The sequence below is a fragment of the Salvia hispanica genome, chromosome 1 (genome assembly GCF_023119035.1).
Source record: "Salvia hispanica cultivar TCC Black 2014 chromosome 1, UniMelb_Shisp_WGS_1.0, whole genome shotgun sequence".
NCBI classification, from domain to species: domain Eukaryota; kingdom Viridiplantae; phylum Streptophyta; class Magnoliopsida; order Lamiales; family Lamiaceae; genus Salvia; species Salvia hispanica.
In genome coordinates this window covers 33,836,547-33,900,279 of record NC_062965.1, presented here as the reverse complement: position 1 = coordinate 33,900,279, position 63,733 = coordinate 33,836,547, and the positions used below count along the sequence as shown (strand labels likewise).

Here is a 63,733-nt window from a genome sequence, read left to right as displayed (position 1 = left end):
TGATTGGCTAGGATTGGTGGTATGGTGTTACCTTAAGAGGTGTTGTCATTTTAACACAAACCTATATATATATATATATATATGGATGTATTCAGATTAATGTATAAAAAGTTGTTAAAATGTAAAACTAATCTAATCCATTGATTCTTGTCATCTAATGGTCTATATTTGTGCCACATGGCATTTAATTTAAACATTAAAAAAACTGAAAAGGGTAGAAAAGTAAGTTGACATTTTGAGTAGTTATTCACGTTCCATAATTCACGCCAATTTGATTTGGTAGTTATTTTGAATTGATTTATTTTCTTTTCTTAATTTTAAATATTTTAGTTGATTATCGTATTCATTTTGCAGCATCTTTATACACAAATATTGTTTAAATTAAGCATATTTTCGTCATTAGCTTGGTTGTGTCGATTATGTTATAGTAATGCACGTAAACGGTATAATAATGTACGAAAATGATATAATAATGCACGTAAGAAGTAGTTTAATGTCTTGTAGCACGTTGAATCCATACCATTGGGGTTTAGCAATCCATTGGGCTAGGTTGTAGTACCGACTTACTAAAGAAACCTTCACCAAGGGTAGGGAGATAAATCTTTTCTTATTGGGTTTAGTAATCCATTGGGCTAGGGCATATTACAAACGCTTGTCTATAATTTTTATTTTTGATGTACGTAAATAGTAAAATAATTTACGAAAACGTTATAATAATGTATGTAAGAAGTAGTTTAATGTCTTGCATCACGTTGAATCCATACCATTAGGGTTTAGCAAGCCATTGTGCTAGGTTGTAGTACCGACTCACAGAAGATATGTTCACCAAGCCTAGGAAGATAAATCATTCCTAGGGTTTAGTAAAGAAACAGTAGTTTAATGTCTTGCAGCACGTTGAATCCATACCATTGGGGTTTAGCAATCCATTGGCTAGTTTGTAGTACCGACTCACTAACGAAATATTCACCAAGGGTAGGGAAATAAATCATTTCCCCTAGGGTTTAGTAATCCATCGGGCTAGGGCATATTACCAACGCTTGTCTATTATTTATGTTTTTATTGTTTATTTTTAATGTAGGTAAACGGTATAATAATGTACGAATATCGTATTGTAATGTATGAACGCTACACACTAATGTACGGATATGAATGAATAATGTAGTAGAACACGATGTACAAATATATCTACATGATGTATACGTAAATGATGTTTTGAAGTCATGTACAAGTATGCATGCATAATGTAGCATTGTTTTAAATCTATTTCCCAAAGAGTTTAGCAATCCATGGGACTAAGTTTTAGCATTGTAATGTACATATTTTTGTTACTAAATAATGTACGAATGTAATAGTTTAATGCATATTTTTTCGGTCAATTTGGTTTCAGTCATTTTGGTAATGCATATATTTATGGTTTTAATGTACTTTACATCAGAAGCAAATAATGTAATAATTACCCTGAATAATATAACCTAATAAGTGTAAGAATACAACAGAGACTACTACACCAAACAATAAGTAACTGAATCCTACGAGAACGACTCTAACTCTTTGCATTTACTGAACGTTGTGCTATTGGGTTGGTACTATACCCTAGCCCATGGACTACTAAACCCTTGGAGATTGGATATAACTTCTGCCCCTCATGCAACAAATTATAATCACATTAAAATACAATTTCGGTACATGGCATACTACAACACAATAATAATGTACAACACATCTTTGAATATCTGTAAAGCTAGTCGTTGCGCTAACGCAATGGGCATGGTATCATAAAAGTCATCCTCGTAAGCGATTCTTCCACTCGTTGAACCTATTCAGAAACACATACAATACAGTATCAAGTATCAGTTAATGTAAATCTATAGCTAAATCATGTAATAGGACATAATGTACATCAGTTAATGTAAATCTATAGCTAAATCATGTAATAGGACATAATGTACAGATCTAGCTACATAATATAATATAACATGATGCATAAAATCAGCATCAATTGATGTACTAATCTATCTAAATGATGTAACAGTAAAAGATTTTTTTATGTAATGTACAAGTATGTGTAATGTAGCATTGTTTTCACACATTAATGTACAAATTTTTTATATGCAAAATATGTACCGTAAATAACACCTAATATATCATGACATTTTATAATAATAATAAAAAAAACCAATGATGTACAACATCATAGTGAAATAATGTAATCATATAAATTAACTTCTGCGAACTATATGACAATAAAATTTTTATTCGTAGATAAATAATGTACTTCAGTGACTATATAATGTATCACTTCTTAGCAACATAATGCACGCAAAATAATGTAATTACTGAACCCCTTAATGTAGCATTTTTCATGAAAATAATGAACAAAAATAATATACAATGACAGTAGCAGTTAATGTACAGATTTTGGTTTACAGTAATGTACATATTTAAATGGATAATGTACTAAAATATGATGTAGTCGAACCATTCTTAAGGGCCGAACTAGAGACTTAATTATGACCCTCCATTTTTTTTATCTTGTGGTTAGGATTAATTTACCATTATTTAATTATTTTATTTAAAAAAACCTTGTTGAGGGGTATTTTAGGAAATCAATTTATTAACTCTCCTAAAATAAAATACGTGTTTCATCTCTCCCTCAAATCTTCGATCTCGGTTTTCTTCAATCTTCGTCGATCTCCATCGATTTTCATCGATCTTCTTCCTGTAATCTACTTAAATCTTCATTTATCTCCATCGCCGGACAATTTTGCTTCCTCAATTCACGATCGTTTTGCAATTTCATCAATCCACGATCTGCATCGCCGGACAATCGCGATCTTCATCAAATTCTCGATCGATTTGGAGGTGCGGAGGAGCGATTAGGAGAAGCGTTGTGGCGGAAACGGAGGCTTCATCAGATCAGCCGGAACGGTCCTCTTGCGGGTGATCTTCCGGTAGAGGACGACGGATACAAATATAAGCGCCAGCGCCGCCGCCGCGGCGAGCAGCGGCATGAGAAGGCGGTGGTGCGGCAACGGCAGCATTGTCGTGAATCTGGATACAATCGGATAGAAGCAAAAAAGAGTATATAGAGGTTGTCGACAGAGACTAGTGAGAGAAGAAAGATGGCATTGTGTTTTTCACAGAGAAGGGGGTGGTGAAGCAGCTCATATTTTGTCATTGAAGATTGTGAACGGATTGGTGCAATTGGAGTTCGCAGCTCATATTTGCGAACTGGATCTTCTACATAATGAACCAAATTATAAATATAATGAAGTAAAAAGTATTCAGTGCTTGTTAGGTTTGACATTGTAAACATGGATCAAACAAGTAAAGGGATCATGTCACATGGTTGTATGTTGTGTGTAGTAGGGTGATAAAGATTTTTAGTCATGTAATTTAGATTTATACCTTGGTTCCATCATCCTTTGGCTCATTATCTATATGCGATCTCACATTTGATCCATGTTGAACAACACATAGTGTATTCAAATCCTGATATTGATTTAGAAAATGATTCATTACAAGGACAAGCTATTTCATTGTTTGAGCTGTATACTTCTGAAAATTCTGATTTTACCTTCTCCATTATATTAGCTTTTAAGTTTTCCATAAGACCTGCGTCAACACTGAAGTTTGATGACGATGTAACATCTGCCATTTGTACATGAAGACCCTGCCAGTAGTATTATATAAAAAATAGTTCATTCAGTAAGATAGTTACTTCATCATACTGAAATATTACTTCAAACAGAGTCTATAAAAGGCAAGGTAAAAAATAGTTCATTCAGTACGATAGTTACTTCATCATGCTGAAATATTACTTCAAACAGAGTTAATAAAAGACAAGGTAAAAGATAGTTCATTCAGTACGATAGTTACTTCATTATACTTAAATATTACTTCAAACAGAGTTAATAAATAGTGCATTCAGTACGATAGTTACTTCATCATACTGAAATATTACTTCAAACAGAGTTAATAAAAGCCAAGGTAAAAAATAGTTCATTCAGTACGATAGTTACTTCATCATACTGAAATATTACTTCAAACAGAATTAATAAAAGGCAAGGTAAAAAATAGTTCATTCAGTACGATAGTTACTTCATCATACTGAAATATTACTTCAAACATAGTTAATAAAAGACAAGGTAAAAGATAGTTCATTCAGTACGATAGTTACTTCATTATACGGAAATATTACTTCAAACAGAGTTAATAAATAGTGCATTCAGTACGATAGTTACTTCATCATACTGAAATATTACTTCAAACAGAGTTAATAAAAGCCAAGGTAAAAAATTGTTCATTCAGTACGATAGTTACTTCATCATACTGAAATATTACTTCAAACAGAGTTAATAAAAGGCAAGGTAAAAAATAGTTCATTCAGTACGATAGTTACTTCATCATACTGAAATATTACTTCAAACAGAGTTAATAAAAGGGAAGGTAAAAACCGTTTAAACAATATGTGAAAGTTGTAAACCAAATCATCCTCACTATATAAACCCCATAACCAATACAAACTCTCCATTACAAAAAAAAAGGAAAAAACACAAACTTGTCCAATACAAGAAATCATCCAAAATTGACACACAAGCACATCTCAATCGGCTGAGCCGTGATTCTGGGCACCACCCATTTGTTAGGCGTGGGAACGGACTGCACAAATGTCCTCATCAGCATGTTACCATGACTCAACTACATCTCCCGAAACTCTTTATCTCGCTCCTCAAATTTGATTTCTCACCCAACTGTGAGTTAGAGGACCCCACTGTTTTCTTCACCTATATACAAGAAACACATAACAACAATTCAACATTTGAAACATAGTTTATGTTACATCATTAAAATAGTTCGGAACTTCATGATTTAGGTTCTTTAGTTCATTAAAGGTATAATTCACAACTAAATGTACATACAAAATAGGTCAGTTTATATTACTTCATTCCATGAGGTTATTACTTCATCAAATAGCTGAATTGGTTCATTCAACTGTTATTTCTTCACAAAATATGCATACAACACAGTTACTTCATCCTCTGAATACTACTTCATCAAATAGGTTAGTTAGTTCATTCAATGTTATTTTCTAGCAAAATATGCATACAACACATTTAATAAAATTTATACGAACATCAGACGAACTTTCCTTTGCGATTTGATCTCCAAATTATGAAGTAATAAATCACATTAAGAAGATGCATATTAGTTTTTGCCACATATTTCAAATGATTCAAGCACCAAACTCATAGCCTCATCAAATGAAGTAGCCTTGTGAAATGAAGTAACATCCTCATGAAATGGACTAAATCGATTTACACAGCCACATTTTTTTTATACCTTTTCTCCCAAATATCAAAAGTATTGTGAAGTAATCGATTTACATTACTTCAGTACGTGAGGTTATAACTTCATCAAATAGGTTAAGTTGTTCATACAGTACAGTTAACAAATTCATAAAACACAGCTAACTTCATTCTATGAATTTACTACTTCATAACAACTTATCACTTCATTTACCTTTTGGTGGAGGGATTTGACTTGCAATATTTGCTTCCGACCGACCAGTAGAGAAACTTTCCTCAGGATTTGCTTTCTCGACCAGTTGTGATTTGTCCATCGGCCTATGAGTATATTTGAAGCTTATGTTGACCTTCCTCGGCTCTACTTGATAAACTTATAAGACAAAAATCATAAACCAATTTACAAATAGATGAAGTAAATTAAACTTTTGAACTATGCAAAGCTTCAAAACAGTGTATTACCTGATGCAGTAGAGTTGAGTGTTTGAGTCATTTTTGAATCGTCATCGGATTTGAACTCGTTGGCTGTAGATGTTGAACTCGGCGACTCGAGATGCTGAATCGTTGGTACAATCGATTTCAACTGTCATGAAGATGTTGAATCGATTACTGAGATGAAGTTGTTGAATCGATTTCAGTTGATGATGAATCGATTGGAGTGAGATGAATCGATTTGGAGATTTGGAGATTTGGAGAAGAAGAAGTAGCGCAGGAGCAGAGGCGGGAATATGAAATGAGTAAAATTTTTAGGATGGGTTTAACCCTAAATTTTTTATCTCCAATGCGAAAGGACCTAAATACCCCCGCGTTGAAGTAAATTATTTATATAATGAACTACGAAAAATAACCCTTAATGATCTAATCTCATCCATCAAATTTAAGATCTAAGGGCCCAAATTTGGTCTCTAGTTCGGTCTTTAAGAGTGGATTTGTCCTTATAAAATTATCTTTAATTTGATATGTTATATGAATTTAAAGTTTTGAGATTTCTTTTAAAAGTTAGTTATAACTAACTTGACATTAATACCCCTATTGATTTTTATTGGAATTAATCCTATAGTCTTATTGACGTTTTTTGTTGATCGTATTGACATTTTGTGGTTAATGATCTAGGCCTTTAGTTTGAATATCTAATGGCTATTATTGAGTTGTAGTTAGCAATTAAGCATTGAGTTAGCAATATAACACTCCCCTATATATATATATATTATTGTGAGAGATAACTTTTTCTAAAAATGGAAATGTGACATCTTTAGAAGATAAAATAAAAAGATAAGGAAGACGTCTTTTATTGGAACGATGAAGTACATGATTTGGTTGGTTGTAGACTTAGGAGTTTATGGCATTATTTTAAGGTGATATAATTGTGCACAATGCCAAAAATATATCAGTAATCAGTGTTAACAGAAAATGTTATTCCCTCCGAAAAGAAGAAAAAAAAACCTTTGTTTCCTTTCATGCCATGACTGTTAGAGTCTTCAGCTATTGTATTCCCAAAAGGAAAAATGCAGAAATATATAAACCAGAAACAACATTAACGTGTCATAGACTCGAAAATTAAAGTTATCATGGACACATTCAATATCATGTTTTCTAATATTGATATTACTGCAAATCTCGATTTTAAATACATTTACAGACCTATCCTTCGATGTCATGTGCTCGTACATTGATTTTGGTCCCAACAAAGATATGATTATCTCATTTGTAAACGGTGGTAACTCGTTGAATATGTTTCTCTTGTTTTTTTAAATAGTTGAAAAAAAAAAAAACTTATTCTAAGGTTACGAAACTCAAATTTTATACTTTGACTAGTAGTATTCGACATTAATCCGTTAAACAAGTCATTTAATATATAAGTCAAATTCATTGAATATTTACGTCGCGAATCGAGGCTGAATTATTATAATGAATCTGATGAAGTCCTGATTTGTAATTACGATAAAAAGTGAGGGGCAATTCCTTAATGACGCTTAATATATAAACACGTTTCCCTCAAAAATTCAACCATTCTCAATTTCTCGTCTCCGATCTTATCTCACAGCGTAGCTGAGTGGAGCCCCAATTTCCACCCACCACCATGGCGATGGCTTTCAAGATGGTAAACAACACAGCAAATTATTCTAGATTTTGGAATAATAGTAATTAATTAGGAAATGGTGATAATCCACTGTTTTGCAGGCGACGATGGGGATGAGAGTGACGGACGAGTGCAAAAATTCGTTCATGGAGATGAAGTGGAAGAAGGTGTCCAGGTACATAGTGTTTAAGATAGACGAAGGCTCCAAGCGCCTCACGGTGGACAAGGTCGGCGCCGCCGGCGAAGGTTACGATGAGATGGCCGCCGCCTTGCCAAACGACGACTGCCGCTACGCCGTCTTCGATTTCGACTTCGTCACCGTCGACAACTGTCGTAAGAGCAAGATCTTCTTCATCGCCTGGTAATTACTCTCCATCTACTCCTCAATTTCAATTTCGATTTGAATTTGAATTTGATTCCTCATTCAATTTCTGGAATTCTGTTTGTTCAGCACGTCGGCGTGCCTGAGCTAATTTACAATTTTACCCCTCCTTTCATTGAATTGATTCTAGTTATGCATCAAATTTAATTATATATGGTGGAATCATATATGCCTAGGTTGACATAATTGACTAGCTTAAAACTATCATCATGAAATAACCTGTATTTGCATTAATCAATGTGACTCAAATGTGAAAAGAATATGAATATATTTTTGTTTTGGTATTAAAATGCAGGGCCCCAACAGCATCGCGAATAAGAGCAAAAATATTGTACGCAACATCAAAAGATGGATTGAGGAGAGCACTAGATGGAATCCATTATGAATTGCAAGCCACCGATCCAACTGAGATGGGATTCGATATCATTAAGGAGCGAGTCAAATAGTTTGATCACTCCATCATTTTCATAATTATCTTTAATCAAATCATGGTTGGGAATAATATATAATCCAATTAATTAAATAATCACCACTTAGTTAGAATCTATGCTTTCTTCTTGTTAGTGTGTCCCATCCTCACCTTTTTACAGCATGTGGTGCTAACTGCATTGTTACTCTCTCTAATCAGAAATCTTAGTGAGTAATTATTTTTGCTTAACAATCACTATTGTGCAGCGTTTGACAGCTAAGCACCTTTTTTTAATCTTCCATGTTTGCTACTTTAGTTTTTGTTCTTACTAATAGTTCATCTACTATACTTATTTGGGTAAATAATGTATTGTAAAATTTGGCCCACTTTCCCCTACTTTTCTTTTCTTATGCAACTTTTTTCTTTTTTCTTTTTAATTTGCAGTTAAAAAGCAGTTCACGCCTTCACGCAAACAACTTTAAGCAATCTTCTTTTCCATTTCCTCCACGAAATAGCATGGCCCCATTACAGAATTACCTTTTGTATATTATTATGTGGAGGAGTATTTGGTTGGCAATTTCCATTAATGGTCTAATTCCAAATTAGAGTAGAGGTGTAAAAAGTTGGACGTATGAATTGTGATTAACCTAAACTCAATTATTTGAAGTTGGTGCGGGATTAAATAAGGTGGTAATAGTTTATTTAAATACTACTCCAATAATACATCTGCGTTTTGTTATATCGTTACAGTCCATCTTGATTATGATATTTAAAAGCTCGTTCATTTCATACTATATAAAGATAGGTATCAAATGAAATAATTTAAACTATATTATATTTAACATTAATAATTAAATAACTTATAAATAAAATAAATGTAGACATTATACTATAAAATTATTTTATACTAAAATTAATTCAAATTTTTTTGAGGAAAGATTGTTCCAATATTAAAAGTATATACTATAAAATTGATGGTTGGAGATTAAATGAAATCTTTAAAATAAATTGGTGAAATTAAATTCGTATTTTAAGTGTAATAAGGGAACACTTAATAAGGTAGTAAATTATACCAAGTGAATTGTCATTTAAAGGTACAAGTGATACAATAAGCTCTTACAAAGCAATGAATCTTAATTGTTATAAACAAACTCAATAATAAAATATTATATACAACTAAATCTATAATATACTATTGAATATTTACAATTACAAAAATTGAATCAAAGATAAATGGTATTTCCACATGAAAATTAATTAAAGTACTTCCTCTGTTCCAGCTCATGTGATTGATTTTTTTTGTTGTTGTTATTTTGGAAAAATGATAACAAATAGTTAAAGTATAGAGAAAGTAAAGTAAGAAGGAGAATAATGTAGAAGAGGACTTTCCCCTATATTATTCTCTTTCTTACTTTACTTTCTAAAACACGTGCCGAAAATAAGTCAATTACTTAAGCTGGGACGAAGGGAATATAATTTTTAAATTTTTGTTGAATCGATGGCTAGTCTTTGATTGATCTTTAATTCAATTGGAGATCTCAATTAATCTTCCATGCGATTATAACTTTTATATGATCTTGAATTTATTCCTAATTTTTATCTTAGCTTTTAGGTGTGGATTATTGCATATTATTCCATAGTATATTATTGAATTCTAAGGATTGATGATTGAATATTACTACTTGATTTTGGTTATTTTGAAAACTGATAAATTAGTGTAAGAACTGATTAAGATTCAATTTTAGCTTTGATAATAGGGAGCGGAAAAATCTATAATCGTTAACTGGAATCGATAGAATAAGCATAGCTCATTACAATATAACACAATGATGCAAATAGAAAATATGTGCAAATATCTCTATTTATAATACATTGAGACATAGTACAGTTTATAACTCAAGTGGTTTTAAAAATATAATGATCGTTATAATAATTTGAAAACCTAAGTTGTATCATTCACATGATTGTAATAATATTATTAGACTATTCAACTCATTTGGGGGTTCAATTGATACTGATTCAAATGTAAATTTTCAATTTCAATTATTCTTGAATTTAAGAGCAATTTTTTATTAATATCTAAGTCATTTATATAAATAAAAATTTAAAATATATTAAAATATTAAATAATAATAATATACTCTACTAGACTATAATTTTCATACTACTAATTACTAATATACAGACTTAAACACCGTAAACACCTATATAAATACTTAGTAGTAGTATATTAATCCATTAAGATACTATATTTAAATAACAATTGATAAATGATAAAATACGGAATTACACTATTAATATTATACTAAATTAATTTAGAAGTTATTTTTATTTTAAATGGTAGTAGTACAATAGAAGTGCCTAAAAATAAATAAAGTTAAGTAAAAGATTAAATTAACTTTATGACTTCCAACTCCAGCCATTCGCCTAAGGCCCATTCCCCCACACGTGAATTCCTAACTCAATAAATTTTGTAAAGTAAAGGGTAATTTTGTAAAAACACATAAACATTAAAGAGACTTATTAATTTATTATTTGTTTCTAATGTATAATGACCAAAATATCCTATTATGGCCAGCCATAATGTGGCCATATAGCTTTATCCTAAAAGTTATCCTAAATTGATGTATCTATTGTGATAAGATATCGAACCAACTTAAAGACCGGACTAGAGATTAAATTATTGCCACTAGATCTAGTTTTTTTGATGAAATTCGCTGATGTATAAATTATTTCGGTCTTCATTACAAAGCCAATTTACTTTATTCTAGCAGGTTTATTACTTCATTCATGTACGTAATACCTTAAAACTACAGTATGTTTTTACTTACTTCCAGTCGGTTTTGAAATGATTCAACACATGCTTCATTTGAATTCATTGAACTGAGTTTTACTTTTTCACTTCAAAAAATGCAATGCATTCTAGTAGGTTTATTACTCCATTAAAAAATGTTATTACTTCATTGGACAAGGTACTTATTTCCTTATAGTGGGACTTCAAATGTTTGTACACATAAATAGTTTATTCCATCATTCAATTATTTTACACCATCCAATTAGGCTATCACTTCATTTTGTTGTCGTGGCTGGAATTTTGGGACTATCACAGCGTCGACGGGATGGTCTTGACGTCTCCATCGGCGAAACAGCATGTATGTACTGGAATGAAGTAATAATCCTATTGGAATGAAGTAAAAACCTACTGGAATGAAGTAAAAACCTACTGGAATGAAGTTAAATCCTCCAAATATTTTATGCTTTATTTTCCCTCGGCTGAAGTAAAATAGGCTCGTGATGAAGGCGAAAATAATTTATACATTTGCGCATCTCATCCATAAAAAATTAAATCTAAAAACCTAAATTTGGTAAAGTTCTGCGATTTGGCAATAAGGAGTGGATTTGCATATAACGGGACTCTTATATTTATATTTATATTTTATAGTACATATATTAACTTATTAATGCATATTGTATTAATTGAATATTATAAAATGCACGTAATGTATAGTGTTAATAGGTAAAAATGCCCACTCTTTGCGATAGTGAGAGAAAAAAAAGGCATACTCCTATATAAAGGTGTAATCAAGCTTGAGCATCAAGATCATTGTTAATTAAGATGGGTGGGGTCGGTGTCAAAAATAATTGAGATTTGGTAGCTCCTAATCTGATTTGATCTAATCTAATGTAATCCATTTATTCAATTTGTGGTGGATTTGAAAATGACAATGTTCCTTGCACTTTATATTTTCCCCACCAATATAGACAATTTTGGCAGTAAATTTAGCATCTCGTTCATTTTTGGTGCTATGGACCATCTTTTATGACTTCCTTTCAAAGGAATAGCAATAACTGAAACACTATTTAGAAGGTGCCACGACATCGACACACTAGTCTTCAAATCTCTCTCAGGAAAATAAAGAAAGTGGGTACTTTATTTGTTCAAAGTTGAGACGTTTCTTATAGCACGGGATTTAAAAAAACTAGTGTTTAAATATTAAAATAGAGAGAATAAAATATGAGAATTAAATAGAGGATAAGTACGAAAGAGAATAAAGTTTTTAGCTAAAATAGAAAAATGATTCAATTAATTTGGATGATCCGATAATAATTATAACTCAACTACATTGAGACGGTGGAAGTATCATTTTCGGAGTATTGTCCAACTACCTCTTTATGAACTAAAAATTATTTGTCATATGAATATTGTTAGCATTTGTTGCCCAACTGGACGGATCTAGATCTGGAATTAAAGAGTTACAATTTTCTTCATCACCTCAGATTCTAATGTTGCATTTTGGCAGTAAGAAAACAATATAAAATGCTAGCACGAAGCACTGATTTGTTCACCAATTGGGTGATTTGACAACATTTTTAAGATGTAACACCATTTGATTATTTAAGTACAATTAAAATTTAATTAAACCAAAGGTTAAACTACAAAAAGGGAGTACTATATAAAATTAATTAGCATGAAATAAAAAATGAACAGAACGACGGGACCAGATGTCAGTTGAATTTGATTTGTTTCACACAGGAAGACACAGTATTAATTGCTACTATACAATTAAGATCAAACAGGATATACATAGCCATAGGTGTGCACTAATTATGCTTAGCCCATAATAAGATGTCTGTTGGTATTACAAAAAGTCAAAAACAAACATATTTCACACAGGAGAAAAATGTCCGCCCAACCCTATGCAAGTATTCGTTACTGAAAAAGAAAGCTTACTAGCTAAGGGTGTGGAGATCAGAGAATGTCTGGGCCTTGTCCAACTTAGTGAAGGTAGCCTATATAATATGGATGTGGGCCTAAAGAAGTACGGCCCAAATCTAATCTATATACCAATTTATTTTTATATTTCTGAAAAATAAATTTATTTTGGTGATTAGGTCGACTTTACCATTTATGTGTATAAAGAGTAAGCACTGATTAAAATGTGTTGTTGACTCATGCAAATGCCAAGCTTTAACTTAATAAGTTGGCTCATGCATCCACGCACCCTCAATATTTAGATGCGCATGCCTTTTAATTAGAAAAGGATGATTAGTCGATTAAATTCTAAATGACTGTCTGATTTGTCCAAATATGTGAATGCTCAAACTATTAATATTGTACGGAAAATATCTCATTATCATAATTATACAATTTCACTATTATTATTATTATTATTATTATTATTTTAATTATTGTTATAATAGTGGAATGTGGATAAACGGATCTATTAGTCATGTGGAATAGTCTAACTTATAAAGAACCTATTGTATAAAATAAACCCTGAGCTCCAAAAAGAAAGGAAAAACTAAGGCAAGAAATAGGAGTAACATTGACCCTACTACGCCCATATTTGAAATTCCATATACTTCCTATTAAGAAAGCAAGAACTACTGTCTCTAACGGCATTTGCTTAATCACGCTTTTTCACCTTTTTTAATGGATTGATATAGCATTATATTAGAATCTTTCTAAAACGTTGAATATCTGTTTTCCCAAAACTCTAATAAAGATGATTCCTAATTTGGACAACATAAAATTTTATTTTATATATTAAGTGAAGAGAATAAAATAAGAAATAAAATAAAATAGAAATAAAGAATATTTTTATTTTTAATAACGAGTCATCTTAATTAGAAAAATTGAAAAAAAAAGTGAATCATCTTCGGTAAAACATCATAATAAATATTTAATGGGCAGTACTAGTTGTACATGTTAACTGATTTCGGCAGTGTGGGATTATAAAATACTACTGTATGAAATATATTACTCCAAATACACATTGTTTTTACGAAAAGCTTTTAGTATGAATCTTAATCCAATCGTCCGAATTTTCTTTGTTTAACCAATTTACAATATATTAATATGTGATGATATCACTCAAAAAATAAAAAAAATGATGATATCATAATACAAGTGTACTGTACACTAAAATAAGAAACATGATAAAATTTTGATAGAATCTATGAGTAGTAGATAAAATATTGCCCTTTTTTTATGGAGTGTATATTATTAAACATCCCAATAGGCAATAGATACACCATGCTTCTCCTGAAAAAATAAAAACAAACGCACCATGCTTGATGCTTACACAAAAAAAAGCACACCGCACACATATATTAATGACCCGTGGCCACTAATACTTGTATTTTCTACAATTAATTAATCTCGTTTATATTCTAAAAGTACTCGATTCTTTATATTGCTTCCCGCCATTTCCGCAGCAAAATATGTGACTACTCCTATGCAAAAACACCTTCTACTGCTCAACTCACACAAAATGCTGTCTGCATTATCTCACTAATAATCACTTTCTTTGTATTTAATCATTACTAAATACGCAACGGCATTGATTAATTACTGGACAGAAAAAATTGATTCATTATATCACTGATTCACAGATGCTAATCACTCCATCTTCTCTCACTTAAACTTTATTTCTCTCCTTCACTCTGTTGCTAGACATGCTTCTTCATCTTCTCCAACTCCTACTGTTAATATCCTCACTCGCTAAATCCTCAGCTGATAATCATGAAACAGCCAAAACCTACATAATCAGAGTAGACACTTCATCAAAACCCTCAATTTTCCCTACTCATCTCCATTGGTACACCGCCGAATTCACCGACCCCTCCGCCATCCTACACACATACGACACCGTTTTCCACGGCTTCTCCGCCGTCCTCACTCCATCCGCGCTCGCTGCCATCCGTCGCCACCCCTCCGTCCTCACCGCCTTCGAAGACCGCCGCCGCCACCTCCACACCACTCGCTCCCCTCAATTCCTCGGCCTGCACAACCAGCGCGGCCTTTGGTCGGAATCCGACTACGGCTCCGACGTCATAATCGGAGTTTTCGACACCGGAATTTGGCCGGAGCGGCGCAGCTTCTCCGACCGAAATCTCGGTCCTGTGCCGAGGCGCTGGAGAGGAACTTGCCACACAGGCGTGAAATTCAGCGCGAGTAACTGCAACAGAAAAATCATCGGAGCTAGGTTTTTCGTCAAAGGTCATGAGGCGGCGGTGCGAATCGGCGACGTTGCGGTCTCCGGCATTAATGAGACGATCGAGTTTAAGTCGCCGAGAGACGCCGATGGACATGGCACGCACACAGCTTCCACCGCTGCGGGGAGATATGTTTACAGAGCTAGCTTGGAGGGGTACGCCGCCGGCATAGCGAAAGGCGTCGCGCCGAAAGCTCGATTGGCGATATACAAAGTGTGCTGGAAGGATGCAGGCTGCTTCGATTCCGATATATTAGCTGCGTTCGACGCCGCCGCCAACGACGGAGTCGACGTCATTTCGATCTCAATCGGCGGCAGCGACGGCATCTCCTCGCCGTACTACCTCGATCCAATCGCGATTGGCTCATACGGCGCCGTTTCGAGAGGGATTTTCGTCTCCTCCTCGGCTGGCAACGACGGGCCTAATGGAATGTCGGTGACTAACCTCGCTCCCTGGCTCACCACCGTCGGAGCTGGAACGATTGATCGGAATTTCCCGGCGGATGTGATTCTCAAGGATGGGAGAAACTTCTCCGGCGTGTCGCTTTACGCCGGAAAGCCGCTAAAAGGCAAAATGTACCATCTCATTTATCCGGGGAAATTCGGTTTAATCTCTGCTTCTCTCTGTTTAGAAAACTCTCTCGATCCTAATCATATTAGGGGCAAAATCGTAATCTGCGACCGCGGCAGCAGTCCACGTGTCGCGAAGGGATTGGTGGTAAAAAAAGCTGGAGGCGTCGGAATGATCCTCGCCAACGGAGCTTCCAGCGGCGAGGGATTAGTCGGAGACGCTCATTTGATCCCAACCTGCGCAGTTGGCTTCTCCGACGGAGTTCGAATAAAGGCGTATTTAGCTTCCAATCCTAAAGCAAAAGCAACCATCAAATTCCGCGGCACAGTTGTCGGAACCAAGCCGGCGCCGGTGGTGGCGTCATTCTCCGGGAGAGGTCCGAACGGGCAGAATCCGGAGATCCTAAAACCAGATCTGATCGCCCCCGGCGTCAACATCTTAGCTGCGTGGACCGATGCAGTCGGTCCGACGGGTCTGGATTCGGATAATCGGAAAGCAGAATTCAACATTTTATCCGGAACCTCCATGGCTTGCCCTCACGTGAGCGGCGCCGCGGCGCTGCTCAAATCGGCTCATCCTGATTGGAGCCCGGCGGTGATCAGATCGGCAATGATGACGACGGCGAGCGTGGTGGACAATTCAATGAATCCGATGATCAACGAGGAGAGCAAAAAAGCGGCGAATCCCTACGATTACGGCGCAGGGCACTTGAATCTGGATCTAGCCATGGATCCGGGGCTGGTTTACGATCTGAGCAACGACGACTATGTGAGTTTCCTCTGCGCGATTCAGTACGGGGCGAAGACGATAGAGGTGATCACGCGGTCGCGGGTGAATTGCCCGATGAGGAAGCCGCTGCCGGAGAATCTCAACTATCCGTCGATCGCGGCGGTTTTTGCAAAAGGCGGGAGATCGACGAGCCAGATGTTTTTTCGGATGGTGACGAACGTGGGGGAGGCGAACGCGGTGTACCGGGTCAGGGTCGACCCGCCGAAGGGGGTGGAGGTGAGCGTGAGGCCGAGGAAGCTTGTTTTCTCGGAGATAAACACAAGGCTGGGCTACTATGTAAATGTGACGGTTGACGGGAAGAATTTGGCGGTGGGCGATTCGGGTGTGGTTTTCGGGTCGCTTATTTGGGCGGATGGGAAGCGCATGGTTCGGAGCCCCATTTTGGTGACTCAAGCGGATCCATTCTAGATTGGTTTTTAACTACTCATATTGCATTGTTTTAGTCTCTATCTAATTTGCTTTTAAAAGCGTAAATTCATTTTCAACTTATGGTTTTATAAGGTGAATAGGTATATTATGGTGAAAGTTTGTTAGTGATAGTAGCTTAGTTATGCGTTATGATTGTGAATGATATGTCATGATGGAAGTTGTAACGGGGGTAAAGATTAAATATTTAAACAAAATAGAAGCTGGTTACACCTTCCATTCCATTTTTTTCACAAAAAAAAAAATGCATGTAATTAAATAAACGTTGGCTTTCTCTTGGAAACCACACGAAGAATGATTAGAATGATTAATGAAGCCGTTAACTTGACAGTTGACACGTTTACCTAACTTTTTCGATTTAATTATTCACAATTTACTTTGAAGAATAATAGTAGTACGTATATAATGGATTAATCAAATCAAATTTAAGCTATTTTACCGTTTATTGTGACGGATGAACTATTTTTGAAATTTTTTAATACTTGTAGTCATCATATCTCTCACGTTTGAGAGAGTAAAGATAAATAATGAGATAAATATTTCACTCAGATAGGGTTAGGCACATCTATAAGGATAAATAATAAGAGAGAAATAATTAAACTTAATTAAGGCTAAATTGAAATGGAATCTAGCTATTATAAATCAAATTACTTTCTTTATTTTCTTATAGTCAAACTATAAAAAAATTCATAACTACTAATCAGAATATTTTTCCCAATTATCGAAATACAGAATTAATAATTGAAAATCAAATTTATTTTTTCACAACAAACAAGACTGCAAAGTTTAGAAAAGTTGAAGGGCTATCTATATTCATTATTGTGGTGCCTTTCAGGATAGAAAAGCCCAAATAGCTAAATTAAATGGCCCAAATTTAAACATTCTCTTACACTCCTTGCTTTCTCTCTTCTCTCTACTTGTAATACAGCAATGGGCCACCGACCTCTTCAATTAAAGTCTTAGAAATAAATAAATCCTCGCTAATAAACATTTTTTACATTTACCAATACATTTTATTTTATTTAAAATCATCTTCGTTTGTTAACTGAAAAAATGAGATGAGGCAATTTTCTTAACTTCTATGAATAGTGATTTAGAGATATAATGCCCAACTATTTGGATTCACCAAAAAATGGAAATTCAGTTTAATTACTTAAGGTTAAAAATGTTTCTAGATTAATTTTTCGATTTCTTCATCTTTAACTTTTTTTCCGTTAATAAATTTATGATTTTTATGGTGAATAACTAAACCTAAATAGGAGTACTACAAAAGGATAGATAATCAAACCAGAGGGTCGCGTTTATACAAATGCAAATATTAAAAGTTAAAACCTAATACGTGCAGTGTCATGTTAGTTTGTTAATCGTGGTCACAAATTTGGCAAATCTGGATATAGTATTCCAATCATAAATAAAATCTTAGATCATTACAAAGAATATGCAAATAATGTTCACAGTCATAAATAAATAAACAAACTTAGACCATTAAGTTCAATGTTAATAATTAAATAAGATTAATTTAAATAATAAGGAATTGAATGGATAAGCTTGAGATTTTTTTTGTCCCTAACTTAGGCCAAAGGTTATAAGCTAAAAAATAATTATAGTAGTAATTAAAAAAAAAACCATAAATGTGGACACATATTGTGAATAATAATAGAATAAATAAAATTAAAATTTGTTTTGAAATGGCAGGATCCAAAATAAATTCTCAAAAACTCCTTGACCATTCTTAGTGTAATAATTTTCTTCAACGATTTTTTCCTCGATCCACACTTATACGTGCATATTCAGAAAATGCTTTACGCAATCTAAGATAAGGACGATTTGCCAACTAATAGCAATTATATAGTTGCGAAACCAACACGTAAAACTTACCAATACAGTATACACACAGAGTCAAAGATCTTGACATTGAGCTACGATACCGAAAGGAAATTAGAAAAAGTTAGATATTCAAACTAGTTATAAATTGAAAAGAAGTGAAAATGCGAGTCATAATGGAAAAATCACAAAGTATACCAAAAAATATTAGTAGTAATATAATTTACTCATATATTTATTCATTTCGTTTGCAATGGCAATTGAATACTTCATCTATCTTTTTCAAAATGAGGCATCCACCATCGAGTATGGACCACCCAAACACCAAAATACTAGTCTATTAATACGGCATGTTTGATAGTAGTAATTACTAGTGCTCAATTATATATGTAACTCTACTTTGCATAAATAAAAGCTTATTATCCCGAAAACTCCAAAATAAATTTAAGAAAGATGGAGAAGCTCGTTCTAACCCTAACGCTAATTATATGCTTATCATCAGTGTTTCCGCTGCAGTTGGAAACCCATTTAGTCTCCGGGGCAAAGAAGATCACGCGCCTCTATTTCTACCTCCATGACGTCATCGGCGGCGACAGACCAACCGTCTGGGGCGTGGCGGACTGCAACCTAACCGACGTTCTGCCGTCGGCGTTTGGGAAACTAGTAGTTTTGGATAATCTCGTCACGTATGGGCCCGAGCTAGACTCCGGGGAGGTGGGGCGGCTGCAGGGCACCGTGGGGCTGGCCGATCTCCGCGAGAAGGCTCTCGTCATGCTCCTCAACCTCGTGTTCACCAAGGGCGAGTTCGAGGGCAGCACGCTCAGCATTCTCGGCCGGAATCCGTTGGGCGCTGAGTCGAGGGAGGTTTCCATCGTGGCCGGCACTGGCGTCTTTAGGATGGCCGCGGGCTATATTATCACTAGCACTTATTATAATGACCCCGCTGGGGTTCGTAATGTGTACGAGTACAGTGCGGTTGTGTATCATATGGATCCCAACGTCGTGTCGTTGCGCCGCTGAAAGAAATTATTGATCTAATATTTACTCCATCCTCAAAATAGTTACTCCTTCCGCTCCCACATAATTTGTTTTCATAAATTTGTTATCTGTTTGAATTAGGCATGGACTTTTATTACTGTATTCCATTTAGTGTGATGCAACTGCAATAAACTCTTACTAGTACTATTTTTAATGGAATTTTGAATGATTAATTTTATTGGTTGATGTGTTTTGAGGGGGAAAAATACTAATGATCTAGCAATTATATAACCTGGGTAAATAATAATTTCTCCTCCGTCAATAAAAGACCCAAATTTGGGTAAATAATAGTCCCTCCTCCGTCAATAAACTAATTTTTCATGTTGTAATTTTGGGATGTTTATAATTTTAAGTCTTGTTTACATATTTTTTTCATTTTAGGACAAATTATTTTACTCACAATTTATTGTTCTAGTTTTCTATCCATTTATTCACATTTTAAAAATCTGCATCGACACATGGAAGGAGTATTTGTTACGTCGTCTCGGCATCTTTAGATTGGGGAAGCTTTTTTCATCTTTTTAAAACTAGGCACCATAATTCAAGAATTATTGCTACCTAGCTTGTTTCCATAATTTGATCATAATAATTCTTCTAACATATGCTCATGCTTTTTCCACTACAGTCTACAGACTTTAATTTAGAATGATAATCCAACGCTATAACTTAAGACTATAACAAAAAAAATTAAATGTTTGCATTACGCAAGTCACCTTTGAAGTGTAAATTATTACTACTTATCAGTTAAAATGAAGTCCCAACATGATGAGAAATACAATAGGAGCATAGCCAATTAATCCAGTGTCCTCACTCCTCAACGTAGTTGCGGATCTATCGAAGAATAAGGGCAGAGTTGTAATATTTTGAATTGAGAGAACAAACTTGGTAGATAGATGGTAGAATGTCTCTTGACCAGAAGGGGACCTGGCTTCAATGGAATCGTGGCCGGTCAAAAAACTTTGACCGGTTCATATATATGTGACAGAATATTTAATTTGTCAAATTAAATGACATAAGATCGATATACGTTTCGCGTAGATGATTGTGATATATTCATTTATTCAAAACCGATCCGCGTTGAGTTAAAAATAATCGACTAAAAGTTGATCACAATAAGCAAGCTTATAAAAGAGCTAGGAAATAAAACCAAGGGATTAAATAATACTCCATCCATCCTTTGTTCAGTTTTTATAGTTAATTCATTATCAAATAACTAATTTATTTATATGTTTTTAATTTATCATAGCTACATTAATTCATTTGTCAAATTCCTATCTTTAATTCGTTACCTAGTAAGTAGTTTCTTTATATTTTATTTTATTTTTTCATACAAGTAATTTTATGCATTTTTTTAGTTGTTAAATGTTAGTGTAAAATCATAAAATAATGATCTTTATAATAAAGAATTAAAAATAAATTTAGAGCCACACAAATATATATATATATATACTCCCTCGTCTCACTTTAAGTGACACATTTCTCTTTTTGGAATGTTCCACTCTAAAGTACACATTTCTTAAAATAGAAACATCACTTTCTCTACTTTCCCCCCTATTACTTTATTCAATATACAATTAAGACGAAATAACACTAAATAAAATTCCGTTGCAAAAAAGAAAAGCTCCACTTAGAGTGGAACAGAGGGAGTGTATCGCATAATAATAGTAAATTTAATTTTAAAGTTATTATTTTTATTTTAAAAGCTGCATTCTTCAATTATTTCAATATATTGACACATTCATTGCACGTATCTATAATATATACCCCCTCTGTCTGCGAATAGGAGTTTCGTTTTTCATTTTAGTACCGGTTTACTTTTACCATAAATGGTAAAAAGAGTCCCATCATTCCACTAACTCATTCCTCTCACATTTCATTTAAAATTAATATATATAAGTGAGATCCATATTCCACTAACTTTTTTCCATCCACTTTTCTTAATATTTCTTAGAACTTGTGCCGCCAAGAAATGAGATTTTTAATGGCGGACGGAGGGAATATTGTTCATTCTCAAATTATTTTCTCTCATTTCCCATCAATCAATTCCGTAATGATGTGGTACAAATTGTTTTTGGTGCCAACGACAGTAAAAATATGCAATAATTATTAATAGTGGTTTGGATAAAAACCTAGGTCTGCCACTGTTATAATTGATATGTTGTTAATTACTCCCTCTACCCACAAATAGGAGTCCCGGTTTTTCATTTTGTTCCATCAGCAAATAGGAGTTCCGGTTAATTATTACTCCATCCGTCTCATTGAAGATGACCCACTTTCCTTTTTGGTTTGTCCTAACCAAGATGTCCTATTACTAAAGTTAGAAACACTTTTATCTGTACTTTATTCTTCCTATCTTATTTTATTGGATTTTTTTCCTCTATAAAAAAGGTGAGAACCCAAAATTTTGGGGGAAAACCCCCCCTTTACTTCCGTCGCTTTTTTCTTTTTCCCCACTCTCCCCAAAAATTTTTTAAATTCCAAGATTTTTCATAAATTTGAGAAGAATTCAAGTTGAAATTAAAGGGTTTTTTAAGAATAAGGCTATAATTTTTTCTGTTGTTTTTTGGAAAAGGTATTTAAATTTTTGATCTCCTTTCTTTTTTACCGAAAGGGGGTGTTCTTGAGTCCATGCATTTAGAGAGTAAAGGGGAAATAAATTATGATTTTGGGATGCGGGATGGGGGGGGGCCTTTAGCTTTTGGCTCGTCGGGGGTGCACATGTGTTTGATCGGCGTGGGGTGTGGGAACACTCATCGTGCCGTTTTAATGGTGAATTTGAAGTTGTTATTTGAATAAAAAAATTAAATCATCTTTGATTTTGATTGATGATTTTGAAAATAATCGAGAAAAAGGGAAATAGGGTCTCTTTAGTTCTATGGCGTTAATAATAAGATTATTCGGGAATACACTATGTGATACTCCCGCCGTACGTGAAAATTTGTTACTTGTTTCCATTTACGTCCGTCCTTAAAAGGTTGTCACCTTTCACTTTACCATTTTTAGTAGTGGACCCCACATTCCACTAACTCATTCTCACTCACATTTTATCATAAAACTAATATATAAAAGTAGGACTCATATGTCACTAACTATTTCAACCCACTTTCTATTATGTTTCTTAAAACCTGTGTCGGATCGAATGGTGACAAATTATAAGGGATGGAGGGAGTAACATATTTTGATTACACATACGATTTGTACCTGTTATTTGGTGTCACATGTTTCCCAAGTTGGAGATTGTTGAAAATTTGGGTTTCAATATGACTAATTCAATTGGTTATCCAATTATAGTGATTAATTAAACATCAAAGTTTGGACTATAAGAACGATTTGACATTTTCTGTATTCTCTCTATAGTATTACGTGAAGAACTTCTCTGGAAGATCTATAACAGCTCTAAAGTAATTCACCATTTAATTTAATATAGATTAAAGGTACGTTTTTCTCTATAGTTTATGCTTTTTATGCATTGTTCTTGGTTAATCATCATAGAGAGTCTTATACTCTCTCCGTTTATAAAAAATAGTATTAGTTTGCCACTTTAAGGTGTCCACGAAATGTAATCTCATTTAAAAAACAAACGCTTTCTCTCATACTTAACCCACTTTTTCTCCTTTTTTTAATTTATCCATACACACTCTCAATATTTTTAAAAGCGTTGGTGATATATATAGAAACACAAATTAGTATCATTAACTGTATTATAAAATGTTCTTAACGGTTATTTTGTTGTAATACTAGCTTAGTCCAATGGTTATAAGCTAAAAACAATTATAATATTTAAAAAAATAAAAATAAATGAGGATAAATAGTGTGAATAGAATAGAATGAAATAAAAAAAAATGTTTTGAAATCACAGAATCCAAATAGACACGTTTTTACTCATTTAAAGAAGAATCGGTTTGTTTCTAAATAGCCCAACGTTCTTATTTGTACTATTTTATTTCATTATATTTGCTATGGCATTGGGTACTTCATATATCTTCTTGAAAATGAGGCATCAGCCATCGAGTATGGACCACCCAAAACATCATGGGTGTTGGAATCCAAAAGACCAGTCCATAATGTCCATTAATTCCGTACACGTACGATGCAACACACATCTCTGAAATCAATAACTATTTAATGTAAGAAAAAAAATTAAATAGAATTTTCTTCTAGTGTGATGAGGCGGAGTTTAAAAATTATAACTCTCCTCACGAATTTTATATGTACTCTATTTACATAAAAGCTTATTATACGTACGAAAACCCCAAAATAAAACGAGAAAGAAATTAAAGAAATATGGAGAAGCTCGTTTTAACCCTAATGCTAATCATATGCTTATCATCAGTGCTGTAGTCGGAAACCCATATTATATTTGTATTTGTGATTACCGATTGGTTTAATCACAAAAAGTGCGGTGACAGACTCGTTAGTCCTATGCCAATATAGTTAATAATAAGATTGTACGGGAATACACTATGTGATAGCATATTTAGAACGCTTATTCGGTTTGTATACTGTTATTTGGTGTCACGTGTTTCCAAAGCCGGAGATTGTAGGAAATTTTGGATTCCACATTACTAACTCAACGTGTATAACTATCGTTTGATATATTGTCTAAATTAATGTAATTCACTAAAAATTAAAATTTGGCCTAAAATATAGTATCTGTAATTTGTTATGTAAATAAGTGTAGATGGTCATATGAGATTTTCTCTTTGGTGATGGTCAAATAGACAATAAAGGTCATATATTTTATATTGCAAATTTAAGCAATGGTATTGGTCCCTCGGATGTCAATATAATTATTCCAACATTTTCCGTATTCTCTCTATAGTATGATGTGAAGAACGTCTGAAATCGTTTGGAAGATCCATAACAACTCTAATGTAACTCTACCACTTAATTTAATAGTATGAATTAAGATACGTCGTTTCCGCTCTATAGTTTATGCTCTTTTTTCATTGTTTTTAATTAATCACCATAGAGAGTTTCATACTCCCCCATCCACAAAAAATATTCTCATTTGTGGATGACATGAGTTTGACGGGGGACGGAGGGAGTAGTAATTTGATAGATCGAGAAGGTATCACTAAAAAATTGGGAATTCCAACTAGTTAGAGTTTGAAGAAGTGAAAATTCGATATAGTTATATTAATTCATTAGATTAGATTTCCTCTTTGCAGCTGTACACTAAATCTATCCACATGAAAATGACACATCGAGTATGATAGGTGGTGTCCACTAATTACACGTACAATGCAACACATCCACAAAATCATTTTTTTACTGTAAGAAAAGAAATGAGATTAAATTTATGAATGAATTCAATTTTGTTCTAGTGTAAATGCGGTGGAGAAAGTTGAGTATGGAGAAGCTGAAGTTCATCCTAACACTAATGCTAATCATATCCTTATCATCGGAAGCCCACATTGTCTCCGAGACAAAGAAGATGACGCGCCTCCATTTCTACCTCCACGACGTCATCGGCGGCGACAGACCCACCGTCTGGGGCGTGGCACAATGCAACCTAACCGACGTTCTGCCGTCGTCGTTCGGGAGGGTGATGGTGCTGGACAACCTCGTCACGTCCGGGCCAGACCCAGACTCGGAGGAGGTGGGGCGGATGCAGGGGACAGTGGGCCAGGCCGACCTCCACGAGAAGGCTCTCGTCATGCTCCTCAACCTCGTGTTCACCAAGGGCGAGTTCGAGGGCAGCACGCTCAGCATTCTCGGCCGGAATCCGTTGGCTGCTGAGTCGAGGGAGGTTCCAATCGTGGCCGGCACCGGCGCCTTTAGGATGGCCACCGGCTATATTATCTCAAGCACTTATTATAATGACCCCGCTCGTGTTCGTAATGTGTACGAGTACAATGCGGTCGTGTATCATATGGATCCCAACGTCGTGTCGTTGCGCCGCTGAAAGAAATTATTGATCTAATATTTACTCTATCCTCAAAATAGTTATCTGTTTGGATTAGGCATGAGTTTTCATAAATTTTTTATCTGTTTGAATTAGGCATATGGGTTTTTATTACTGTAGTATTTTTAATAATTATTTAATGTAAGCAGACTTAGCTTTTAAATAGAATTTTCTTCTAGTGTGATGAAGCAGACTTAGCTTAAAAAATTACTAAGAGTGTTCACAGTGAGAGTGAGAGGGCCATGGCCCTTGGCCCGGAGTCGGCCCAGGCGCAGCCCCCCACTACCGAGGCGAGGAGGACTGGCGGCCCGGGGGTGGATGAGAGAGAGCCGAACTCTCGGTCAGGCCGAGGCTCTTGGGTGCGGCCCGCGGCTCGCCACTGCAGGGGCCGAGAGCCGCGGCCCTCCCCCTCCCCCTTCCTCCCGTTTTTTTATCATTCTCCCGGCTGTGGAGACTTGGGATTTGGAAACTTTTTGTCTTCCCAACCGTGGAGATCGAGTGGAGATCGAGTTCAACACCGGAGTCAGTCCTCCTCTCATCAGCAGAGGAATGTGGGTCGTCCCCAATCGGGGTTCGGAGACTACCGGCCCAATATGGACGCGATCAACAACCCTTCTCAGCAATTCCAATCCTCCCAATTCCAATCCTCCCAATCTCCTCTATCTGAATCTAATAGATTAACGTGGGAACAACTTATGGGGACACCACCAGAGACCCCGACATCCGGTACTGTGGATATGGGGAGAGGAGGCGGTGGCGGTGGGCGAAATGGCGGGGTGGGGGGCGAAGCCAAGGTGGTGGGCGAAGCGCCGGCCGCGACGGAGGGCAGGGGACCGGCGGAGGAGGCAGGCGAAGTGGTGGGCGAGGCGGTGGAGGCGGACGCGGTGGAGGTGGCGGTGGAGGCCGGCGGTCGACCTTCTACAGCAATGAAGAATCCATTGCTGTAGCCAGAGCCTGGGAGGCGGTCATGATGGATTCTATAATCGGTACGGATCAGACCGACGTTTGCTTCTGGAAGCGCGTTCTAGAAGTGTACAACGGGTTCAAACCAGATGGGAGCGTCGAGCGTACACAAAGCCAGATCCGGAAGAAGTTTGGAAGGATTACTAAAACAGTGAAGAGGTTCAGTGGCATATACGAGACCCAACTCCACCTTGCTGAGAGCGACCGCACTGAAGCCGACGTACGAGCGTTGTCGTATCAGTTGTTCAATACTGAAAAGTGGCCCAAGTTTACCTACTGGGACGAATACTTCGTTCTGCGTGACTGCCCGAAATTCAGGTCCCTCATCGACAAAGAGCCTGTCCCTGGGCCGAAGCGGACAAGATTCGGCGTCGCCGGCAACTACAGCAGTAGTAGCGACTCACGTGCCTTCGAAATGAACGACGATGCTTCGGAGGACGAGCCCCCCTCCACACTCTCGTGGCGCCCATGTCCGTAGGGTCAGCGTGCCGCAATCCGGGAAGCTAGAACCGGCTCCCAATTCTCCGCTGCGAGTGCTACAGCAGTGCCCTCAACACTGAAGGCGGCGTTGGCTCATACCCTAGAGGGTGCAGATGATGAAGCAACTTCAGGATAGCTCTTGTACGAGAAGTCGACTGATCCGGAGACCAGGAGATTCTACTACGACCTCATTATTCGACTGAGGTCGAAGTTGGGGTGGGGCGAAGGGTCGTAGATGGGCGGTGCAAGCGGCAGTGGCGGCGATGGAGGCGGTGGCGACGGCGGTGAAGAAGATGTGATGGATTCCGATGACGACACCGGGTAGGCGGGCGGTGGCGTCATTTTTTTTATTGTTTTTAAAAAAATTTCGTTGTATAATTTTACCCTATCTATAATACGACGAAAATTTGGTTTCAAATTGTTCTAATAATTTTTAAAGGATGCATTTCTTTTAAAATATGCATTTTTTAATTACTATAGGCATATAATTTTTATCCTAGTAATATTAAAATATAACAAAAATGTATGAAAATAATTTTAATTGTTGAAAAATAACAAAATATGGTGGCCGGCCACCATTGTAGTGGCCAAGTATTCATGGGCAGGGCCAAGTTTGTTGGGCATGCCCAAGAAATGGTGGCTTGGGCATATCCAAGAGGGCCACCACTGTGGACACTCTAACTCTCCTCACAAATTTTATATGTACTCTACTTTCCATAAAACCTTATTACGGGAAAACCACAAAATAAAACGTGAAAGAAATTATAGAAAGATCGAGAAGCTCCTTTTAACCCTAATGCTAATCTTATGCTTATCATCAGTGCTACAGTCGGACACCTATATATTATATTTTGTATTTGTGTTTATCGATTCAAATTATGTGGGACGACTCAAAATGATATACTGGGTCAAATTATGTGGGACGGAGAGAGTATCTGTCTGGATTAGGTATGAGTTTTCATAAATTTGTTATCTGTTTGAATTAGGCATATGGGTTTTTATTACTGTATTTCATTTAGTGTGATGCAAGGGCAATAAACTCCACTATTTTTAATGGAATTGTATTTGGAATGATTAATTTTATTGGTTGATGTGTTTTGAGGGGAAAAAATACTAATGATCTAGCAATTATAGTTTGGGTAAATAATAGTCCCTAGCTAATTATGGTAAATAATAGGCACCATAATTCAGGAATTATTGCTACCTAGCTTGTCTTAGAATGGTATAGGCAACATATCGAAAGGGAAGGAGAGAAAAGATGAGTAAATGTGAATGATCGTAATTGCTGTGTCTATTATCTCAGTGTATGTGTCTCTTCGAATAGAGATTGTCTTAGCCTATGTACATGGTAAGACTTGGAGAGGAGACTAGAATCAATTATAATAAATACAAGATCAATCTATTTTCGGATTAGGCGTGATTTGATTCTGATGTGATTTTGATTTATTTTCTTTTTCAAACAGCTTGTTCCCATAATTTGATCATAATAGTTCTTCTAACATGTGCTCGTGCTTTTTCCACGACAGTCTACAGACTTTTAACAAAATATATAACAAAAAGCATATGTTTGCGTTTAATGATATTGATAGGCTTTAATTGCATATCTTGAAGAAAAGGAGTGATTCTGGAGGAGAGTTTGACAGAAAGACAACCATGGTGGTAGAAATCAATAGGAGGATGAGAACCTAATGAAAGCACCAATTTGATAGGCTTTAATTGCCTATCTTGAAGAAAAGGGGTGATTAGCGTGAATTTGAGAGAGATTGAGGGAGATATCGGTTTTCTCCAAGAAGGAGAAAACGTGTTTGAGAGAATGATAAATATTAATTTAATTCATTCTGCTTCATAATAATAAAAGACTCCACACATATTTATAATATGTGTGGTACAAAAAGATCTCCTATAAACTAGGGAAATAAATCAAAATCAAATCAAATCCTAACCATTAGGGAAAGTAAATAAAATCATAGCGACTAAATAATACTAAAACATAAATAAGCTAAATAAATATACGGAGAGAATATCAACTCCCTTCCGGAATAAAATAGAATATCAGGTCCCTATCAGATATCCAACGCTATAACTTAGACTATAACAAAAATCACATGTTTGCATTATGCAAATCACCTTTGAAGTGTAAAATATTCACTTATATAAGTCTAAATGAAATCCAAAAATAATGAGAAATAAAATATATATTGAGTATGAATCCATAATTTCTGTCCAATCTCAATTAGTTTGAGGATTTTTTAGAGTGACCCAAAAACAAATTCGTGGGGGGCTTAACGCAAAGCTGACAATATCCAAACTACTGTTACAATCGACAATCTGAACAAGTGATATCAGAGCCACATCGAGTGAGGCCCAGGATGACTCAAGTTCGATTCGGACTCGTAATGTTTCGATGTGTCGTCTGCGTCTGTCTGTTCCCGATGTGATCTGGTTTGAGGGGGAGGTTTGTTGAGTACAAATCCATCCAATATCAGGAGTCTGAGAGAAGTTCGAACGTGTATATAATTACAGTCCAACCCCAATTAGTAAGAGGCCTTTTGGGAGAAACCCAAAAACAAATCCGTGCAGGCTTGACCCAAAACGGACAATATCAAACTGCTGTTACAATCGACAATCCGAACATAATACAAGTAGAAGCATAGCCAATTAATCCAGTGTCCTCAACGTAGTTGCATAATATACCAGTTGATTTCGCAAAAAACCACTGTGACGCCATGTTAAGGGATAATTTCCCTTAACAAGATTTCGGCGTCGCGAATGCGATCGGCGGAGGGACTCCTTGTCAATCAATGCATCATCGATTCCAACGATGATGACCAATCATGACAGTTCAACCACTGTATCAACAACTCTTCATGGGTGTTTTCGAACCATTTTAGGCCTACTAGTGATTCACCTTGAGTGGCTCGACTTTAGTGATTTTGTGGGATCATTGATTGGATCGAGTGTTGGGCCTTTCGAGGTCAACACGAGTGTTGGATCCTACGGGATCAACACAAATATGGGGGCCATCGTAGTCAACAAAATTGTTGGTTCATTCAGGGTCAACGGAAGGAACTCATATCTTGGAGCTAGTTCGGCACAAATGGCACCAAAGCGGATACCATGCGTTGAGAAGCCATCTAAGTTTGGAGGAACTAACTTCAAGAGGTGCCACAGAAGATGTTGTTCTCCCTAACAACATTAGGCATAGTGAAAGAGGAGCCACCCGCAACAAGTGAGGAAGATTTTCAAAGTTTGGAGTCATCCTCGACTATGACACTTGGCATAAAGGAGAGTATCTTTGTAAAAACTTTATTTTAAACGTGTGAATATCTAGAGAAGAAGTATCGTGGTGATGACATATGTATAAAGAAGTTTGTAGAAACCAAATACTTGGACTACAAAATAGTCGATATCTAACATGTCATAGAACAAGTTCAAGAGTTTCAACTGATCATCCACGACCTCATGGCCGAGAAAATGGTCGTGCCGGACAATTTCACAACTGGCACGATCATTGAGAAGTTTCTCTCAAGCTGGATGGACTTCAGGAAAAAGTGCCCAAAAAAAGTGCTTCACTTATGGTGGAATAGGAGTAGAATTTTTCATAGCTAGATTAATTTATTTGTTGAATTTTCATAGTTAATTTATCATCTAGTAATTAATTTATTTATATATTTTTAATTAATTCATTTGTCAAATTCCTATTGTTATTTCATTACCTAGTACTCCCTTCATCCCAAGAAAGATGACCTCATCCTTGGGCGGCACGAGAATTTTTGCAACTTTATTTTGTGTGTGAAGTGGAGAGAGTAAATTAAGAGAAGAAGTAAAGTAGAAAGAAATGTATTTTCGTTTTTAGTAATGAGTCATCTTGATTGAGACAAACTAAAAAGAAAAGTGGACCATCTTCAATGGGATAAAGGGTGTAAATAATTTATTTGTAATTTATTTTTATTTTTCCACACTAGCAATTTTTGCAAATTATTTTTTTATTTAAATATGTTAGTGTAAAATCATAAAGAACTGACCTTTATAATCTAAGAATAAAAAAATATTTATCCCCATAAATATGCATATACATATTATTAGTAAATATTTTAAAGTTATTCTTTTTATTTAAAGAAATACATTCTTCCACTATTTCAACACTGGCATTGTCACCGTATGTATCTTTATTTCTATTGTTTATTCTGTAATGATCTCTCTCTTATTTTTCGTCTCTCTAAGTGTTACTGTCATCATTGACACTACTTATAAATATGCAATAATTTATTAATAGTATTTTGGACCCCTACCTCCTAGTATCAAAATCTAAGGTTTGTTATTGCCATAATTGATATGTTGTTAATTATATTTGTATTTGTGATTCCCGGTAGATTTAATCACGAAAAATGTGGAGGCTGACTCTTTAGTCCTATGCTGATTAATAATAAGATTGTTTGAGATTAGATTATTTGATAGCATATTCGATCGCTTATTCAGTTTGTATACTAATATTTGGTGTCACGTGTTGCCCAAGTCGGTGAATGCTGGAAATTTTGAAGTTTCTTGACTAATTCAATGCATATGGGCTACGTCTATCTATTGATTATCCAATTTAAGTGCTTTATTAAAAATTAAAGTTCGGCCTAAAGTATATTTAATTTGTTATGAAAAAATTGTATATACTACATGGAATTTTATATTTGTTGAAGAATCAATAGAAAATAAAAAGATCTTATATTTTTAAATAGAGATGTAATAAAATGCAAACTCTAAATATTGTACAAACTCCAAACTATGATCTGAATCATTAAAAACTGTCAAAAGATAACAAAATATTAACAGAAAATGTCAACACATGCAGTGTCAATGATTGATGTTGTGTAGACATTTTCTATTGATGTTATTTTGTCATCAGGTGATATTTTCTAATGGTCTAGATCATAATTTAGACTTTATACATTATTTAGAAATTTGCATTTTATCACTATCTTTTATAAATATAAGTTAGGATTATATAACCCATGACATTAGTATAATTATTCAACTAGTTAGAGTTTGAAAAGAAGTGAAAGTACGTGTTAAAATGCTATAATCACAAAAGGATACAGAAAATCTCCATAGTTATATTAATTCATTAGATTTCCTCTTGGCAGCTGCATACTAAATCTATCTACTTGAAAATGAGGCATCGAGTATCATGGGTGGTGTCCATTAATTGCACGTACAATGCAACACATCCAGAATATCATTTTTTAATGTAAAAATGAACATAAAAGAATATAAATTGTGATCAGAATTCTCTTCTAGTGTGATGAGGCGGACTTTAAATTATCTTCTCCATTTATATAAGCATTCTAGGTAGCTAAAAAATCTCATTATCCCAAAAACCCCAAAAACAAAGCTGAGTATGGAGAAGCAGAAGCTCGTCCTAACCCTAATGCTAATAATCATATGTTTATCATCAGCCCAAATTGTCTCCGAGACAAAGAAGATTACGCGCATCCATTTCTACCTCCACGACATCATCGGTGGCGACAGCCCCACCGTCTGGCGCGTGGCGGAAAGCAACCTAACCGATGTTCTGCCGTCGGCGTTCGGGATGGTACTGGTGCTGGACAACCCCGTCACATCCGGGCCCGAGCTAGACTCCGGGGAGCTGGGGCGGATGCAGGGGACCGTGGCGTTGGCCGACCTCCGCGAGCAGGCTCTCGCGATGGTCCTCAACCTTGTGTTCACCAAGGGGGAGTTCGAGGGCAGCACGCTTAGCATTCTCGGCCGGAACCCGTTGGGCGCCGAGTTAAGGGAGGTTTCCATCGTGGGCGGCACCGGCGCCTTTAGGATGGCCACTGGTTATGTTATGATTACCACTTATTATAATGACCCAGCTCAGGTTCGTAATGTGTACGAGTACACTTTGGTCGTCTTTCATACGGATTCCAACTTCGTGTGGTCGACCCGCTGAAATTATTGATCCAAAATAGCTACTACCTGTTTGAATAAGGCATGAACTTTAATAAATTTGTCATTTCTTTGGATTTGTCATGAGTTGTAATATTTTATGTAAGTGCAATAAAACTCTTAGTACTACTATTTAAATGGATCTTTGAATGATTAATTTTGTTTGTTGATGTGTTTTGAACTTGAATTAAAGCTCTAAAAATCCAAACTAGTATTATCAACCAATATCAATCTAAACGTAAAAATCTTTAATGAACCTGGAGCGTTATCAAGTTCAAAGACTATGAACAAATGTATACAAGGGGAGTGATAAACTGCAAACTTATATGTTGTACAAACTCAAAACTTCTCAACACAGCTTCAACATTGTTTCAATATAATATCAACACAGTGTAAAATTTTAAGATTTTAATGTCAACATAGTATCAACACAATATCAACACAACATCAATCATTAACTACCGTTGAAATTCTGTTGACATTTTCTTGTTGATGCTTTTTTGTGATCTGTTGACATTTTTCAATGGTCCAGATCATAGTTTTGAGTTAGTACAATATTTAGAGTTTTCATTTGATCACATGCCATGTATATAATCCATAAATTCTTACACATATCCAAGGAGAAAAGGATAAAACACTTCTCGTGACCAGAAATTTAAACAAGTTGGTGCTGAAATTTATAATGATAATAATAATTCTAAATTGTATATATAATAATATTCTGAAATTTATAATAATAATAATAATAATAATAATAATAATAGTAAATAATAATAATATAGTAATATTAAAATACTTAATTTTATATATAATGAGTTTACAATATTTATTCAAAGCATTAGAAACAATTGCAATGAAAAATTAACACAAATCTTCATTCTCGAACATAAATAACATATTGCAACTCAAATTCCTAACTATTTAATTCCAAAATCTATAAAACCAAATTATAATTCATTGAGTGAACTACGTCAAGAGTCCCTAACGTTTCCAAAAGTTACACTGCAGTCCCCTAGGGAAAAAAAATACCTCCACATAACCCTACTCTTTTACATAATCACAAATCGGATATTTGTAGCCATTTTTCGGACCAAATTGCCCATTTGGCTTTAGGGGCATTTTAGTCAATTTCTTAAAAGCTGTAGACCTACTTGACTGTCTTGCAGCAGACCTACACTCTAATGTCATCATATTTGAAATTTCCAACGAAAATTATTTCTCACACTTAGAAAGCATTTTTGTTTCTCACACTAGAAAAATATTTCCTCTGCAGACCTACTGTCGTTTACCCTCTCTCGACGATATTTCATATTGCTGTAAACCTACCGTCGTTTACTCACTCATTCATCCATGTCGCAGCAGACGTAAATGTACATCGCAATTTAGGTAAGTTCCACTAATTTTGTGTGTTCCTGCAGCTTATTGTTTACTAGCTTCTGCTCCTGCCTTCTCTTCCTCGGTGGAAGCTTTGGGACAGTTGGTTCAGCTTCAAATTCTTCAATCTCTTCAATAACAACTCCTGTGTATTTTGGCGTCTTGAATTTGAGAAGAGCTTGCGCTTCCTCTTCCATCTTTTTCAGTATATCAGCAGCTCGGGTTATCTCCAAAACGTATATGTGAACTAGGTTTGTGGCAGTAACAACAACCTTGATGAATTCAATGAGGTGTCCATCGTCAACAATGGGCATCAATGGACCTCCTATTACTTTGCCCTCATAGCCAGGACTATACTTTGGATGACAGTAATAAAACTCGTATATTGTCTTCCTATCATACTTCAACTTAAGTACCATACTAGACAAGTCTATCAAGTCGAATTGATTAATGTCGCAGTCATCGAAGAAAGTCAAATAACCACCAACATACTTCTTCTCATCTTTGGTTTCGAAGAACGAACCACCATGATGGAAAGCAACCGAAAACTTCCCAGGAGCCTCCTCTGTTAATCAAAATAAGACAAAATTAAACTTGTGACAAAATCAGACAACATTAAATAACCTAACCTAACTAACATAAATCAGATATGGATCTAAATTACCAAAACCAACTCTAAAGAAGTAAACATAGACTAGGGTTTCATTTAAAGAGTATTGACCAAAAGAATTGAAAGAGATATCAGAGTATTAAATGCAACAACTTAACCTAGATGATTAGAGGAAAGAAAAGTATCATAAATCACGATCAAAAATCTCGAGAGTACGACATCATCTCCAAGTCAAAATCACAAGGAAAGACTAAGGCTTCAAACCGAAGGCAAGATGCAAATATTCCAAAAAGAAATTCTAGAGTGTATAAAAAATTCAGCGGAAAACGACCAAGAGAAAGTATAGCTATGTATGAAGACACAACTACGCTTGAAGTTCAACATATCCTTTTTAATTCATTAATCTGCTCAACACCCGCCACCACTCGTCGTCATTCAACCTACACATAGGGAAAACACATGCATGGGCTGAGTATTTTGAAATACTCAGTGAGCTCGTTGCCAAAACATTTCATAAGTTATGCCACCCTTACCAAGTGAACTCGAGTTTTAAGCAGTTATAAGAAAAATAGCACGAGTATCACAAAATATATTTTCATAGACTGGCCAGTCAAAATAACCTCCCATTTTCTCATCAATTAACAATCATTCCATGGTGCGACGAAAGTGTGGCCACACTTTTCGTCCACGAGACCGGCCGACTTAGCAAGGACGGCTCTCGATCCCATTGTGTACACAGCCTGGTAGGGCTTGCGGCCCATACTCAGACCCGAATTCGTATAAGCATATCCAACAATCACATTTAAACAAACATAAGCATGGCATAACAGTTAAACCACCCTTATAACCCCGAACAACATTTTGATAAAATAAAAGAGAGTTTTTAGAGTAAAGCCCACCTCGATTGCTTAGTTTTCAAGTAGATTCGCTTTTCCGTTATCCGGCTTCGCAACCAAAGTTTCACCTTTTAATCATATAGGCACATATCACAAATTAGGTTCAATACTACTCTTACTCATGCATGTCTCATTACTTTTCCCTCTTCCCAACGATTTATCTTATCATTACTAATTAATCAAGATCATGTTTATCGCACACGAAGACTTAACCATCAAACACACACTACACAACACATCAACACACACACACACGGCACACACACATACACATGTCCCCACATCCCTTTTTATCCCTCTTTCACTCAACCAAGATGCATGAGGGTTCAAGAAGACCGATTAATCGGTTAGAAGAAGAAAAAGAAGAGGTAGAAGAAGAACAAACATAACTCTTAAACAAAAATACCTTTTTAGCGAAAAACAATCGGTAGAAAACAAGTATTAGCCTTGATTCTTCAAAGTTCTTGGATTAAACTTCAATTTCTCCTCAAAGGATGAAGGATTAATGGAGTAATGTAGAAGAAAAAATTGAGAGAGTGTGTGGGAGGGTGGGGGCCGAAAATTATGGGGGCTAGGGTTGATGTTTCTCTTATTTATAGTGCTCAACAAGATCTTTAGGTAATTAGAATAGAATATTTGGTAAGATCTCATTCTCCCAATTAATTAAAATAAAATAAAATAATATTGTGAAGTAGGGAAGAAGAATTAACAAAAATAGATCCTAGGGCAAATCCCTATAATTTTCGAAAATGAGGCTCTCCAACTAGCCATGATTTTGTTTTGGTATTTTTCCATATAGAATAAAATATCATGGAGCAAAATAAAAATAAGGAAAATTCTCCATGCAACAAGGTAAGGGGCGATTTCTAGCCTTTTTAAATAAGGCATGGATTTTTGGAATATTAACTAAAATAAGGTAAGGCAAGATCTCTTGAAGTATGGAAAGATTTGGTAGAATAATTAAATTCTAGGTATGGAAGGAAATCAAACAAGGAATAAATAAAATAGGCAAAATACCATTTCCTTCCCAACATAGTGATTTTCGAAAATCACTATTAAAAACAAAGGGGCCGATTTTTCTCTCTCTTTAAAAGGAAATAATTGGGTCTTGGATTTAATTTGGATAAATATCCCAAGGATTAAATTAATTCCGGAAGAAATGGAATTTCTCTTCAAGGGGTCTAGGGTTCGAAAATTACAAGAATTAGGGTGACAAGTAATTATGGAAATTTTCTCTAATATTCTCACTCACCCTTAAACAAATAATTGCCACATAATCTCATAACTTAATTTATCACATGCCACATCATCAAATTAAATAGGTTTGACTTTTCAAACTTTCAACACAAACCCTAACTCAAATCGACCATATCAACTCATGAAATAAAAGCATTCTCGATGTCACGTCATCAACAATTAATTCTAGGGCTCAAAAATTAAGGTTCTAAAATCCGGGATGTTACATAACCTAACTAACATAAATTCAGATATGGTTCTAAATTACCAAAAAATTTCAGAACCCTAAATCACAAACTGAGACTATGTATCAGTGAAATTTTAAATTGTGATTTCGAACTCAATCTTACTGTATTCTTCTTCGGGATAGAAAAAATCCAGTTCAGGATCTCGGACATCCCAAGTCTCTTTATCCACATCGATGACCTCGGGTCCATGTCTACGCGGCGGCAGCGCAGGCGATGATGAAAGCGATGACGGGGCCGATGTCGGTGGCGTTGGCGTTGGCGATGGCGTCGGCGACTGTGAAGTTGCGCGACTTTTTTTACGCCGACCCCCATTTCACGAGGAGGAAGCACCGGCGGACCCACCTCTCTCCCGTTTGGGCGCCATTGAAGGACGAGGGTTTACAACAGATACTAAGTCTGAGTAGGTAGGTGAGAGTGAAGTGGTATGGAGGGAAAGATTGTAAAATTGTAGAGCCGAAAGTTTTCGTTGTGAATATTTCAAAATGAATTCAAATTCCCAATCTAAGTCTATGTGTATATGTGGAGTGAAGAAGACAAAATGGCGCTGCACAATACGTCCAATCAATCGCTCGCGTTTTGAAAGTAGATGGCGAGGCGCATGCAGGCCGCCAATGTCAGACGGTGAGCTAAAATATCCGGAATGCCCTTTTAGGGCTTAAGGGAAATATAGTCCCAAAAAATCCGATTTGTGATTATGTAATAGGGTAGGGTTATGTGGAGTTATTTTTTTCCCCTAGGGGCCTACAGTGCAACTTTTGAAAACGATAGGGACTTTTGATGTAGTTCACTCTAATTCAAAAAACCGCTATAACAATTTAATTGAATATATAAATAAAGTATTAAAGTCTAATTTCAGTATCTTTAAATAATTGATTATCTATTCAGTTAAAACATCAACACTTGTTAGTTACATTTAGCTTGGTAGATAGTATAATTTTTTAATTTAAATAGGCAGTAGTTGGAGGGAGATGCATCTGTAAGAATAACAAGAAATAAAATGGAAATAGAAATATAAAAAAAATTATAATCGAGAAAATAGTGTAATATATATGTTGAAACATATGTACTAAAAACCATTTTTTGAGTTTATTATAAATTTGATAAATGGCTTATATATTGTAAACTCTCATTATTTAATGAGAATAATAAATATTTTCTTAATAATGTGTATTTTACTTTAATGGGTATTGACCGTCTTTAATTATAATTATATAATTAAAACGCCGGAAAGTAAAATTAGTTTAAGTCTTCTACATTGAAGGCTGGGTCGTGGAACATGTCTTCACAGTAGGTGGCCCAGCCGGAACCTTGTAGACATAAAACTTTTTCACAACCTAGATAGCGTTTGGCTACCTATCGCGAAAGATTGCAGTGTATCCAAAAGTCGTCTTTACCTTGAGAATGACTAGTGACACTAGTGTGGTATAGCATTGAATAGATCTAAAGTTTAGAAACCTCTTTATTTGCTATCTACTGAAGGACTATGTATTGGAGATTTGATATTTCTTAATCCTTGTGATAATATAGGACACCCGTTATTTAATAAAACGCTGCTTTGACTTATCAGTAGGTGTGGGTTTTTCGCAACCCAATATTCCTGATATCTTGGGTAGTAGTAATTAATAACTAGTATGGTGTCAGTTTTATTATTACATTGAATCGTGTGCCTGCGTGGTTTGACTATATCCCCAAGAGGTGTTCGAGAGAAATTCTATTATTCGGAAACCCGGCCGGTTTGGATTCAATCCAAGAATAATTAGAAAAGTAAAGTATATTATTTTAATATACATCTCGTACTAGACAATCTCTTGGAAATAAAAAGATATTAATTAATTTAAAGTCCATAGCAGACTACAAATTAATTAATGGATATAGAAAGTTTTAGACACGGGAAATAATATATAAAAGAGGTTAACCCGGATTGCTTGTAATCACGGATTGGATGGGTGGTCAGTATTTCTTCGATAGTGGCACAAGAAATATTCCATTGACCTTATATTGAATTATGGTTTATAATTTAATTAGTAAAGAAGGTCCAATAGGGGAGGCCCAATCCAAGCCCCATAGATCCCTAACCTAGCCCATCACAAACTCTATAAATATGGATGTAAGGAGAGGAGACAAATACACATCACAAGAAGTGAAACCCTAGCCTCCACACTTGGAATTTTCGCCCCTCCCTCTCTAATAGAGGAATTTGAAATTCCTCTTATTTGTTCTTGGCATTCTTGTCTTCTCCTTCAAGATCCGTATAATTTCTAAGAGATTCCTCCCACAAAGAATTTAGATCTATAGAGTTGGGTCATAGGTTAGAAGATCCTTGTTCTTGCAATCACAATCAAGCTTCAAGATCTACATGTGGAGAAGTAGCGAGCCACTTTGATTCTTTGGAGAATCAAAATTGTAAGTATTCAACATCATAATTTAATTTAAATTATGTGATTAATTGCGCAATAACATGTCTCTACATATTCAGGCATGAAATTGAATCGGTCCACATAATCACCTAAATAGATTCTTTTTGTAGATTTATTTATTTTACAATTTCCGTTGCGCTAATTCCCAACAATTGGTATCAGAGCCATGCTTTTAGGCTCTGATTATGTGGATTTAATCTTGTTTTTTCAAAATTACATGGATCGGGGAAGAATACTTTAGATCTATAAGTGAATATTCTAGATCGGCTAAAGAACATTCTAGATCTATGAATTTTATTCAAGGTCGGTGAAGAATGTCTTGATCTACAAAAGAATATTCCAAAATCTATAGAGTATATTCTAGATCTATATAATATAGTTGCAAAGTAGAATATTCTAGATCTATAAGGCTCTGATTATGTGGATTTAATCTTGTTTTTTCAAAATTACATGGATCGGGGAAGAATACTTTAGATCTATAAGTGAATATTCTAGATCGGCTAAAGAACATTCTAGATCTATGAATTTTATTCAAGGTCGGTGAAGAATGTCTTGATCTACAAAAGAATATTCCAAAATCTATAGAGTATATTCTAGATCTATATAATATAATTGCAAAGTAGAATATTCTAGATCTATAAGAATATTCTTGATTAATAATATTGTAGATCTATGATAGTTTATTCTAGATCTATGTTGTTGTGTTCTTCATATGAGTGTTTCTTGTGTAGATCTACATTTTTGAAAAATGTGATGGATGATTGTTTTAATGCTTGCAATATTGCGTGATTGTTGAATCTTGTTGTTCTTTGTTTTATTGTAAACCCACGGGGTTTGACCGTGGTAGATTAGGTTTTGTTTTTCCGTGTATTTTCTTTTGTAAACAAATGTAATAGTTAGAATACTAAGAAATGTAATACAATGGAGCAAACAAGACGAAGAACGAATTAGGTGAGGTAGATCTAGGCGGCGACCGAAACCCTAGCGGGCTCGACCGCACACAGATCTAGACGGCGAAGGAGGCGGCGGAGTAGGACGCGGAAGGAGCTGGCGGCGGCGGCAGATCAATGGCGTGGCAGCCTTGGCGGCGGCTGAAACCCTAGCGGGCTCAGCCGCGCACGGATCAAGGTGGCAGGGCGGCTGGCGACGGCATGGCTGCCGGTGGCGGCTGCGGGTGCTCGTCGGCGGCTGGGCAAGGCGGCGGCACGGGCTGACGGCGGCAGCAGGTCAGCGCCATTTTAGGGTGAAACCCTAATTAAGGTTTTCGCATGCAGCCCGATTAATAGGCAAGGCCCAATGTGTGGTCTTGACCTAATATTTATGCCCTAGATATTTGATATATTCAAATGGGATATATATTCTATTTAATCCTTTATATCCGGAGTACAATGGTTCATGGAAAGGATAAATTATAATTATTTGGTTTTAGACACTTAGTGGTTTAAAATAAAATGATTTATTTGATTATGTATTATGTGACAAAGTGTGCAAAATTATTACCTATGTGATTTACATCTTATGTGAGTTAAATAATTATTTTCTTGCATGATACTCAAATGAAAACCATTTTATTTAAAAATGACTAAGCGATAATTACGAACAGTCATGTTGTATATGTATATGGTTTCATAAAATGTTATTCAAATGTGAAGTAAATTAGGTAACACTTCGACCTTTCTTTAGAGGATTTATGTTATTGGTAATATTTACATAGTTGGATAATTACGAACAATCATGTTGTATATGGTTCCGAATAATAAAACATTGTTTCGAGCTCCTCTTAAGGAGATTATCAAACGATACTAATCTCGTGCACGATTGAACATAATAACAATCCTAGCACCGCTAGATATCGAATCACCACTACTCAAGATAACAGAATTATTGGGTTGCGAAAAACTCGCACCTTTGACAATTCAAAGTAGTGTTTTTCAGTTCGGTTTTTTCGGTTTTAGAATTTTGAAAATTTCAATTTTTCGGTTCGATAGAAAAAAACGAATAACCGAATTATATTTTAATATATATATATATATATATATATATAATATTATTTAAATATACTTAAAAGTAAAACCCTAAACACAAAGATTGTGTTTTCTTTGAATGCTCCGCCGCATGCTACGCTCCTCTTCCTTCTCTCAATTCTCAAACCCAAAATCTCTCAACCTCTCCATCACCACGACACCAAGCTGTCGCCTCCAGCGGTCTGCTCCGGCCCGACGCCCATCCACGCCGTGAGAGAGAGATAGAGCTCCGACCAGTCGCCCCTTAGTCCTCCAGCTCCCTTCATGCCTTCATCTTCATCGCTCCAGCTCTACCCAAACCTTCAATTGCACAATTATGTAACCCATCTGCCTCTTTCTCTACTTTGACATGGATGATTTAATGCATAATATAGTAGTAAATTCTTGATTCAATGCATAATATAGCAATGATAATTATACATTTCGATTGAAAGATTAATGTTATTGGCTTTCACCAATTGATACTATCGACCCAAACAACAAAGTTTTTGATCAACTTTTATAAAGATGAGTATTTCAAATTAAAGCTATGACGATCTGGAGGGAAGAATTAAATACATAGAGGAGGGAAGTAGACGTCACCAAATCGAACCGGCCCGGAACCGTCACCGGCGGTTCGGAACCATGAATCGGAACCGCGGTGGCGGTTCGGAACCGGATAGGAGTCGGCGGTTTAGGCGGGCCGGTTCAGGTTCGCGAAAAATCAAGAACCGTAACCGCCGGTTCCGGTAGCTTTTCAGGGTTTAGGGTATAGGCATGCAGGCGTAGGCATGCCGACTAAGAGTATATATATATACTATCTATTTACATTTATAATTTATTGTTTTTTACTTCAACTTTTTTTATTTAAGTCTTTTGATTCTTTTGTAATTTCAATTTTCAACATTTGTATTTGTAATATTGACATTCACATATCGTTCAAATTTGTATGATTGTATGATTGTTTCAATAAAATTCCAATTGTTCCAACTCCAATGTCAACTTCTACTCCATTTGTCAATTGTCATTCTCGTTTTATTTATTTATTCGATAGTACAAGACTACAACTACACCTACAACTCTACAATTAGTACTATACCGGAATAAAATTTAAAAAAATAAAAAATAAAATTCGGCATTGAACCGGCGGTCCGAACCGGAACCGCCCCGGAACCGGCCCGGAACCGTCTGGAAACCGCCGGTTTTGAACCGGCTTGGAACCGTGACTGAACCGGAACCGGAACCGGAACCGCCTGACCCTAGGCGGGCCGGTTCAGGTTCCATATTTTTTTGAACCGGAACCGGCGGTTCCGAACCGGGAACCGGCGGTTCATGAACCGTGGTGACGTCTAGAGGGAAGCATACATTTTACTGGGTGGCTGGAGGGCATGGGTTGCTGAGAGATGGATGCTAGGGTAAGAAGAATTGGACTTTGGAGGCGGAAGTCAGAACTCAGAAGTGTTAGTCGTTCTATTTCTTTTAGGATTTAGAATTTGTTTTAAATTAATAAAAAATGTATATATAATATATACTATTAAAATATAATTTGGTTTTTCGATTATTCAGTTTTATTTTTTGTCCAAACCAAACCGAACCGAAAAACTGAAATTTTTGTATTTTCAAAACCAAACCAAAAAAACAGAATCGAATTTCAAAATTTCAGTTTGATTTGGATCAGTTTGGATATTCGATTTTCGGATTTTTTTGCTCACCCCTAATGTATATTAAGAAATAGTTATTTATTAAGACCTCGTCTTTAAATAGATAGCATAAAGACATGTCTTGCTGTTAGATCCGTTCAGTGTTATCTCACACTAATGTCATATTATTTCAGTTTGTCTTAGAAATAATCGGACTGACATTGCAACCTTTCGCAATAGGTAGTCTAAGCCTATCTGAGTTGTGAAATTCTTCTTTTCTTTGTTTAGAACTGACTGTGTTACCTTAAAGTGGACAACGTCCACAACCAGTCTACTAAAACAAAGACTTAGACTTTGTTAAGTTTCTTATACATTTAAATATGTAATAAAACAACCATTAAATGTAAAATAGAACAACATTATGACCAAAATAATCTGTTTTATTCCTTGGAAAATAAAATAAGAGTTTTTACAGTATTCAATCACTCGAAAGATGATTTCTAGTATACAATCTCTAACAATCTCACACTTATACTCAAAGCAGCTATTCGAGTATACAAAGTGTACGAGTCGAACTCCAATTCCTTTAACATGGAGATCGAACGGCTTGACCGCTAACACCTTCGTGAAAGGATCTGTCGTGTTGTTCTCTGACGCAATCTTGACCACTTATATGTCTTCTCTCTGCAAAATATCTCTAATGATATGATACTTCCTATCTATGTGTTTGCTTGCTTTGTGAGCTCTCCGTTCTTTCGAGTTTTCCACAACATCAGCATTGTCACAATAAATGGTGATGCTCTTGGGCAGATTCGAAACCACACCTAAGTCCAGAAGGAAGTTCTTCAGCCATGCAACTTCCTTTGTAGCCTCTGAAGCGACCATATATTCAGCTTCCATGGCAGAGTCCGCAATGCATCTCTACTTTACACTCTTCCATACTACGGCACCACCTTCTAAGGTGAACACATATCTAGAGGTAGATTTCCTCGAGTCTAGATCAGCTTGGAAATCTGAATCGTATATCCTAAAGGACAGAGCTCGGCTGCATTGTAAACTAGAACATAGTCCTTAGTCCTTTTCAGGTACTTGAGTATGTTCTTTACGGTAGACCAATGTCCTGAACCAAGATTTGACTGGTACCTTGCTATCATGCCAACAGCAAAACAAATATCAGGCCTTGTACAAAGCATTTTGTCACATTTCACGTTTTACCATTTTGGTAATGGACTCTATATTTCACTAACCCATTCTAACTCATATTTTATTATAAAACTAATATATAAAAGTAGGACCCACTATCCACTAACTTTTTCAACTCCCTTTCCATTACATTCCTTAAAATCGGCACCCGGTCAAAGTGTGATAAAATTTAAGGAACGGATTGAGTAGCATTTTGGACCTCCTACCTCCTAGTATCAAAATCCAAGATTTGTCATTGCCACAATTGATATGTTGTTAATTGTATTTGTATTTGTGTTTGCTAATAGATTTAATCATAAAAAATGTGGAGACTGACTCTTTAGTCTTATGCCGATTAAAAATAAGATTATTTGGAAATACATTATGCGATTGCATATTTGAGCGCTTATTCAGTTTGTATACTAATATTTGGTGTCATGTGGTGCCCAAGTTGGAGAATGTTGGAAATTTGGAATTCTGCCGGACTAATTCAATGCGTATGATATCTATTGATTGTCCAATTAAAATTATTTTTCAAAAATTAAAGTTCGGCCTAAAATATATTTAATTTATTATGGAAATAAGTGTATATATTAAATGAAATTTTCTATTTGTCAAAGAATCAAATAGAAAATCAAAGATTTTATATTTATATGATTATAAAACCCATGACATTAGTATAATGATTCAACTAGTTAGAGTTTGAAAAAAAGTGAAAATATGTGTTAAAATGGAAAAATCACAAAAGGATACAGAAAATCTCCATAGTTATATTAATTCATTAGATTTCCTCTTGGCAGCTGCATACTAAATCTATCTACTTGAAAATGAGGCATCGAGTATCATGGGTGGTGTCCATTAATTGCACGTACAATGCAACACATCCAGAAAATCATTTTTTAATGTAAAAAAGAACATAAAAGACTATAAATTGTGAACAGAATTCTCTTCTAGTGTGATGAGGCGGACTTTAAATTATCTTTTCCATTTATATAAACATTCTAGGTAGCAAAAAGAGTTCATTATCCCAAAAACCCCAAAACAAAGCTGAGTATGGAGAAGCAGAAGCTCGTTCTAATCCTAACCGACGACATCATCGGCGGCGACATCCCCACCATCTGGCGCGTAGCGGAAAGCAACCTAACCGACGTTCTGCCGTCGGCATTCGGGATGGTACTTGTAACGCCCCACTTTTTGGACCCTAATTTTTGAACCGTAAAATTTTTGCATCTAATGTTTTTAATGCCTAGAAATCCATGGATTAAATGCCTAGAAATCCATGGATTAAATGACGAATGAAATGATTATTTGCTATTCTTGTGACCTAATTTGATTTAGGGTTTGAAAGTGCGTTGACGAAATTAATTTTGTATATATTAATAATTACTTTTCGTGAGAAATATTTATTAGATTCAATTCCGTGTTGGATCCGATAAACTAAATAAATAGTAACACAAATTTAATCTTGTGGAAAATAAATTGTGGGTTACACAATTTAAATGAAATACAAAGGGTCTTGAGCCCAAATAAATTAAATTCTACACCAAATAATCTCTTCCCCTCTACCGTGATTTTCCTTTTCCAACCTGCAAATATCAAGGCAGCAATTTATTCAAATTGATTGTGAAATCAATTACCCAAATTACTCCCCCTTTTTTTTTCACCCCTGCATAATCGTTCCAATCTCTATGAAATCCTTCCAAAATTAAACCTCATCAATTATACACTCACGTTGCTGCGCAGTATATTAATCTCCATACCCTAATCTCTCCGCCTCACACAAATTCTCACTATCAATTCACTTTTGAATCACAAAATCTTTCTCTCAAGGCGGAGGAGGAGAGTTCATGATCATTCTTCCCACCCAATTCTTATTCCATTACGGTAATCATCTTTTCATGTTCCTTCTCACAAGATAAATTCACTTTGACACCACTTTGAAATCCATTTTCTGACAGAAATCGGGACCAAATTCAGTGAGGAGGAAACATAAGTCACAATCCTACTGTTAAGCCAAGCCATTTGTGTTAGCTGTTGTTGAAGGTATATACCTCTCTCACCCAAATCTGACTTTCATACTGCTGCATCTACACATCATACACTACTGATAAACACAATCTGAAATCAAATCGATAAATCGCATAATCGAAGCAAACCAAGTAAAAGATCAAACTTTTAATCGAAAATTTAGAACTTACCTTGCGGGGTTGTTCGGGGTGAATCGGGGATGAGTTTGAGGCCGCCGGAGCGGCGACACAGCAGCTGCTGCGGCGCCGGGCGACGGCGGTGGGTGCGAGCGACGAATTGGAGCCGGCAGCGTTGCACCACAGCGAACTGGGGAAACCGGCGAGTTCTGTTTTGGGATCTTGTTTTGATCTTTTAGTGAGAGCGAACAGAATTGGTGTATGCGCCTATAAAATCTTCAATTCTTGATTGCTGCAATTTGAGAAATTTGGTTATGTTATTTTGAAAATACAATAGAAGGAGAGAGAGGGAGCAGACGACAATTTTTGTGGAAATAGGAGAAGTGGCAGATGTATGTAGGGCTAGGGAAAAATACCGAAAAAATGATATATTGCTCGTATCGTATTGAAAAATATCGAAAAATTATCGAATTTTCGATATATTGTAATTTTCGATACGATAACGATATGAATTTCCTTATATCGCGATATATCGTTTTATATCGAAAATACGATATATATCGAAAATTTTCGATATATATCGATATATATCGAAATTTTCGATATATATCGATATTTAACGATATATCGAATTTCGATACGATATATCGAAATATCGATACGATAACGATATGCAATTTTTTTATATCGAAAGTTCGATATATCGAAACTTTCGATACGATAACGATATGAAATTCTTTCATATCGATATTTTTGATATGATACACGATACAACGTTTTCGATACGATATATCGTATCGACCCACCCCTAGATGTATGTACGTGAGTTTAATTGGTGAGTATATTAAGTGGTGATATTTGCAAAATGGAATGTAAGGAGTACGTATGGTTTTGGGAGTGTGACAAAAGTGCATTTGATTGTTTTATTTAAACTTCTTTTTAAATTGATATGAGTTACAAATAGAATGGATTGAAATATTCAATTTGTTGGATTAGTTGGTGTTTACCTTTTGGGCTTTTTTTTTATTTGAGTTGGGCTGCTTTGTTTTTCTTTCTTGTCGAGCTGTTTTAAATAATTCTAAGAGCTGGGACGGAGTTAATTAAATCCGAATTTAATCCAAAAGACCAAGTTCTAATCGAGAAGAATTCATAATCTTATCAAGAAAATAATTGAAGCCTTAGGAAGCATGCATCTTATCTAGTGCTTGATTCCTTATGTTGACATGTGTGTTATTTAATATCTAAAGGTGATATCTTGGCTGCGAGACGTGAAACCAAGGGGAAGAATATAGTTGGGAATTAAGCGCTTCGAGGTGGGCTTTCTTTAAATAAGGACGTTGTCCTAAATGCTTTTATCAATGGGATGAAATTTGTGTTTATCATGCCTTGTTAAATTTTAACGTGCCTATCTGAGATGGTTGTTGCCATTTATTGTTTAAATCGAATTCGGGTCCTTGCAGGGCCGCAAACCCTACTTGGATTAGTGTACACCTATGGTAGACCGTGTGTCAGCGTACGGGTTGGCCGGTCTAGTGGCTTGGTTTGTGGCCACATTCCAAGCCATGTATGAGCAGATATGGTAAACGTCTATGGGAAAATGACTGATCAGTCGACTTTTGACAATGGATATGATTTTTAGTGCCTCGGGCCTTTTCAAAATTAAAACCCCGATGGTTACTTATTGGCATGATAAATATTATTTTTGTAACTTGTTTTCGGCATAGTCCATTGAGTATTTTTATAGTACTCAGCCCTGCATATGTTTTTCCTTATGTGCAGGTTGAGCGGCGACGAGCTTGGGGTGGTGTTGAGTCGAACCTTAATCATTGTTGGATTTATTTTGAACTCCGAGGGGCGCCGTGTCTTCATACATAGCGTCACTCTTACTCTTGGATGCTTCCGCTGAGATAATACTATTTTTCACAATTATAGTGTGAACCCCCTTTTTTTCCTCTTGAATTATAAATGATGATAATTGTTGACCTTGGATTTTAAACCTAAGCATTTACTCTGATTTTTTTTCCCTCGACATTTGAATATTGATTATCTTTGTCAAACTCTTTATTGAAACCCTAGAAAATTCTCCTTTCTTAAACTGCCATTGGTCGCGACCTCCCGCATTTATTAACCCTAGAAAGGGCGGTCTTGACAGTACTGGTGCTGGACAACCCCGTCACGTCCGGGCCCGAGCTAGAGTCCGGGGAGCTGGGGCGGATGCAGGGGACCGTGGCGCTGGCCAACCTCAGCGAGCAGGCTCTCGCGATGGTCCTCAACCTTGTGTTCACCACGGGGGAGTTCGAGGGCAGCACGCTTAGCATTCTCGGCCGGAACCCGTTGGGCGCAGAGTTAAGGGAGGTTTCCATCGTGGCCGGCACCGGCGCCTTTAGGATGGCCACCGGTTATGTTATGATTACCACTTATTATAATGACCCCGCTCAGGTTCGTAATGTGTACGAGTACACTTTGGTCGTCTTTCATACGGATTCCAACTTAGTGTTGTCGACCAGCTGAAGTTATTGATCCAAAATAGTTACTACATGTTTGAATAAGGCATGGGTTTTCATAAATTTGTCATCTTTGGATTTGGCATGATTTTTTAATATTTGATGTAAGTGCAATAAAGCTCTTAGGAGTACTATTTTAATGGAACTTTGAATGATTAATTTTGTTTGTTGATGTGTTTTGAACTTAAATTAAAGCCCCAAAAAATCCAAACTAGTATTATCAATCTTTTTAAGATATCAATCTAAATGTAAAAATCTGAAAATAATAAACCAGGAGTGTTACCAAGTTCAAAGACTATGAACAAATGTATATAAACCATAAATTCTTGCACATATCCAAGAAGGATCTTCACCGTATATCCTAAAAGAGATCCAGGAATAACGGACTAACAGTATTCACGAGAATGAACATGTTAAAAACGAATGGCCCACCTCTTTCACTTAAAATCTTAACTCGTCCTTGCATTCCAATTTCTCGAAAATCGTGCATGGAGAAATCCTTGGTTTAAAATTCTCCAGCCCAATATTTGCTCTCCTTCACAGCTGGCTCACCTAAATAAAAACCTCAACCCAGCACTACCATTTATGCTATTTACTTGAACCAATAGTATGGCCTAGTATAAAAAGTAGCAGCCCCAAAGATATACTCCCATTTCCATCGACCACTCTAGCTAGTCCGTGGTGGAATAAAATTATACTCCCTCCTCCCTACAATAATATGCACTCTTTCCAATATTGGAAATTTTTCTCTCTCTAATGAGGTGGGACCTATTTCCCCTAACCATACTTTAACTACTTTTTCTCTCTACCTCTCTCTTATTTTATCAATTTTGTATTAAAAAAAATTCGTGACGAACCCAAAGTGCATATTCTTTGAGGACGGAGGAAGTAATCTACAACTCTCTTAGAATAGTTGATCCAAAACAAGCAACCTGTAACACCCCATATTTTCGAACCCTAAATTTAGAGCCGAGAATTTAAGTTCCTAATTTATGACTTAGGAGACGTGAACTTATTGAGGAACGAAATTATGACCGAGTCGAGTCTAGGGTTGCGTTGGAAGTTTGAAAAGTCAAACTTGTTGACTATATGACGTGGCATGTGAATACTTGAATTAAAGGTGAAATTTTGTGATAATTAAATTTTTATGGGTGAGTGAGATTATTAGGATATTTTCCATCACCTAATTTTCTTGAATTTTCGACAACCCCTCATTTTATTTGAGAAAAATCCTATTTTTCCGGATTTAATTTAATTCTTGGGATATTCATCCAAATTAAATCCAAAATCCAATTATTTCCTATTTTATTGAGAAAAATCGACACCCCCTTATTTCTTGGTGATTTTCAAAAATCACCCATTTTGGGAAGGAAGAATTATTTTACTTGTTTAATTGATCCCTTATTGATTTCCTTCCATACCTATAATTAAATATTCTAACAAATCTTACCATACCTCAAGGAGATCTTGCCATATCTTATTTTAGTTAATATTCAAAATCCATTCCTTATTTAAAACCTATACTACACGCCTACTACCTATTAAAATGGGGAGGATTTTTATTTTATTTTGCTCTGTTATATTTTATTCTACTCCGAAAAATATACAAAATGAAATCTTGGCTAATTAAAAAAGCCACTATTTTCGAAAGTTCCATGATTTTGCCCTAGAGATTATTTTTGGTATTTCTTCTTCCCTACTCCACAATATTTATTCTATTTAATTGTGGAGAATAAAATCTTTCCAAATATTCTATTTATTTACCTAAAGATCTTATTGAACTCTATAAATAAGAAGCCAAAAACCTAACCCTAGCCGTCATAATTTTCGCCCCCTACCCTAAATTTTCGCCCCCTCTCCCTCTCTTCACTCTCTCTCAATTTTCTTCTACTTTTCTCCATTAATCCTTCATCTTTTGAGAAGAATTTGAGTTTGGGCCTCAAGATTTTTGAAGAACAAGTTTTTACTTCGTTTCTACCGTTCCTTTTTCTCTAAAAAGGTATTCTTATATTAATTCTCCTTCATTTAACCGATTAATCGATATTCTTGAACTCTCATGCATCTTGAATGAGTGAAAGTGGGATAAAAGGGAATATGGAATATATGTGTGCATGTGTGTGTGTGCAACGTGTGTGTGTGTGCGTATGGTGTGTGTGTGTGTGTGCGCGTATGGTGTGTGTGTGTGCGTATGGTGTGTGTGTGTGTGTTGCGTTGGCAAAATTCTCCTGTGTGATATATGTTGATGATAGATCTAGAGTTAAGATGCGAATGAATTTATGTGATGAATATGACTTGATTTTGATTGATGATATTAAGATAAATCGATGGGAAAAGGGAAACGTGAGGCATGCATGATTTAGGAAATTATGTTAGGACTAATACATGGTATGTACATGCGTGATGATAAAGGTGAAACCTCGGTTGCGAAGCAGGATAACGCTCGGTAACACCTTCCGGCTGTCTGGCTCGTGAACCTCAAAGCATCTTCCGTAAACAACCTCACCCCCCCCCTTTTTGTTTCTTTTAGGGTACTCTTTTTCCTCTTGGGGATTTTTCCCATTTGGGTTTTGCCCCAAGAGGTTTTAATGAGGCCCGCCCTCCACCTATGGAGGGTTTCTATTTGTGGTTTCGGGATAGACCCGGACTATCCCACATGGGTATGCCCATGTTTCTGTGTATATGGCAAGGACGTTTGTCTAAGCCATTAGGCTGGCTAGGATCCACGACGTTTTCTATGGTTTTTTTGGGTTTGTGATTGTAGCTTGGCTTGGTAAAAGCCCTTGGGTATGCCCGAGTTCACTTGTATTATGTTACTTCTCCCTCCTTGGCTCGCTAGCCTCGGCTAGTTGGCTTTTTGGTTGTAATTCTCCCCCCTTTTTATTTATAAAATTTTTGATTCATCAAAAAAAAAAAAAAAAGGGAAAGAACATACTTGAAATCTAAGCAGTCGAGGTGGGCTTTATTCTTAAACTCTCTTAAATTCTTACAAAATGTTGATTGGTGTTATAAGGGTGGTTTGAAACGTTATGCCATGCTTGTGATTGTTTTGATGATATTGTGTGCTGATGCCTAGTTTGCGAGTACGCTCCATTAGGCTACAGTGGCTATGAATAAACGAATTCGGGTCTGAGTACGGGCCGCAAACCCTACCAGGCTGTGTACACGGTGGGATCGGGAGCCGTCCTTGCCAGTCGGCCGGTCTCGTGGGCGAAAAGTGTGGCCACACTTTCGTCGCATTATGAGAATGATGAGATTGTGATTATTGATGTGAAAAGCGGGGAGATGTTTGACTGGCCAGTCTAAGAAATTATTTTGGTGATACTCGTGATATTCTTTTATAACTGCTTAAAACTCGAGTTCACTTTGGTAAGTGTGGCATAACTTGTTAAATAAAATGTTTTGGCAACGAGTTCACTGGGTATTTCAAAATACTCAGCCCTGCATGTGTTTTCCTTATGTGCAGGTTGAATGGCGACGAGCGGTGGCGGGTGTTGAGCACATTAATTGAATAAGATGAACATTTTGAACTCCGAGTGTAGGTGTGTCTTCATACATGGCTTCACTTTTCTCTTGATCGTTTCCACTGAGTTTTTGAACACTTTAGTATCTTTTGGTGTCATACAGTTATCTTGAACTTATTTTCCCGTTGAGTTAGAAGATTGAGACTTGTTGTGGTTTTGTTGGATTTATGTCGAACCCTTGTTTTGGATCGTAGTTATGATATCTTTTCCCCTTTGACTTTCTTGTTAATCCCTTGACTTTGATCGTCATCAATGTTATCTCCTCTTCATTGTCTCCTCTTGATTAAACTGTTATCTTATTACTCGCTTAATACCTAGGTCAAAACTCTTTAAATGAAACCCTAGCCTCGTCTCTTGTCGCATTTATGTGGTCCAGGTGGCGACCGCCGAATTTATTGTACCCTAGGAGGGCGGGTCGTCACAGATGGTATCAGAGCCTCAGTTCTTTCCGCTCTGGACCCAAGAGTCTTTTCGAAATTTTAAATCTATCCTTGTAATCATTTACTAACGCACTAAATACGGAAGGCTCAACACCGCAACTCGTCCCGTTCAACCACGAAGAAAGAGGTACCAAATTATTACTATGGCTTTTGATTGAAAATATTACGCTCTTGGAAATTTCGGTGGGAGATGTTATTTTTATGAAAATGAAAAGCATGCCATAAGTGTTAGCGATATTTTGTGAATGTGAAGCGATGCTTCTTGATTTTTGATTCGTTGAATAGTGTATGTGAACTTGTGAACTTGTGAACTTGTGAACTTGTGAAATGCGAAATGTGATTACATGAGGTTATGTTACGATGTTGCAACGCATAGACTTGAACTACTTAGCATGACTTAGTTATACGATCACAACGCTCATATCAACACTAGAAATGCGGAATGACTAGTACGAACAATTAGTGTATATAAGGACTCGACGAAACGTGAAAGGAAACGCGCGAATAGTTGCTTTAGGAACGAAAACTCTCGGCGTTACTATCTTCGTACCACCATCTTTTGATATTTTTTTTCTTTCACACAAACCATCTTTTCACAGCACCTTTTGAACCCACACACTTGTTATTCCTTTCCACCCCTTGTGACGGTGCTGACTTCTGCTTTCCTTTCTTTCTTTTGTAGATGGTTCAACCCTATCATGCCCTTATGCGTCGCCGTTACGCCAAAAATAGGAACTTTCCGGTGGAGCGCTATAGAGAGCTGGAATGGGACGGAAAACAGTTCCTCCTGAACTTCGTCACCGATTTCTACGATCACTGGCTGGACGCTTACGCGTATGGAACTACCCATCACGAGGGAATCATGCGACTTATCCATATGCTACCTTCCCCTTGGAGTGAGTGGACCGCTCAAGCCTCAATGTCCTACACCTGGTTAAGCCCACCCAAATACACGCCTCGAGGAGACTTCGTCGGCCTAATGGGAGTCCTACTTCCGGCCATGTCTGCCGCAGTTGACGGACCTCCACTCCATCCGCCAACGCAATGGTACTCGCCAGGGGCAGCGCGTCGAATGAAGTATCGCGATGACGAGGAGCCGCACGTCGCACGCGTTCCCCGAAGGAGGACACTTAGGATGCGTATTTCAGCCCCTCGAAGAATCATAAGAGAGGTCGAAGAGATGCTCACCTCAATTCCTTCGCCCCTAAGCGACGGGAAGAAAGACGAGGAGATGGGACCCGCGGAGAAGGGAGAGAAATCGAACGAAAAAGGTATTGGAGAGTCGGAAGAACCGGAAGAGGATGAGGGCGGAGAGGAATAGTGGTCGAATAGTGATTTTTGTTTTCCTTTCCCCATGTTTTGAAGAATTGTAGAACCTTTATTTACTTTAGTTTTTCCTTTTGCTTTTGCATTATTCCTTTTCGTTCGTTGTATTAAGACCATGTTGAAACCATTTTTGAGATTTATGGGGAAATTCGAACCTTTTATTATCTTACCTCGCAATGAGTTACTTCTACACTTTTCTACCTTGATTGCGAGAATATACTTGTCCATTCTATTTTTTTTCTTCCAAGTATCTTTTCATCTTGTTGTGCAACTTTGTTATGTCTTTTCTTGCGCAACTGTTTTTCTTACAATGTTATTGTGTGGTCATTTCTTGAACCTTACTTGTAGAAGGGACCATACGTTTTCTTTCAAGTATAATCATCACTATTAGAACTGAATAAGTGCGCTAACGACTCGAGTGAAAATGAATCAGAATGCCGCCTAGACGCAACGTAGGACGTGTGAACCAGGAATCTACTTCCCAAGCTTCGGAAGAGGAGAGCGTGACGCAACCGAGACCGCCACCACCACCTCCACGAGTAGATGGGGAAATTGTAAAATTGTTCCTAGACCAAAAGCCCCCTCTCTTCGACGGGACAGGAGAACCAGCAAGGGCAGAGACCTGGGTTCGCGCTCTAGAGCGCATCTTCAAAACTTTGGTATGCAACGATGCAGAGAAGATGCTTTGCGTGACGCATCAACTGACTGGGTCCGCCGACTTTTGGTGGGATACCAAGCTAAAGACCATGCCACAGGACCGAGTGGATGGAATGACGTTGGACGATTTAAAGGCCGAAATATACGACAAATACATACCAAAAAGCTACCGCAAGGCAAAGGCCGCCGAATTCTACAACCTCACATAAGGACGCCTGACTATGACCGAGTACGACCGCGCACTTCGTGATATGACTCGCTACGCGCCGGAGCAGGCTGACACCGACGAGAAGCTAGCCAACAAGTTTCGTGAGGGTCTGAAACCCGAGATTAAGATGGCCTTGGCCGTCCGCGGGAGACTCACGTACCCGGAGGCACTGGCCCTCGCGCTAGACGTTGAAGCGGCGATGCCAAAGGAGAGGAGCACGGGAAACACCACACCGGCACTGCCCCGCCACGCCATTCCCAGGAGAAACGGAGGTGGGATGGAAGTAGGACCCACTACAATAACAAGTGATACCATCCCACCCAAAGCCGACCGTCGTACGGAGGAGGGCAAACTTTGTTCAACTAGAGGAACGATGAAAAGAGCTATTGGTGTGTGTGTTGGTAAACACGCTGTGCGCACAGAAAGAATATAACAGGTTTCCTTGGTCCAGCAAATCCTCTAGATCACGCGGTCTAGGAACTCGTTGGTCGTCGGAAAATCCTGGTCGTCGGACACACAGAGCACTCTTTCAAAACCCTCAACCACTTTACTAAACCTAGCATAGGGAAGTAGGGATCGATCCCACAGAGATGGATGCGTAATAATCATTTTCAAGGATTTGGACTTGTTTTTGGGGTTGGCTGCTGCCACGCATTTTTCTTGGGTTGAGGAAAATAAACTTAACTTGGGAATTTTAAACTGCTACGCTAACAGCTAGACCTAGGCGAAACAACAAAAGCATGCACGGAAATTACCCGAACAATCACTAGATCTAAGAAACTACTCTAATTACCTAGACCTGGGAAACAAACTGACTGTGGGGACCATGACTGAAAAGCAGAGTACGGACGAAAAGCTGGCAAAACAACTAACTCTGGTACTAACGAACAACGACATCATCTTCTTCAACCAAATTGCATAAAAACTCAGAATAAAAACAACATGAACCAAATCGGAATAGAGCAGACTGAATCTAAACCATTTTAATGAGTAACGATGAAGAACTAAACAGATCTACAGATGCTAGACGAAGTAAAACAGAAAGCAAGCGGAAAACTCAAAATCCATGCACAACTCAACCTCCTCACTTCGGATCCAACCTCAGACGCTAAATCCACTCCGGATCCAAGCGTCCGACACAAACTCCAACCAAAAGAAACATTTCATAACTTCAGATTTAAACAACAACCTCCAATCAATCAACAAACCACAGATCTATCACCAAATTTCCAGATCGAGTACCACCGCAGCAAAAACAGAGATCGACATAAAACTTGTTAAAAAATAAGCTCTCAACAGCAGGATCTACGTGGATCAACTTGAAATATCACAGATAAACGCAAACAAACAGAAGTGAATAGATAATCAGTAGCATCAACAACCGAATCGACTCCCAAAAGTGAAGTTCGACCGTAAAAGTGCAAAACAAACTGAAATTTAAAGAGATTGTATCTTCGCCCTCAAGCGGACGGTGTTGCGACTGAAATTCTGAAGAAATAAACCCCTTCGGAACCGAAACTACCCCAGATCTTCCATTCCCAAGTGTGTGTTGTGTGTGTGAGCTAAGAGTGAGCGAAAAAAAATAATATCCTCTTTTGTGTGTTGCATGCTCCTCTATTTATAGGCGTTGGAGTGGGGCCCAGCGAGGTATAGATAGACTTTGTTGCCCTCAGCTACTGACTCCCTCCTTCATGCCTTCTTTTTCCTTAGATTCTGCTCATTTTTACTTTCTTCCTTCGCTAGATTGTTTCCTTCAGCACCTCCTTGATCTAGCGATTCTGTCACACACCTGGCTTATAAACCGTGTTAGACTCAACAAAATGTAACGCATTTCACCATATAACCGATGCATGAAATTAGCCTTATCAAACTGCTCACACTTAAACCATACTTGTCCTCAAGTATAAAGACAAGAGAAAGGAAAAGAATAAGGCGAATTTCAAGCAAGGTTATCCCCTGACCGACTCTTTAGACTCTGAGACAGACTCCTAGACCTAGACACAATTTAAAACTTAAAAAGTTTAAGAAAAACATACAAACACATAAACACATAAACACATATGCATGAGCTAGCTTCAACTTTTAGGCAACCGTCCCCACAAGATTAAGGTCAATCCAATAGGTTGCACTCCTCCAAATAGGCCATTTCCCTTCCTCTACCTAGCCAATCTGTCAGCTCGTCAAGATAGCCCTTTTACTTACCCAATTGTTGGATTCACTCGATCACTCATTCCTCACCAGGGATGTTAGGATCGATTTTCTCTTAAGTTATTGCCACACCACTGAAGCGTCGGGTTATGAGAGTTCCTCCTTTTTCCTGGGTCAGGCTATTATTGTTCCTACCCTTTAGACAACTTCCCCCTGGACTTCGTCCAGCTTATTCCTCCTTATATATTTTTTTATTTTCTCCTTTTTTTATTCTCTCTCTTTTTTTTTTTTCTCTGGACTTTGTCCAGCTTATTCCTCCATTTCCTCCTCTCTTCTGGACTTCGTCCAGCAGAGTATAACACCTTACCCTGGACTTCGTCCAGCTTATAACACCTTACCCCTGAACTTCGTCCAGCTTATACCTTCATAACCAAATTTCCTATTTTTTTCTCCTTCACAACTCTTCTCCCTAAGCATTCAGTGGCGGCCCTTAAACATGTGTTAGCTCGAAGTTATTTAAGGCTTATAACTTGCTATTATAGTAGGGCTTGGAAACTAAGTAAGCAAAGGCATCCTCCATCGTTCTCACTTCACTCAGATTGACTTGGCTTATTAAAGGAAAAAGCTTCTAAGTTGAAATGCCTCCTACTTTCAATTACTTTCACTAAGGGAATCATGTCGTATTATATTCACTGGCTCATGCGACACAACAAAACTTAGACCTAAAGACTCTTAACATGCAGACAAATTCGTGCATTGACTCATCTCCCCCTCCCACTTCTCTCAAGCTTCTCCCCAAGCCATCGTCGTGAAGGGGGGAAATAGAGAAATCAATGCAATAATATCAACAGTTTATAAAAACAAAAACTTCTCACACTTAGACCAAGCATTGGGCTAAGTGGGAGAAAAACACATCAAACAGAAAATACAAACTTCTCACACTTAGACCACGCAGATGGGCTAAGTGGGAGAAGACACGACAAGTACGTAACACAAAAAGGTAACGAGAAATAAAGGTAACAGATAACGGAAAGCAAGAAAATTAAAAGTTACTTGGTCATGGGGGGTGATTCACTTCTGGGGCTGGCTCCCTCGAGCCAGTGGGGTGGGATTCCGGGACGGATCTTCTTTACTTTCTTCTTTGTTGGGCTGCTCCAGCTCTTCCTCTTCCCGTGCTGACTGTTCGGGTACTGGCTTCCTCACTATAGACTTTGATTTAGATGGGGCTGAAACTTGTTTGGGAACAGCGAGGAGATCAACTGCTTGAGCGATTGCTGCGGTTGCTTGACGGAGGGACTACTCTAGATGGGCTGCTTGACCTCACCTGTTGGACCCAGGAGTTACCTTCGACTGGGTCAAGGGGAGTGTCTGCTGCAACCACTTCAACATCTTCATTGAAAGCTCCACCGCTTCCGTCATTCGCTCATTTTGTTTGGCGCACTTCACCGCCAAATCTGCAATGTTGCCCCTCAGGGTCTTCACTTCCTCCCGATTCCCGTTCAATTCCTTTCTGATCCCACCAAGTTCCTTTATCATTTCCTTCCTCATCAACTGCATCTCCTTCTTCACATCCTGGACTTCCTTTCGTAGCTCTTCAACCTCTTCACTTGGCATGGCTTCCTCGGCTTCCTCGGGCTCTGCTTTGACCTTGTCTCCTAACGAGTAGAAGAGGGTCTTGGCGCCATGAGTCTGCAGCAACCCCTTGTTGAAAAAATAATCAACACTGAACACCTCCGGGGGGTCGCACATGACTACCAACGGAGCGGCCTTGACAATCTTCATTTCTATGTTTCGTTGGAGGTAGGCGCCGAGGAGGTGGCAGGTATACATATGACGCCCCAGGTTGCAACGTCATTTGGTGGCATGCCCGAGCCAGCCAATAGCCTAGGTGCACCTTCACGCCCTTCGCCATGCACCATGTGAAGTAGAGGTCGGTAGTTGTAAGAGCTGAATTAGCGGTTCCCATCAAGTTGTAACTGATAAACGTCTGAGCAAAGCGGAGAATTCGGTCTTCGATGTGAGAGGCTTTGGAGTAGCTGGACTTAAACGTTCCCGCCTTGGGGTGAGTGATCAGTTCCCATGCCGTTTGTACTTTGAAACCCGGTGTATTCTTCGGCACACCGATCATCCTGTCATTCCATGCCCCCTCTTCATCCTCGGCTTGGGTAAACAATCCCATCCGCAGAGACCATTCCCGGATGCTCATCTCATATTCTTCATTAAAAATCCTGAACGTTATTGAATCCGCGTCAAGATCAGTGGTGTTTTTTAAACGAAAGGTGGAGAAAAACTCCCTTGCTAGATCCACGGGCACCCTCTCCTGGCTGTGCTGTAAGTAACCACTCAAATCCTATCGAATAGATACAAGCGCGGAATTCCTTGTCACATGCAATCATTTTAAGCTCCCTTGAGCTGTACTGCTTCCCAGACTTGGCCATCTTCCCAGCGCTACATCTTTCCTTGTACACTATGGTCCTCTTCAGAAATGAGCCAGAGCATACGCCATGAACCGGGCGCCGTCCAGAAATGAGCAAGGAAAGCACGAGAATGGAAATTTGGCAGGTATAGGCGAGATTCTCGATACCCCCATCGTTTTATTGTTTGACACGGGCACCTCGCATTCTTTTATATCTGAATTATGTGTGCATATTCTTAGTTTTTCTGTTAGTAAATCTGAACGTAGAATGATGGTGTCCTCACCAGTAGGAGAAATAGTAGAAATCTCTCAAATGTGCTCGAACGTAGAAATCTCACTAGGTGAACTTAAGTTAGTCGCTCACGATTTGCAAGTCATGGCAATGGGAGACGTTGATGTAATCCTAGGAATTGACTGCTTGACCGCGAACTTCGCGATGATTAGTTGTAAGGAGAGACAAATATCCCTACACGCTCCGAATGAGGAACCCATCGTATACCATGGAATCTCGATGAACAGGCGAACTGCGATAATCTCTGCGCTGCAAGCCACCGCGTTGATGAAGAAAGGACGCCCCGCTTACCTCTTCTATCTCCACGGAGAAGAAAAGGAGGAAAGAAGGATCGAAGACGTCGTTGTCCTATGAGATTTTCCATACGTTTTCCCCGAAGCGTTACCGGGACCGCCACCAGATCGACAACTGGAATTTACAATCGACCTCGAACCAGGAGCCACACCTGTGTCCAAGGCACCATACTGAATGACGCCTAAGGAATTAGAAGAACTCAAGGTACAACTGCAAGAGCTCATGGATTTAGGTTTCGTTAGGCCCAGTGTTTCACCGTGGGAAGCACCAGTGCTCTTCGTCAAGAAGAAGGACGGGTCAATGAGAATGTGTATCGACTATAGAGAGTTGAACAAATTGACCCTCAAGAACAAGTACCCACTGCCAAGGATAGACGACTTGTTCGATCAACTCCGAGGAGCCGGCGTGTTTTCAAAGATGGACCTAAAATCCGGATACCACCAGCTGAAAGTTCGCAAGGAGGACATACCGAAGACTGTATTCCGCACAAGATATGGTCACTATGACTTCATCGTGATGCCGTTCGGTCTAACCAATGCCCCAGCAGTATTTATGGACCTGATGAACCGAGTTTTCCACCCATACTTAGATAAATTCATTTTAGTATTCATAGACGATATTCTAGTCTACTCGAGGAACGAGAAGGAGCACGCGGAACATCTGCAACTCGCGCTGGAGACGTTGAGGACCGAGAAGTTGTATGCCAAATTCAGCAAGTGTGAATTCTGGCTGAAGGAAGTGGACTTTTTAGGACACATCGTGTCAGCAGAGAGAATCAGAGTGGACCCCGCCAAAGTGGAGGCAGTACAACAATGGAAGTCGCCATTGACACCGAACGAGATTCGGAGTTTCCTGGGCTTGGCAGGATACTACCGAAGGTTCGTAGAAGGGTTCTCCAAGATAGCGAGATCGATGACCCAACAGCTCAAGAAGGGAGTCAAGGTGAACTGGACGCCGGAGTGTGAAGCGAGTTTTCAACTCTTGAAGGAAAAGTTGACCACCGCACCAGTGTTAGCTGTGCCGGAGCCGGGAGTGAACTACGTAGTATACACCGACGCTTTGAAAGTTGGATTAGGATGCGTGTTAATGCAGAACAACAAGGTGATTGCCTATGCGTCGCGACAATTGAAACCACACGAGTTGAACTACCCAACCCACGATTTGGAGTTAGCAGCAGTAGTACATGCCCTAAAGATTTGGAGGCATCATCTCTACAGAGTTCGATGCGAAATCTTTACGGACCACAAGAGCTTGAAATATTTCTTCGAGCAGAAGGACTTGAACATGCGACAACGAAGATGGCTCGAACTAGTGAAGGACTACGACTGTGGTATCAACTACCACCCCAGCAAAGCAAACGTCGTGGCAGACGCTTTGAGCCGATTTGACCATTCGCAACTAGCTACTCTCCTGACAGAAGAGGAAAGTTTGGTGCGCGAACTTAGTAAATTGAGATTGGAAGTAGTAATAGCACCCGAAAGCGTAGGAGGTCGAATCGCCGCCTTAGTGATAGAACCCGATCTCAGAACGAGGATTGTTGCAGCACAACGATTGGACACGAAGCTAGAGGAAATCTGAGTTGAAGTAAGAACCGGCGAATCCCGAAGTTTTGGTGAGGAGTCCGACGACACCCTCACCTTTGAAGGGAGGCTATGTGTGCCCGACTGGGTATTTTAAAATACTCAGCCCTGCATGTGTTTTTCTTATGTGCAGGTTGAATGGCGACGAGCGGGGGCGGGTGTTGAGCACATTAATTGAATAAGATGAACATTTTGAACTCCGAGTGTAGGTGTGTCTTCATACATGGCTTCACTTTTCTCTTGATCGTTTCCGCTGAGTTTTTGAACACTTTAGTATCTTTTGGTGTCATATAGTTATCTTGAACTTATTTTCCCGTTGTGTTAGAAGATTGAGACTTGTTGTGGTTTTGTTGGATTAATGTCGAACCCTTGTTTTGGATCGTAGTTATGATATCTTTTCCCCTTTGACTTTCTTGTTAATCCCTTGACTTTGATCGTCATTAATGTTATCTCATCTTCATTGTCTCCTCTTGATTAAACTGTTGTCTTATTACTCGCTTAATACCTAGGTCAAAACTCTTTAAATGAAACCCTAGCCTCGTCTCTTGTCACATTTATGTGGTCCAGGTGGCGACCGCCGAATTTATTGTACCCTAGGAGGGCGGGTCGTCACACAACCTGTCTCCCAAATCCAAATAAATCAGCCCAAGACCCTTATTTCTTTTCTTTACTCTCATAGCCCAATCAATTAACCCAAGCATGAAAAGAAGTAAACTCCTTCCTTATTTCCCATCGCCGAAAGCTTTAACTCTTTCTATCTGTGTATCTGTTTCTGTTATCTCTCGTCTCCCTCTCAATTCCATCGCCGGAAACTCTTATGCGTATTGTGGGGATTGGGGAATTGTTGAGTATTTAACTTAAGATTTGCTAAGCTTTAATTGTGGCAGTCAAGATTTGGGGACAAAAATTTAGGCCTAATAGACCATCTTAGTAAATGGGCTAAAATTAGGGAGAGTGGGATCGGGGAAAGAGATAGATCGTAGCCCATATACCTTACAAAGGAAAGATATCGATAGTTGGACTTTTAAAAGAAATTGGCTCTAGTTAATTTGGTGTAAAATGGAGGCATTTCTGTTTTGCTTCTAGAGTAAATGTTAGATTCCATATTTGTACTGGACTTTTTTTAAAATCCGAATTTGGGAGAGACGCATTAAGGTCATGCGTCTCCTTTAATGAAATGCACGAGCGTCATGCGTTTTAGGGTAAGACGCATAGACCTCATGCGTCTTTGAATTTTTATTTTATTTTATTAGAAGACGCATAAGCGTCATCATCATGCGTCTTTCTTCGAACTTAAAACAGACGCGAGGCAGAGGCAGTAGCTTCATTCCGCGCAAGAGAAAGAAAGAAAAGGGGCAGGCGATTTGTTGGGCGATTTCCGGCGATTCTCGCCGATTTTCGGCCATTTCCTCTTATCTTTCAGGTAAGTTTTGTTCAATCTTTCAACATTTCTCACTTATTCGTTGTTTATTGCATAACATTA

At 37.4% G+C, this 63,733-nt stretch overlaps 6 protein-coding genes and 1 long non-coding RNA gene across 7 annotated transcripts; 6 read left to right on the top strand and 1 right to left on the bottom strand.

Moving 5' to 3' along the window:
• Positions 1-4,402: 4,402 nt before the first annotated feature.
• On the bottom strand, positions 4,403-5,668 carry LOC125204310. The gene is made up of 2 exons (XR_007173535.1): positions 5,524-5,668; positions 4,403-4,787 (listed from the first exon to the last, which is right to left on the bottom strand). It is a non-coding gene; the product is annotated as an uncharacterized LOC125204310 (long non-coding RNA).
• A 1,632-nt stretch (positions 5,669-7,300) lies between these two features.
• Positions 7,301-8,471, top strand: LOC125204787 (actin-depolymerizing factor 5-like). Its single transcript, XM_048103523.1, has 3 exons — positions 7,301-7,407; positions 7,488-7,747; positions 8,064-8,471. Exons 1-3 carry the CDS (start codon positions 7,387-7,389, stop codon positions 8,212-8,214), a joined length of 432 nt encoding a protein of 143 aa, XP_047959480.1. The 5' UTR covers positions 7,301-7,386; the 3' UTR covers positions 8,215-8,471.
• A 5,976-nt stretch (positions 8,472-14,447) lies between these two features.
• LOC125202642 (subtilisin-like protease SBT1.6) lies at positions 14,448-17,070 on the top strand. Its single transcript, XM_048101092.1, has one exon. The coding sequence runs from the start codon at positions 14,637-14,639 to the stop codon at positions 16,941-16,943; it is 2,307 nt and encodes a 768-aa protein (XP_047957049.1). The 5' UTR covers positions 14,448-14,636; the 3' UTR covers positions 16,944-17,070.
• Positions 17,071-19,171: 2,101 nt separating this feature from the next.
• Positions 19,172-19,823, top strand: LOC125222112 (dirigent protein 11-like). Its single transcript, XM_048124608.1, has one exon. It carries the CDS (start codon positions 19,239-19,241, stop codon positions 19,803-19,805), a length of 567 nt encoding a protein of 188 aa, XP_047980565.1. The 5' UTR covers positions 19,172-19,238; the 3' UTR covers positions 19,806-19,823.
• A 5,321-nt stretch (positions 19,824-25,144) lies between these two features.
• LOC125202751 (dirigent protein 1-like) lies at positions 25,145-25,826 on the top strand. Its single transcript, XM_048101200.1, has one exon. The coding sequence runs from the start codon at positions 25,156-25,158 to the stop codon at positions 25,729-25,731; it is 576 nt and encodes a 191-aa protein (XP_047957157.1). The 5' UTR covers positions 25,145-25,155; the 3' UTR covers positions 25,732-25,826.
• An 875-nt stretch (positions 25,827-26,701) lies between these two features.
• Positions 26,702-27,172, top strand: LOC125194904. The gene has a single exon (XM_048093121.1). It carries the CDS (start codon positions 26,702-26,704, stop codon positions 27,170-27,172), a length of 471 nt encoding a protein of 156 aa, XP_047949078.1.
• Positions 27,173-32,516: 5,344 nt separating this feature from the next.
• LOC125202052 (dirigent protein 11-like) lies at positions 32,517-33,246 on the top strand. Its single transcript, XM_048100369.1, has one exon. The coding sequence runs from the start codon at positions 32,564-32,566 to the stop codon at positions 33,116-33,118; it is 555 nt and encodes a 184-aa protein (XP_047956326.1). The 5' UTR covers positions 32,517-32,563; the 3' UTR covers positions 33,119-33,246.
• The last annotated feature ends 30,487 nt before the right edge of the window (positions 33,247-63,733 follow it).

Coding starts and splice junctions, on each gene's coding strand:
- LOC125204787 (XM_048103523.1), top strand. CDS start 7,387: ATGGCGATGGCTTTCAAGATG. Junction 7,408..7,487: donor TGGCGATGGCTTTCAAGATG/GTAAACAACACA, acceptor ACTGTTTTGCAG/GCGACGATGGGGATGAGAGT. Junction 7,748..8,063: donor AAGATCTTCTTCATCGCCTG/GTAATTACTCTC, acceptor ATTAAAATGCAG/GGCCCCAACAGCATCGCGAA.
- LOC125202642 (XM_048101092.1), top strand. CDS start 14,637: ATGCTTCTTCATCTTCTCCAACTCCTACTGTTAATATCCTCACTCGCT.
- LOC125222112 (XM_048124608.1), top strand. CDS start 19,239: ATGGAGAAGCTCGTTCTAACCCTAACGCTAATTATATGCTTATCATCA.
- LOC125202751 (XM_048101200.1), top strand. CDS start 25,156: ATGCGGTGGAGAAAGTTGAGTATGGAGAAGCTGAAGTTCATCCTAACA.
- LOC125194904 (XM_048093121.1), top strand. CDS start 26,702: ATGGATTCTATAATCGGTACGGATCAGACCGACGTTTGCTTCTGGAAG.
- LOC125202052 (XM_048100369.1), top strand. CDS start 32,564: ATGGAGAAGCAGAAGCTCGTCCTAACCCTAATGCTAATAATCATATGT.